The sequence below is a fragment of the Lactuca saligna genome, chromosome 1 (assembly GCF_052625555.1).
Source record: "Lactuca saligna cultivar CGN05327 chromosome 1, ASM5262555v1, whole genome shotgun sequence".
Classification (NCBI taxonomy): Eukaryota; Viridiplantae; Streptophyta; class Magnoliopsida; order Asterales; family Asteraceae; genus Lactuca; species Lactuca saligna.
In genome coordinates, this window is record NC_136417.1 from 13,406,933 (window position 1) to 13,479,021 (window position 72,089).

General features: G+C 36.2%; 1 protein-coding gene and 1 long non-coding RNA gene across 2 annotated transcripts; both read left to right on the forward strand.

The window, feature by feature from the left end:
• The first annotated feature begins 15,641 nt into the window (after positions 1 to 15,641).
• Positions 15,642 to 18,564, forward strand: LOC145002781 (uncharacterized). The gene is made up of 4 exons (XM_078961980.1): positions 15,642 to 15,654; positions 17,473 to 17,628; positions 17,974 to 17,989; positions 18,105 to 18,564. Exons 1-4 carry the CDS (start codon positions 15,642 to 15,644, stop codon positions 18,514 to 18,516), a joined length of 597 nt encoding a protein of 198 aa, XP_078818106.1. The 3' UTR covers positions 18,517 to 18,564.
• Positions 18,565 to 50,579: 32,015 nt separating this feature from the next.
• Positions 50,580 to 59,762, forward strand: LOC145011064 (uncharacterized). The gene is made up of 4 exons (XR_013664020.1): positions 50,580 to 51,759; positions 51,857 to 52,029; positions 52,175 to 52,219; positions 53,031 to 59,762. It is a non-coding gene; the product is annotated as an uncharacterized LOC145011064 (long non-coding RNA).
• Positions 59,763 to 72,089: the final 12,327 nt, after the last annotated feature.

Sequence of the window (72,089 nt, forward strand, 5' to 3'; positions counted from 1 at the left end):
CCATTCATCCGCAAACATTCATTTGAGTCCGGTGATTTCTTCATGGAGATGGACGTGCTTGCAGGTAGTGATGGCGAACAGTGTTGGGACTCGTTCATTTGTGTGTGTGTGTTTTTAAGAAGACGAAGTTAAAGAACCCAGATAAAGATTTAGTTAGAGAGAGAAATAGAGATATGTGTCTGTGTGTAAGAGAGAGTGAACAGGATGGGGGTGAGTTTTTTTTTTTTTTTTTTTTTTTTTTTTTTGAATAAAAATAGATAATAAAAAAATGGAAAAGCAAATTATAAGGGTATAATGGTCTTTTCAAGTAGATAGGGACCAAAAACAATAGAAATATCCAATTTTGGACCAGTGATGCATCAACATTTTGTTTTGGACTAAAACTACAAAATTTTGACAACCACGGGACCGTTTTTGCAATTTTGTATATATATATATATATATATATATATATATATATATATATATATATATATATATATATATATATATATATATATATATATATATTCTAAAAAAAAATTTAAAATGCAAAATAAATGGAAAAATCTAAAAATTCTTTTTTTAAATATTATTTTGGGAACTTGAATTAACTAAAAAAAATAAAAAAAATTCTATTTTTTTTTAAATACGTGAAATATTCTAAATAGAATATTACATTGTACATATTCTAAAAATAATTTTAAAATGCAAAATAAATGGAAAAATCAAAAAATTCTTTTTTTAAATATTATTTTCGGAACATGAATTAACTAAAAATAAATAAATAAATAAATAAATAAAAAAATACGTCTCACGGTCTCACAAAATATAGGTGGTCTCAAATGAACCTAACCCTTATATATATATATATATATATATATATATATATATATATATATATATATATATATATATATATATAGATAGATAGATATAGATATCGATATATATATATATATATATATATATATATATATATATATATATATATATATATATATATGTTCAGGTTCATCTGAGACCATTCTAATTTTGTGAGACCGTAAGATCAAATCTAAAAATAATTTTAAAATGCAAAATAAATGAAAAAATCCAAAAATCCTTTTTTAAATATTATTTTCGGAACTTGAATTAACTAAAAAAAATTAAAAATAAAAAAAATACAAAAACAATCCCGTTTTTTTTGAAAAATACATGAAATATTCTAAATAGAATATTACACTGAAATATTCTAAAAAATAATTTTAAAATGCAAAATAAATGGAAAAATCTAAAAATTCTTTTTTTTAATATTATTTTCGGAACTTAAATTAACTAAAAAAATAAAAAAAAATCCCTTTTTTTTTTGAAAAATACGTGAAATATTCTAAATAGAATATTACATTGTACATATTCTAAAAATAATTTTAAAATGCAAAATAAATGGATAAATCAAAAAATTCTTTTTTTAAATATTATTTTCGGAACTTGAATTAATTAAAAAAAAAATATAAAAAAATGCATGTCATGGTCTCACAAAATTAGTCCGTCTCACATTAACCTAACCATATATATATATATATATATATATATATATATATATATATATATATATATATATATATATATATATATATATATATATATATATATATATATTTGTTAATGAAAACTTTTAGGAGTCAACGAAAAGAAAGAGTTTTGAAATTGCTCTTAGTGAAAAAAATGTTTCAAAATACCTTTTTATAGTTTATGAACTTAATTGTTTCGCTGTATAACAAATATAGCATATGATTAAGTACTATATCATATTTATAGGTCAACATAAAAATAAAACATTTTAAAGACGAAGAGTTTTGAGACTATTTATCTATTGTTTTTGTAAAATAACAAAGGTTTTAAAAAGTTTGAGATGATTTGTATTACTTTCAAGCTTTAACAAAATGACGGAACTCATATATTTATATAAAAATAAATAATATTTTAATATATATATATATATATATATATATATATATATATATATATATATATATATATATATATATATATATATATATATATATATATATATATCATTTTAAGTCACGTCTTATAAATAATATAAAGTTTTGAAAACAAGAATGCAAAACAAATAACCAAAATAACTCTTTGATTAATTGAAAAATCACTCAAAACCAATGTTTTTACAATCTGTTCTCATAATCATAAACTCGATTATAGATAGGTATATATATAGCCTAACAAACCAACTTGTATTAGACTAGGAAACTTATGACCAACTTGCCATAAACTAAACTTTCCATAAATTAGATTGCTTGGTCTCCAAGTCCTCGTCGACTTAGGATTCCAACAATCACCCCCGAATCTCTAAGTCCTTCTAGAGAATTCTTCAACCCGATCTGTATTTAAAAAACGGATTCGTCACTGTCGTCACGTTCCGAAAAATCACCGTCTTTTAATTTTTGGAGTCGTTCCGGACATTCAGAAGCAAAGTGACCCGGTTTGTCACACCGAAAACAAATCACCTTAGATCGATCCTTTTCCCTATTTTTCCGATTCTTCCCACAACAACAATTACAATTTTTGCAATCAGAATTAGAATTGGACAGTTTATTGGGCCGACTGCTTTGAGAAACCCTATTATTCCCTTTAGGCCTGCCTGATCCGCCCGACCTGGATAACCCACTATATCCGGATCCACTTGACCCATTAGTCCCCTTAAACTCATTTGCTTTATTAGACCCAATCGATCCTTTCCAATTTCCCTTCGTTCCCGATGAGTTACCCCCACCAGTCGACGACCCACTTCCATCTCCGGTCGATTTTTCGGCAAATAGAACCCTCGATTGTCCTTCTCCAGCATCGACATCCCTTATTCTTTCTTCATATGCCTTCAATCGACCCACTACGTCTTCAAACCCTACCGATTTTAAATCTAGTACCTGTTCAAGAGATGCAATGATGTGAATGAAGTTTCTGGGTAATGATTTGAGGAATTTCTTCACTAATTTTGATTCCTCAATCGTTTCTCCTAATGCCGACGATGTAGACGCGATTCCGGACAGCTTTCCGACAAAGCTATCGATTGTTTCTGACTCGAGCATCTTCAGGCGATCGAATTCCGACATCAAGGTTTGTAATCTCGCTTCTTTGACTCTATCTGCGCCCACATTACGTGCTCTAATCGCATCCCACAATTTCTTGCCTGAATCCTGATCTCCAATCTGCATTATGAGGTTTTCTGGTAGGGCTTGATATAGCAAACCCATGGCAAGGCAGTCCTTTTCTTCATTGACATCGGTTCCTGGATCAATCACAGTCCAGGCTTTGTGGATGCGTAAGACAACCTTCATACGCATTGCCCACACGGTGTAGTTAGTGGATGTGAGCATCAGACACAAAACTGAGGTTGTCCCAACCTCCTTCACTCTCACCGGAGCTTCTCCTTCTCCCCCTGTATCTGTCATGTTGACCTGACTCGTCAACAGGTACAAATCGATCTCACAGCTTCTCAACCTAAGCTCTGATACCAATTAAAGTTTTGAAAACAAGAATGCAAAACAAATAACCAAAATAACTCTTTGATTAATTAGAAAATCACTCAAAACCAATGTTTTTACAATGTGTTCTCATAATCATAAACTCGATTATAGATAGGTATATATATAGCCTAACAAACCAACTTGTATTAGACTAGGAAACTTATGACCAACTTGCCATAAACTAAACTTTCCATAAATTAGATTGTTTGGTCTCCAAGTCCTCATCGACTTAGGATTCCAACATAATAGTTCCAAAAAATGTTTTTTAACATCTATACACTACTTTATTCAATTATATATCAAATTTACCATGTTTTGTAGTAATTTAATAATGATAATTTTCGAAACTAACAGAAATATAGTTTTGAAACCCTGTATAAAGTTACAGAAATGCATATACAAGATTAGATAAGAAAAATTACTTGTTTTGAATCAAGTTTGTGTGAAAATTCCAAACAGAGCTTGTATTCTCGTAATACGAATCATCTTTTTGTATTTCGAAACTTATAATGTATTTAAAACTCGCTAGTGATAAAATAGATTATGATTTTGATCGATTGGTTGGTTGAAAATACTCAAAACGTTAAGTCACATGTAGAAAAACGCTTTTTATTATAGTATACAAAATAACTTATGATTTATGATTTTATGAACTATACGAGTCAATAAATAGCATGTTAATAATAACAACAAAAGATTCAAAAGTAATATATAAAAAAAAAAAATAGTCAACCATGTGCTTTCTACACAGGGCTCAAGGCACTTCTTGATAAACCCCCAGATCCTTTCACCAAAATTCTTTCCTTCCAATTTCATTCAAAAGTAGCAATTTGATTTTACTTTCAACCTATCCGTTTCGTACTTATCATTCTTTCAGAAAATAAAAGAATATTAAATTACAATAGTTTTTACTTTTTAAACTTATTGTAATACATTCTCTTTAGAAATGATAATTACAATACAGCTTTCTTTCTTACAAAACTATTTTTAAATTATTTAACTTATAATGTCTACGTGAATATATAATCAAATAAAAAGTTTGAATATGTAAACATTAAATCGTAAACAAGCACACGTTTCCGTTTTGTGCTTAAGGCATGTGCTAACCTCTTCACCATGTTTGAGGGCAAACAATTATGGCCATATTCTCAACTTGGACTCGCATCATATATATATATATATATATATATATATATATATATATATATATATATATATATATATATATATATATATATATATATATATATATATATATATATATATATATATATATATATCAACAATAGTTTGATTTACTTTTACAGATTATGTGGAAGCTTAAAGGATATATGAGATGTTCAATGAAATACTTCAAAGAATGTAGTTTGATGGAACATCATGATTAACACCCTTGTTCAATTAAAGGAGTTTGATAATGCAATAACATGTTTCGAGAACATGCATGAAAGGAATCGAGTTGCATCACTATTGAGTAATGTTGTAAAATCGATAGATGATACCATAGGCTTGTAAATTTAGAATATTTAAATTTAGAATATTAAGTGCCCCCAATGGATAATTTTTCTTTTACACATACATACACATGTATATTCCAAAGTTTACTTGAAGTTCCTTTATGCTTTTTTGGAAAAAAAATCAATGGTTCCCCAACAAATGTATATATATATATATATATATATATATATATATATATATATATATATATATATATATATATATATATATATATATATATATATATATATATATATATATTGGAATTGCCACGGGACAATGCAAAGTCCATCGACTAGCGATTAGGAATTAGTCCGTGTGGTCGGGGATTAGTCGACAACTAGTTGAAGACCCTAAATTACATATTCGTTAAATTTTAAAAAATTAGACTAATACCATAACAATGTTTGTAAAAGTCACTAATATCATAACAAAATATGTTAATATTATTAATACAACTTTAATCATTTCTTAAATAGTTTATATTGAATTAACAGTAGCTACAGACAATGTCACCAAACATGAGAAATCATGCATGGAAAATCAACACGTGTTCATACTATTTGCATTTGATACGTTTGGTTTCCTTGCGCCAGATGCGGTAGAGCTTTTTAATAGAGTACAACGGATCATGTATAGTAATTTTATATCCATTAGATCTTCGGATGTAGTTTTTAAAAGAATTAGTTTTATCATACAAATAGGCTTAGTGGCGCAACTTGTTGTCCGTTTGTCATCTTACGATGATAATAAAATGAGCAAATGAATGAATGATTACCAAATGTTAAAAATTCATGGCTTCTATAGCTTCATTTATTATCTAAACTTACCAGGTGGCCGATGGTTTGTAGGGTAGTGGTAGATTAGGAATTTTCGACGAGAGAAGGGAAATTGAATGGCCTTTCAACCGTGAAATAGTGGCTCTTTGGGTTCGCTATTAGATAGAGCGAGAGAGATGAAAGATGAGAGAGAGGTTGAGCGGGGTATTTCCTTTTTAGGGAGAATTTCATATATACCCTTATTTAAGTTTGAAGTTTTATAAAATTATATTAGTCATTTCAAATATAGTTAAGGACACGTGGTGTAAGTTTTGAAAGATATAAAAACCATCCGTGGCACAAATTTCACACAAAAACTTGTAATTATATTTTTTACAATCACATGGACCTTTAATATAGATTTAATTAACTAATTTTAAAGTATTATTTTTTCTGTGATCAGGTGAAGAAGTTCGTGCATGCATGAGCGAAGGCCAAAAGTGAGTTGCGGTACGAGCGAGCGGCCTATATAAAATAAGATCCCCACGACTTTCCCTTGGGCCCTTAAAACTATTAATATATATACCTTTTAACTTATTTCATTTTTGGTGAATATATTTAATTCTACTATCAGAAAATACATTACTTAAAGCAAAAATAGTTTGCGACATATCCAGGATTACTAATTGTAACTCATAACCATTAAGATATACAAAGTAAGATTTGTTACATCTAAAAATGTTGCAACGTTTTAAATAACCCAAAATCAATTATCGTATATTTGTTAGTTTGTAAATAATCTTGCACTTGTTATAAACACTTGTAAAACGAATAGCTAACAAAGTTCTCGAAGTAGTTTTCAAAAAATTCAAATCTTAATTTAATTACTATAAAAATAATACATTTAACTTTTGATTTTTTATATGATCGTACAAATTTATATCAGTTGGAATCTGCTTAAAGTATATATTATAACCTCTTAAATTATTCTACTGAACAAAAGTAAAAATATAATTTTGAACGTAAGGGTTCTTGTAACATCCGGATTTTTACCAGGTATAATGAAAGTTTAATTATGTTATTTTGTAAGAGGGACTCGGCGAGTCGGGGCTCAGACTCGCCGAGTAGAGACGCGGGATTGAGCGAAGGTGCGCGCTTGGACTCGGCGAGTCCAAGGTATGGACTCGGCGAGTCTGCGCTGTGTAATGAAACCCTAAATCTCCGGGTTTGTGGCCTATTTAAAGGGCCTTATGGCCGTCATTTGCGCTCATCCAACCCCCAGAGTGTGTCCCTAGAGTTCTTGAGCGTTTGGTGAAGGATTGAGAGCAAATCTTGACCTTGTGAGTGTTGTTTAGCAAGAAGAAGGAGGCTCTAGGCAAGAGGAAGCAAAGGAGGTTGCTATTTCGTGGATTTGGAGCTTGGATCATCACTCTAGAGGTATTATTTTCGGACCATTTCCTGTTTGGTGAAACTTGATGCAAGTTAGGGCTTAATATGATCATTTATGGGGTGATTTGGTGCCCTTTTGTTCCCTCTTTGAGTTGAGACCATGGATCTGGATCCATAGAGGTCCAGAGGGCCTCACTCATCAAGCTTTATGGGTGAAAATGGAGTCCTTGGCCTTGTGTTGAAGTAATAGAGTCAAAATCATCATTTGTGATCATGTAGAGGTTATTTATGCATCAAGATTGTGACTTTACGTGCTAAATAAGCATGGAGGGACTGGATCTAGGGATTAGTGGACTGGATATGACCTTTAGAGCAAGATTGAGTCAGTGCATGGCACGGACTCGCCGAGTCCGAAGAACAGACTCGGCGAGTAGCATGAATGTTGCGCGACCACTCAGCGAGTGGCCTCCCCGAGTTGGGAAAGGTGAACTCAGTGGGTCAAGGGAGAGTCAGGATGGACAGGTGGACCGAGTCAAACTGGACTCGCCGAGTTGTTCTTGAGACTCGGCGAGTTGAGTCGTGGTGGCCCCACAACTCGTGCCAGGTGGAGCTCGTCGAGTTGGGGGAAATACTCGACGTGTCAAGGGAGGGTTCCAGGGAAATTGGTGCATGCGCACGGACTCGCCGAGTCGCCATAGTGCACTCGCCGAGTCCGGTCAGAGTTGACCGTTGACTGTTGACCAGCGTTGACCAAGAGTGATTTGTTATAGTGTGATCAACCCTAGTTGGGAGAGTGTTAATTAGAGATGTATTGTGCTATAGGGGGACTACAGCTCGGCGGATCGAGTGTTTAGTGATTTCAGGGTTACGAGTTACCGAGACACACGAGGTGAGTCTCCTCACTATACTTTACCTTGAGTAGGTAACCGGAGTTATGTGATAGAGTATTTGTATGCTATGTATGTTATGTGTTGTACTGCATGACTTATATGTGATTTATGTGGTGCATGTTTATCAGAGCTAGAACCTGAGGGTTCACAGAGTTTGGGTGCACGGACCCACAGAGTTATAGCCTCGAGTGGCTAATATGTGTTTTATGTGGTATTTTGGGGAACTCACTAAGCTTTGTGCTTACAGTGTTGATGTTATTTGTTTCAGGTGTTAGCAACGACCGCGGGAAGGCGCCGGCTTGATCCGTACACACACGTTTGGAGTTTTACATGTTGATCTTGGGATTTTGTACTGTTTGTTGAACAAGTAAAATGGGTGTTTTTATGAATATTAGTGGAATTATGTTTTATATAAAGATCGAAAATTTTGTTTGAAAAATCAGTGTTACAAATTGGTATCAGAGCCTTGGTTTGAGGGATTCGGGTACACCTTCGGGAGTATTTGAACTCAAACTGAGGAATTAAAAAGATATTTTCAAAAATAAAAACCAAAATTTTCTAAGAGTAAAGGGTTTTCCAGGAAGAAACGTGTGTACGATCAGTCAGCGCCCGAACGGTGAATTCCCAAAATATCTTTTGTTATGAAATAATTATTACTGTGATGTGTTTGCATGCTAGAGCAGGCTAGGTATTGCTGATAGGACTAGAGTGGCCTGTTTTGTGATGCCTTAGCTTAGGGAATGGTGAGCTGCTATGAGATGCTAAGAGTAATTAGGTAGCAGCTAGGGCTTTGTGTGAGATTTATTCCAGAGTGATTTGAGTATAATAGAGTACTTGGGGACTGGGATCCGAAGAGGACGATTTGGGGTGTGTACTGAGACGGTGTGGACAGTAGTATTGGGCCCGTACTACTCAAAGCACCGGTGCGGTACACAGTCCAAATAAGAATCTGGGGATGCCAAGAATCAAGGAGGGATGGATTGTTGAATGTAAGAGTGTTCGAGTGAATTCTAATTATCGCATGTTGTATTTCAGAGGTTGATCATGGTGAGGACACGACACATGCCGGAGGATGCCGGATCTAGTGATGAGGAGATTCGACAGATCATTCATGAGGAGGTGGCTGCGGTCATCAGAGCTGAGATACCAGAGATGTTCGGGTCTATCAAGACCACTTTGATTGAGACGTTTGACGAGCGCTATGCCGCTCTTTCTGAGGTTGCGGTTGCAGCGGCTACCGCAGTGATTGCTGCGACGAGACCCCAGGGAGGTGATGCGATGTTGTTTAGGGAGTTCAGCAACACCAAGCCACCAGAGTTTGATGGTACACAGGATCCGGTGGCGGCTATGAGGTGGATATCTGATATGGAGGGATGCTTCTTCACTTGCTCGTCCCCTGAGCATTTGAAGGTTCGGTTCGCGCTGAACCAGATTCGCTTGGGAGCGAAGGACTGGTGGAAGTTTGTGACTGCGCATTTCACACCGACCGAGCTTGCGGCAGTGACCTGGGAGAGGTTCACTTCCATGTTCCGAGATGAGTATGTTCCTCAGGTGGAGAGGGAACGTCTAGCACAGGAGTTTCTGACCCTCAAGCAGGGTACCGAGTCAGTTACAGCGATTATGAGGATGTTTCAGGAGAGGGCGATGTTTTGCCCTGAGCACGTATCCACCGAGCAGGCACGTATGAGCCGTTATCTGAGCATTTTGAGACGGGATATTCGGGAGTTCGCTGCGAACTCCTCGTACCGGACATTTGCCGAGCTTCAGGCAAATGCTCGGAAGAGGGAGATTGAGCTTGAGACTCAGGCCAGGGAGGAGGCGGAGTCTATGGGGAGGGATCGGCGGCCGGCACAGTCCCAGCCGGCAGCCAAGCGGGCCAAGCCCGCTGATCCCAGACCCGGGAGCCAGAAGGGCCGCACTTGTGGGAAGTGCGGCAAGGGTCACGATGGCGCCTGTCGGGCAGGGTCTTGCTACAAATGTGGCAAGGAGGGGCACATGGCTAAGGACTGCCCCAAGGGATTTGCAGTGTGCTTCCACTGCAACCAGACTGGACACCGGAAGGCGGAGTGTCCGCTGCTGCGCGGAGCATCTCAGGGGTCTGCTCCCGCCGCCATCAGAGCTACTGCTGCAGAGAGTCAGCCCGTGAAGGCCGAGGCACCGAGGGCTCGGGGGAGAGCCTTCCAGCTGACTGCGGAAGAGGTCCGCGCCGCGCCCGACGTTGTGGCTGGTATGTTTCCTTTTCATTATTGTTTATGGTGTTGAGATATTATGCTTATATCATGCTATGCTTAGGTACCTTCCTTGTGAATTCTGTACCTGCTTTAGTGTTATTTGACTCGGGTGCGAGTCGATCTTTTGTGTCTTTGGCATTTAGTCAGCGTATCAGTGTTAGTCGTGGAGTATTGAGTCAGCCCCTGCGGGTTTCCCTAGCCGCCGACAGAGTGATTTGTGCTACAAAGATCTTCCGGGGATGTGTATTGGAGATATTTGGGGTCGAGTTTCCGATCGACCTGATTCCGATTGCGATGGGTGATGTTTGTGTTATAGTGGGCATGGATTGGTTGAGCCGATTCGGTGCGGTTATCGATTGCGAGCGTCAGCTGGTGACTATACGAGATCCTAGTGGGGGAGTTCTTTCAGTATACGGCGAGGGTACACGTTCTGGATCAGCCTTTTGTTCGGCTGCTAGGGCGAGGCAGTGTTTACAGCAGGGCTGTAAAGGCTATGTAGCGTATGTGATGGATACGCGAGTGATTTCGGAGAGACCGAGCTCTGTGGATGAAGTTCCGGTGGTGCGGGAGTTTCCTGATGTATTTCCCGAAGAGCTACCAGGTGTGCCTCCCGTGAGGCAAGTGGAGTTTGGCATCGATTTGGTTCCTGGAGCCGCGCCTATTGCTAAGGTGCCGTATCGCCTTGCGCCTCCAGAGATGCAGGAGTTATCCTCGCAAATTCAGGAGTTGCTGGGGAAGGGGTTTATTCGGCCGAGTAGCTCGCCGTGGGGAGCACCCATCTTGTTTGTGAAGAAGAAGGATGGCTCGCATCGCATGTGTATTGATTACCGGGAATTGAATAAGCTGACGGTCAAGAACCGTTACCCGCTGCCGAGGATCGACGATTTATTTGATCAGCTACAGGGAGCATCTTGGTTCTCCAAGATTGATTTGAGGTCGGGCTATCATCAAGTGAGAGTGCGGGACGAGGACGTCCAGAAGACAGCATTCAGGACACGTTATGGGCATTATGAGTTTGTGGTGATGCCTTTCGGGCTCACTAATTCCCCGGCTGTGTTCATGGACCTCATGAACAGGGTATGTCGGCCGATGTTGGATCGGTCGGTGATTGTTTTCATTGATGATATTCTGGTATATTCGAGATCTAGTGAGCAGCACGAGGAGCATCTGAGGGAGGTGCTTGGGGTTTTGAGAGCGGAGAAGCTTTACGCAAAGTTCTCCAAGTGCGATTTCTGGTTACGGGAGGTCCAGTTTCTGGGACATCTCGTTAACCAGAAGGGGATATTGGTCGATCCAGCCAAGGTTGACGCAGTGATGAGGTGGGAGGTGCCGAGGTCACCTTCTGAGATACGGAGTTTTCTCGGGTTGGCAGGGTATTATCGGAGATTTATTAAGGATTTCTCCAAGATTGCGGTTCCACTCACCAGATTGACCCGGAAGGGTGTGGCATTTGCATGGGGTCCCGAGCAGCAGACCTCCTTTGAGACGCTTCGCCAAAGGTTGTGTGAAGCTCCAGTATTAGCCCTTCCGGAAGGTATGGAAGGTTTTGTGGTATTCTGTGATGCATCGATCCTAGGATTGGGAGCGGTATTGATGCAGAAGGGTCATGTGATAGCTTATGCATCGAGGCAGTTGAAGCCTCACGAGACGAGGTACCCCACACATGATTTGGAGTTGGGGGCAGTGGTGTTCGCCCTCAAGATTTGGCGGCACTACTTGTATGGGGTTCGTTGTACGATTTACACGGACCATAAGAGTTTGAAGTACTTGATGGATCAGCCTAACCTTAATATGCGGCAGAGGATATGGTTAGATGTGGTCAAGGACTATGATTGTGAGATCTTGTACCACCCGGGCAAGGCTAATGTGGTAGCCGACGCGTTGAGCCGCAGGGCGGAGAGTACTCCCCTGCGAGATGTATGTTTGAGATTGACCGTGATAACTCCAGTTCTGGACGCCATTCGTGGGGCTCAGGCCGAGGCCGTGCGTCCGGAGATGCAGAAGAGAGAGCGGGTTGTTGGGATGGTTTCTGAGTTTGTATCGGATAGTCGAGGCCTTATGACTTATCAGGGCAGGATCTGGGTACCGTTTGTGGGCGGTACCCGTGCTACATTGATGGAGGAGGCTCATAGATCGAAATTTTCGATCCACCCCGTGGCCACGAAGATGTATTTGGATCTAAGGAAGGAGTATTGGTGGCCCTGTATGAAGAGGGATGTAGCATGGTTTGTCGAGAGGTGTTTGACCTGTCGAAGGGTAAAGGCCGAACACCAGAGACCGCATGGCAAGTTGCAGCCATTGGAGGTTCCCGAGTGGAAGTGGGAACAGATCACTATGGACTTTATCACCAAATTGCCGAGGACTGCCAGAGGAGTTGATGCAATTTGGGTGATTGTGGATAGATTGACAAAGAGCGCTCACTTTCTTGCCGTCAGTGAGAGTTCTTCAGCAGAGAAGTTGGCGGAGGTTTACGTGAGGGAGGTTGTATCTCGGCATGGGGTGCCGATCTCGATTATTTCAGACCGCGATGTGCGTTTCACTTCCCGTTTTTGGAAGAAATTTCATGAGGAATTGGGTACTAAGTTGCATTTTAGTACCGCATACCACCCCCAGACCGACGGTCAGAGTGAGCGGACGATACAGTCACTCGAGGACATGCTTCGAGCTTGTGTATTGGATTTTGGGGGTAGTTGGGACTCGTATTTGCCTCTAGCGGAGTTTTCCTACAATAACAGCTATCATTCGAGCATTGGTATGCCGCCCTTTGAGCTGTTATATGGTAGGAGGAGTCGGACTCCCATATGTTGGGGAGAGGTTGGGCAAAGGGTAATGGGCAGTACAGAGATCGTGAATCAGACGACAGAGCAGATACAGCTGGTCAGGCAGAGGTTATTGACCGCTCAGAGCCGGCAGAAGAGTTACGCGGATAGGCGCCGGTCCGAGTTGGAATTTCAAGTCGGCGACTTTGTTCTCCTGAAGGTCTCTCCTTGGAAAGGAGTGATCCGGTTCAGGAAGAGGGGCAAATTGGGACCCCGGTTTATTGGCCCGTTTCGTGTGATCGCCAGGGTGGGCCGGGTAGCCTATCGGCTGGAGTTACCAGCAGAGTTGGGACAGATTCACAACACTTTTCATGTATCGCAGTTGAGGAAATGTATAGCCGATGAGTCGGCAGTGGTTCCACTTGAGGATATTCAGGTTGATGCAAGCCTGAACTATGCGGAGAGACCAGTGGCTATTAGGGATCGGAAGATCAAGGTTTTGAGGAACAAGGAGGTACCTCTGGTATTGGTTCAGTGGCAACATCGGAAGGGATCAGAGATGACCTGGGAGCCGGAGGGTATGATGCGGGAGCAGCATCCGGAGCTGTTTTAGAGCGGGACTTCGAGGGCGAAGTCCAGTTCTAGTGGGGGAGAGTTGTAACATCCGGATTTTTACCAGGTATAATGAAAGTTTAATTATGTTATTTTGTAAGAGGGACTCGGCGAGTCGGGGCTCAGACTCGCCGAGTAGAGACGCGGGATTGAGCGAAGGTGCGCGCTTGGACTCGGCGAGTCCAAGGTATGGACTCGGCGAGTCTGCGCTGTGTAATGAAACCCTAAATCTCCGGGTTTGTGGCATATTTAAAGGGCCTTATGGCCGTCATTTGCGCTCATCCAACCCCCAGAGTGTGTCCCTAGAGTTCTTGAGCGTTTGGTGAAGGATTGAGAGCAAATCTTGACCTTGTGAGTGTTGTTTAGCAAGAAGAAGGAGGCTCTAGGCAAGAGGAAGCAAAGGGGGTTGCTATTTCGTGGATTTGGAGCTTGGATCATCACTCTAGAGGTATTATTTTCGGACCATTTCCTGTTTGGTGAAACTTGATGCAAGTTAGGGCTTAATATGATCATTTATGGGGTGATTTGGTGCCCTTTTGTTCCCTCTTTGAGTTGAGACCATGGATCTGGATCCATAGAGGTCCAGAGGGCCTCACTCATCAAGCTTTATGGGTGAAAATGGAGTCCTTGGCCTTGTGTTGAAGTAATAGAGTCAAAATCATCATTTGTGATCATGTAGAGGTTATTTATGCATCAAGATTGTGACTTTACATGCTAAATAAGCATGGAGGGACTGGATCTAAGGATTAGTGAACTGGATCTGACCTTTAGAGCAAGATTGAGTCAGTGCATGGCACGGACTCGCCGAGTCCGAAGAACAGACTCGGCGAGTAGCATGAATGTTGCGCGACCACTTAGCGAGTGGCCTCACCGAGTTGGGAAAGGTGAACTCAGTGGGTCAAGGGAGAGTCAGGATGGACAGGTGGACCGAGTCAAACTGGACTCGCCGAGTTGTTCTTGAGACTCGGCGAGTTGAGTCGTGGTGGCCCCACAACTCGTGCCAGGTGGAGCTCGTCGAGTTGGGGGAAATACTCGACGTGTCAAGGGAGGGTTCCAGGGAAATTGGTGCATGCACACGGACTCGCCGAGTCGCCATAGTGCACTCGCCGAGTCCGGTCAGAGTTGACCGTTGACCGTTGACCAGCGTTGACCAAGAGTGATTTGTTATAGTGTGATCAACCCTAGTTGGGAGAGTGTTAATTAGAGATGTATTGTGCTATAGGGGGACTACAGCTCGGCGGATCGAGTGTTTAGTGATTTCAGGGTTACGAGTTACCGAGACACACGAGGTGAGTCTCCTCACTATACTTTACCTTGAGTAGGTAACCGGAGTTATGTGATAGAGTATTTGTATGCTATGTATGTTATGTGTTGTACTGCATGACTTATATGTGATTTATGTGGTGCATGTTTATCAGAGCTAGAACCTGAGGGTTCACAGAGTTTGGGTGCACGGACCCACAGAGTTATAGCCTCGAGTGGCTAATATGTGTTTTATGTGGTATTTTGGGAAACTCACTAAGCTTTGTGCTTACAGTGTTGATGTTATTTGTTTCAGGTGTTAGCGACGACCGCGGGAAGGCGCCGGCTTGATCCGTACACACACGTTTGGAGTTTTACATGTTGATCTTGGGATTTTGTACTGTTTGTTGAACAAGTAAAATGGGTGTTTTTATGAATATTAGTGGAATTATGTTTTATATAAAGATCGAAAATTTTGTTTGAAAAATCAGTGTTACAGTTCTACAATTATATATATATATATATATATATATATATATATATATATATATATATATATATATATATATATATATATACTAGCAGTGCACCCGCGCAAAGCGGCGGGGCGTGCAAATTCTTTTAGTGATATGTTTCCTCTACAAAAATGTTATGTTACAAAAGAAAGTACACGTCGAAGACAAAATAATCAAACTATGGTGTTATTTGGAAAATGAAGTCATTTTTTGTTCCTGGACGGTGGACTTTATAGTAGAGGATGGAGCAAAGAGGTATATGCGATTGGAGGGATATTTGAATCAACATGCTAAATTTAAGGATATCTAAAAGGGTTCAAAATTTGAATGAATCCGAGATTTGAGGAAATCATATCAAATTGTTGAGAAATATAAGGAGATTTGATGATAAATATTTGAATTCAAAATATGGTTAAAATTTAATATTATTTTATTAATGATTAGTTGTACTATCAGCTTCATCATTTGGACGTCTTAAAAAAATATTATTATTATAATCAATCTATTTTTAGAAATAGTTAGATTTCTTTTATAAGATAGTAAAGATATATATATATATATATATATATATATATATATATATATATATATATATATATATATATATTAGGTTTAGAAGAAAAAAATTGTTTGTGAGGGAACCTGGCCCAAAATAATCTGCGTATATACCGTATTAAAAATTACTCAAACGGTGAAACCTACCTTGATTTATACGCTAGCATTTGTTCATTGGGGTAATTATTAATCTAATCAAATTAAGAAAATGATTATCAATATTTAGCAAAAAATTAGTAAATGTCCATATATAACCCACGAAACTATAGGTTTCTACAATCGTCTACTGTTTCGTCATATCGTCTACTGTTTCGTGTTTTGTATATATATATATATATATATATATATATATATATATATATATATATATATATATATATATTTTTTTTTTTTTTTTTTTTTCATTTGTAAACTACAAAACTGTAGGTTTTGGGAAACCTAATGTTTTCTCTCGATTTAGCTATGGTATCCCAAATCGTAGCCTATGGTTTTGGAGGAAAAGTATGTTTTTTTTTTTTTTTTGTTTTTTTTTATATCTACTGTTTTTGGGGTTTTGTCTATTGTTTTGTGAAAAAGCCTACGGTTTTTTAATTAAACTTTTTTTATAAGATGTAGAATTTTAACAATTATTTTGTTAAAATTTTTTGAGAATTCAAAACATTAGACTTTAAAAAAATAAAAAATAATAAAAAATAAAAAATAATAAAATATAAAATATAAAATATAAAAAAACAGTAGCCTTTTTGTGATATAGAGTATTAAAAAGATTGTTTATAAGATGTGTATAATTATTTTAATAATTATATTGTTTATAAAATGTAGAGTTGTTTTTTGACAATTATTTTGTTTATAAGATGTGTATAATTATTTTAAGAATTATTTTTTTGTAAAATATAAAAACTAGTTTTGCTAAACTTGAGTACTTTTGGTTTTTGTAATACTCAAACCTAAAGCGTCAGTTATTGCTTTGGTTTTGGTTTTTCGGTTTCGATTATGGCGATTTTTTTCGGTTTTTTGGTTTTCGGATCGATTTTTGCTCATCCCAAAATAATAAAGGATAATTACTTAAAAAAACTAATAGACTTTTGATTTGTATTTGTCTTATGACGGTCATTTCAGAACAGTTTTAAAAAAATATTTAATACGGTAATATATTTTTTTTATTTTGTATCCATTTAATTATTAATATTTTTTTTCTGTACATTTAGTCCTTAATATATATAAGACAAAATTGCAAAAATGGTCCCTGTGGTATGCATTTTTTTGGGGTTTTAGTCCAAACAGTAACTTTTTTGGTTTCGTAGTCCTTTTGGACTACTTTCATTGTAGAATTGGTCCCTGATAATCTTGAAAAGACTATATTGCCCTTTTAATTTGTTTTTTCCATTTACATAAATACTTTTTTCTTTTATTTAATTATAAATGTTAAATAAAATCAAGAATGGGACATCTCTCTCTCTCTCTCTCTCTCTCTCTCTAGAAACTGATTTAATGGCGGATAAGAGCAAAGACCTACAGCGATCGTGGAATCATCATCAAAAACATTTCTCTACCCATTTCACGAAATCGCCATGACTCCAACCCACAAGCTTCTGTTAAAGCAATGGCTTAAAGAAGAACTGATCCTGAATCGAATCGCTCTCAAAGAATATTACTCCGATTCTTCCTCCAAGCGTAGGAAAAGCCTCGACAGGTCTAACTCCATACGGAAAATGGTCATGGCGCCTTAAAAAGATTTCCAAGCATCAGCAGTGAGTGAGAATTAGCAAGGGATTCATATTCAAATTCCTTAAGAGATGATTGCTCAGAGACATTTGAATTAGGGTTCAAAGACAATAGCGAGAAGAAAGAGGGGAAGAAACCAAGACGATGGAGATGGAAATTATGGGGTTCATCCACCGCTATGGAGGATCCAACAAAGACGACGACGACACTTTCAGCAGAGTAAATGGCGTCGAAAGATCATACTCAAAATCATGGCAAGATCGAACAAAATCAAAAGGGGGATTTAACAAAAAGGTATTACGAAGCAACAGTTGTGTAAGTTAGAGAAATTCTTCATTCAACACCACCAAGAAACCAAACTCTGAAACCAACGGGAAGAACAAGAGAGTTGGAGGAGATGAATTTGTTCTTGAGAGGAATCGAAGTGCAAGATATTCACCAAATCACACATATAGTGGACTCCTTCGTTTCTACTTGAGGGGGTCTACATCTGGATCATGCAACCGATCATGGATCCCATCTCTCTGTTCGCTCCTCTGTTCTCTGGGATTAATCTGGGTTGTTCGTTACAAGACAAACACAGAATCACATCTGGAGAAATTACTGGAGAGGGAGAAAGAAGATGGGAAGTTATTGGGGAAGTGTGTGGAGGAATTGAAGAAGAAAGGTTTGGAGTTTGATTTGTTGAAGGAAGTTGATGCACTTCGAAGGGCTAAAAGTTTGAGGGTTGAAGGTAAAGAAGTGAAGAAATGGTCAACGAGAGACTCTGTTACTCTGTTTTTCTTCACTGTTTCTTGTTTGGTTCTTGCTCTTACTAGGGTCATTCTCTGCAATTGATCCAAAATGGTGATATGGGTTTTAATTTTTTTGATTACTTAAGTGGGATTTGGGTTTCTGGTTCGACATTGCATAAGTATCTATGAGTGTGTTTTGGCAGAAGTGGGATTTCAGTTGCTGTTTGATTTTGTTGATTTTAGGATGAAGGTGTTTGGATGTTTGTTACTTTGTTTTTAAAGTGATTGATACGATTTTAGGAATCTTGTATAAATGATCACTTGGTTTGATTTTTGGATGAAGGTGTTTGGATGTTTTGATTTCGTGCCTCTTTTTCTTCCGATCAGCCATTGCCAAATCCCCAACTGAGAGAGAGAGAGGTCTTATTCTTGATTTGATTTAACATTTATAATTAAATAAAAGAAAAAAAAGTATTTATGTAAATGGAAAAAACAAATTAAAAGGGCAATATAGTCTTTTCAACATTATCAGGGACCAATTCTACAATGAAAGTAATCCAAAAGGACTACGAAACCAAAAAAGTTACTGTTTGGACTAAAACCCCAAAAAAATGCATACCGCAGGGACCATTTTTGCAGTTTTGTCTATATATATATATATATATATGTATATATATATATATATGTATATATATATATATATAGAGAGAGAGAGAAAGAGAGAAAGAGAGAGAGAGAGAGAGAGAGGTATTGTGTGCTAGAATACACCAATATGAATTTAGTATTAGTTATATGTATATTAAATGTTATCCATAGTTATAACTCATTTTTATGGAAACTAATTAAATTCGTCATTAATGTCAACAACAATATTCTTTCAAAAAAAATTCATATCTAGAAGAATGGGAGTGTATTGCAGCAGAATGTGAATGTATTCTAATAGAATACACTCTCATTCTTCATATTTCATACAACTTTATTGCATTTTAAGTGATTGAGTCTTGAAACAAAGTACGAACTCATATATAAAACCTAGATGTAAATTCATTCTGAAAGAATGTTATTGCTGGCATTAACGACAAATTTAATTAGTTTCCATAAAAAGAGAATTATAATTATGGAAATCATTTAATGTCTATCAGTATTTAATTAAATAATTATTTAATTTACTAAATTTCTATTGGTGCATTATAGCACACAATAAATGTAAAAAACAAAATAACCTAGCCCTATATATATATATATATATATATATATATATATATCAAAATAAGTCATTTTTGTTTTTCTACATACTTAGTACTTACTACCGATTTTTTTTTCTTACAACATCTTACATGGTACAATTATTAATAAGTTATTTAGAGATGATTATGTTTATGGTCACTGCGGCCTCGACTAATTTATTGCTTAGGTCTTGTGGTTTGACCTAAGTCTTGTATTCTGAACGTCGTAATTTCCTCATATGATCTCGGATTTTAACGATTTTTATATTAATGCGTTTTTATTTGAGTCTATTACAATTTTTCTTCATTACTCACATTATAAAGTATGATGTTTTACTTACGATTTAAAAAAAAAAAAGGTTCACACATACATAAATAAAGAACACATGGATATAAAGATCGAAAGTCAAAATATATATTACTTTTTAACGAGAGTAATCTAAACAAAAGTTGTAGTAGACTTAAATAAGAATACGCATTTAAAAAGATAGTTAAAATCCGAGATCGTATGAAGTAGTTACGATGTTTGGAACCCAAGACCAAAGCAACAAAGCTGCAGAGGCCATGGTGGCCCAAAGCATCAACATCTCCGAACTCGTTATTAATGATTGTGCCACATACAATGTCGTGAGAAAACCTAAATAAACAAGTCGTAAGTACCGAATGTGTATAAAAAACAACAAAGACTTATTTTGCAACAAAAAAATATTAATGACTAAATCTGCAAAAAAATATTAAGGACTAAATATATACAAAATGATAAATATATTACCATATTAAGTCATTTTTTCGGGTTACCTAGAGTAGTCGGTCTTAAGGACTGAATGTGTACGGTTAACAAGTTAAAAGGGTAAATATGGACAAAAAAACTCAGTGGCCAAATATAAATACAAATTAAAAAGTATATATTATCGTTTTAAATCATTATCACTGATAATAATATGAGCTAAAAATATTCAATTATGCAACACAAAATTCTAGATAATATCAATGTATTTATATTAGTTGGGGTAACTTTATGTTCGCGAACATAATTTCACATAAAAAAATAGATATTTTGGTAATTTGATCGTTTTGGAGGTGATTTTCCTGTTTAAAAAGTCAATAAATTCACGTAAAATACAATGAATGTGTAGCTTATCATACGGTCGCCCTCAAGAGAAGGTGGGGGTTTCGATCCCCCTATTTGAGGCGGTGTTACGCTTGCCAACATTCGATTTCTTCAACATGATCGTGGACCACTATGGTCTTTCCGTCGATGAGTTGACCCCGAGTGTTGTTGATAAAATCTTCGGTTTTGAACTGGTTTGCCAATCTTTGGGTTACGTACCAACTTTCTGGGCTTTCAGTTACTTCTTCCGTTCGACTACGAATTCCGGGGTCCGCACTTTAGCGAAGAGATGAGGAATTCGTCAGTTGATCTCTAAACAAGATGCCCCGAGGAAAAATTGGCAACGTCAGTGGCTTTGGGTTAACCAAAACCTTGTGGGGCATGGGTCTCGTAGAACCCCAAGACTTTTCTGATCGTCTCCCTAAGTTGTTTGCGAGCAATCTGACTCTCGGTAAGCATCTAGGAAACATCACTATCGCTGGGAGGAACTGGGAAGATTTCATTCTTGCAGCGGCCGATATGAGTGTTGCCTGGAGGGCTCGTGGGAAGATGGTGCAAATGTTTGTTGTGAGATGCGGTATTAACTTATCTCATTCTGCCCCACCCCCTTTACTTCGTTGAAAACAGAGTGAGGATAAGATATATTGTTGACCTGTGGGATCTTACTGTTGATGTTTTTTTCACATGTGTTAAGGCCGAGATTTCTTTGCAGATGGCCCTGTGTGTTCACTATCAGGGCAAGCTTTGCCATCGTGAGATCGATCTTATAGTGACTCTTCCTCCTCCATTATCTGAAAGACGCATGAGAGAACTTTTTGGACTGCTCTTGGTGGAAAGGGGAAATATTGGTTCTAGTGGGCCTGCGTCGCCTTCCCAGCCGACCGTTGCAGTTGTTTCCCCAGTTCGTTCGCCAATTTCCATTCCATCTGGTTTTCTTGCAGGATCAAAAATAGGAAGATATAGTACTCCTATTCAAAAGAGGTGTAGTTTGTGTCATCGGATGAGGATACTGAATCTGACGATGTGGGTCTTCGCCCTCGTAAAGCCCGTATGACTGTATCTATGGCCATGCTTCTTGGCGTTATCGGGGATATTCTTAGCCGTCAATTTTCTGTGCCTGAGTAGAAGGAGATAGTGGTGATGCCTAGCTATCCGGAGGCATCGCCTTAACCAATCGTTGGTTCTCCCTTGGTTAATCCTGGTTCTGGCTTTATGTCTGAGGGTGCGCCAGGTTCACTTGAAGATTCATGTCAATGCGGGAAGCCTTCTCTAATTGATGGAACAGGGACTTCATCTCACTCCCTATATTTTGAGTCCTACACTCTGGGCTGGGCGAATACCAGAGATTCATTGTTGTCGAAGGACACTACCGCCCAGGAGTGGAGTAGGTGCGCTCATCCTCTAGCCACAACGAGTTCACTTGCGGGCCAATAAAGTGATCGCATGACCGGTGACCTTTGTTACACCACGGCCCATATTTCTCATGGTTGCTACTTCTGACCGGGTTCGCCGTGCTGACGCGAATCATAGTCAGTTGAAAGTATTGTAGGGTACCTTGGCAGGAATGATGGAGGAAGCTCGTGACTCAGAGGTAGAGCGCCAAGTTCTTACTGAGAAGAATTTCATGGTGGCCTATGAGAAGGCCGCTTTAGAGGATCAAATGGCTACCTTAGGGACAGATCGGAGCGACTTGAGGACCAAGTGATTTCTCTTGTCCGGGAGAAAGATGTGTTGGTGAGTAAATTGACCAAGTGCCAATGTCAAATGACCCGTACATGTGTGGATGGAGCGGTCGCTCAATGTAATTTTCACTGTATGCTGGAGAAGGGGGTGGTTCGCATAATTGACAAGGTCGTCGAGATCACAGAATTTTCCAGCAGGATCCGGGGTGTTTGTGACACATGTGAAACCCTTGGGTTTCAATAGCGGAGATGACTGGGTGGTCACTTTGCAAGTGTCGGAGAACCTGAAGTCCTAGATCTTGTCCGTGTTACAAGAAGGGCTAAAAAGGTGGATGTCGCCCTATCATCCCTGGCTAAGACAGATTTTTGTGGGCCTCTTTCACTTGGGGGAGCTGGATTATGATGGCTTCTGCCAGTTTTGTGGAAGGTCAAATTCGGGAGGTTCTTCCTCAGATTTCGAGGGCTGATTTGTGTTTCGCCCTTTTGCCTGTTTTGTAGTTGCCTTTGAATGTATTATGTGTATAGTAAAGAATGTTAGCCACCATAAACTGTGTACTTTGTTTAGTACTTTATATAGAAGTGTTCTCTTCTGTTTTCTTTTTGTATGTACACATTATTGTGGCATGTTAACACATATATTAAGATTTGTTAGTGATGTCATTGAGGACAGGCTATTCTACCACACACTCCCTTGTTATAGGGTTTGTGTGTTTAGTTAGACTTAATGTGTTAAGCCGTGCAATGTAAGTCATTGTTGGGGATTGTATTGTATGGTCTAGCTGTCAATACATAGGTCAATATCGTCACCTCAAGACCTTTTATTGTTGTGATATCAAGGGAAAGGTTATGAATCTTTAAAAACCCCTTGTACTGTGCCATTAATTTTGATTTATACATTCTCAATTTTGAGATGTTATTGGCACGTTGTAGGTAAAGATTATGATTCTTTTAAGAGCTACGGTTGCATCCTTGCATGGATTTTGCTCAAGTGGCGTAGGTGATCAGTCGTTCTTGCTACTTGGAAAATATGCACAACCTCTATACTTTGTGTTTTTGCAATACAAAATTCTGGAAAGCTCTTTCAAAATGCAAATTATATTATTTGTTGAAAAAGAAAGAATGACATAAGGTAGTAGACCTTGAATGTCTAAGTGTCAGGGCGTATTCCCAGTTTTTGCTTTGGCGCCTGGAGTATGGTTATCCTATGCGGAGTTCGACCATACTCCTTTTGCCAAACCTCCATTTTTAGGTTGGATTGGGTTTTCTGCTATGGAGTATGGTTATCTTATGTGGAGTTCAACCATTCTCCTTTTGCCAGACCTCTGTTTTATTTTGGATTGAGTTTTCTGCCATGGAGTATGGTTATCTTGTGTGGAGTTCGACCATACTCCTTTTTCTTGGCCCCCGATTTATTTTGGAGTGAGTGCTCTGCAATGGCTACCCCACTTACGCTGTGTTTCAGTGCCCTGTCTACGACAAGTGCCTCCTGATGAGTTGGAATTTCTACCTGTCTTTGCCAGTGGTGCCCAGCGTGAGTGAGATGAACTTTGCTTGTTCATACTCTGGAGGTGTCTAGACTTTCCTTTCTTCTCGACAGAGTATGAGATGCAACCATGGGAGGTTCCTTCCTACTGCCTGGTGAGAGTGTCATTTGCATTATCTGGTGCGTCTATCAACTTTATTTCTCACGCCATTTCCTGGTGTGTCGTTTAGTGCGTTAGGGGTGTCTGGTAGTTTTCTCCCGTAGGAAAGTTTGTGTGGTAGGAGGAGTGGCACTCTGTCCCTGACTTCAGTACCAATCTACTTCATTCCACATGATTTTTGTTCATATTCTGCATTGGCGAAAATGCTCTTTGAGTTTCGGATCGCTCTCTGGTGGGGTACGGCTCGACCATCAGTTGTGGGCCAGGCTGGTGCCTTCACCCATGAGTAGGTGCTTTTTTTGCTTTGCTATCTTTGCTTCATACTTTGGTTGACGTATCGTTAGGTCAGTATATCCCTCCCCTTAGGGGAGAGACGTTGTGAGCCGGCTGAATACACCTCGTTGTCTTTTCCTAGACTCACGGGTCAGCGCTTGTGATGTTGCTACTTTTTGCTGTGGATCTTCCATTTGCTGGAAATCATAGCTCCGAGGTAATCGGGTTTCTCGTTTCATTCCTCGTTGAGTGTCACATCCATTATCCGTCTTGTCCTCCACTACCATTTCCGATCAGTCGCCTGTGTTGAACTTGAGAACACCGTGAAAAGTAGACAGGATTGCTTGTAACTGGAATAGTGCGAGCCGACCTAGTAGGATATTGTGATCAGTAGGGCAGTCAATAACCGAGAATTTGAGCACTCTTATTATTTGTTTGGTTCCATCATGACTGATCAATGTAAATGGGAGCGTGAATGTTCCTATTGACCAAATGCCATGACCGGTGAACCCAACTAATGGGCCCTGGCATGGCAACTGGATGTGTTATTTCCATTCAATTGGTAACCGTTGAAGGCAGTGCTCATAAATCATGTTGAACTTGCTTCCGGTATCTATGTATACTTGTTCAACACGGTTTTGGCTATTGAAACCGGTGATGTGCAAAGGGTCATTCGGATCCCAGTGCTTTGGTCGGGGATCGTGTGTTGAGAATGTTATATTGAGGATGTTTTGCTGGTGTACCTGTGCGCCTACATGTACATGCTGGCTTTGGCAGTTGCTACATCGGCGGGGCCCTATGATGGTGAGTATCTCAACCCTTTTGTCGTTATCCTTGCCCCATATTTCTAATTTTTGGGCTGATGCTTGTCCCCATCAAATCTCGCCCTGAGATCCTTTGCTATGGCGACTGTATTCCCCACTAGTTGCTTCTCATCAATCTCCCGCTTCAATACCGTACACTCGTTGGTGTCGTGCGTTTTGCTTTGATGGTACTCGTATAACTTGGTTTTTTTCTTTGTTCTCCTTGGCTGGAGTCTTATTGATTGCGTGGACGTCGTTGTGGCTACTTCTGCTATCATCCCTGTTGAATGCTCTATATTGTTGTGACATGTGCCTGGAATGGCGGTTGTGTCTCTGTTGGTTGCTGTCTTGCTTTTCTTGCTGAACCAGTCATTCCCGGGGCGCCATTTCCTCCTGTTTGAGATAAGTGTTAGCCACGGCTTTGATATTGACCTATTTTCTTTCTTCCCCCTAGATTTGACTTAGGTACTTTTCCACACGGAACTTGAGTTCGTCCTTGGATCGAGGGACTGTTCCTTGCATCTTTCTTGATAGGGGTCGAGGAAGTAGACCTTGGGAAAAGGCACCTATCACCAGGAACTCTTCATGTCCTAGGACATTCAAGGTAGCTAGCGTGAACCGGTCATAGTACTTACAGATCGATTCTCATTCTTTTTGTTTGCACGACATCACGGAGTTAGTGTCTCATTTTCCTTTTCTCAGTTGCATGAAGTTATTGAGGAAAAGGTATTTCAACTTCTCAAAGCTTGAGATACTGCCTGGCGTTAGAGACTTGAACCACTTGCCTGCGTTTCTTGTTAAGGTACAAGGGAAATACGTGCAGGTGAAGCGGCGATCCATCTTAAGATATGTCATCGTCCATTCATAGTTTTCGATTTGGTCATCTGGGTCTGTAGTGCTGTCATACTTTGGCATGTTTGGAATCATCATAGTGTGTAGGATCTCGTACTGCAGGAGTTCATGGATGAAGTTGGAACTTGCACTTCGCATGGGGTTGTCCATGTATGGGTATGGCATACCACCATAAGCCATGTGTTGATGCATCTGGTAAGGGCTCACATACATCTGGTTATGTATGGCCGCTTGCAAGATTTATGGTTGATACTGTAGTAGGTTTGGCTGTGATCCAAAGGTCTGGATTGCAAATTGCCTTTTCGGGGGAACCAGATACGAGCTTTCTCTTGTGTACTGTTGTGTATACGGGTTGAACGGTTGACCGACTGTCATGAAGGGGTTGAATTTAGATGCCACCGAGAGCTGGACCCCCGGATCCATATGGGTCAGGTCCCTAGCTGGACGAAGTTTGCACGCATGTTACTTGCGGCTGAGATAGTGCAGGGGTTGCACTTTGCGTCTGTTGTGTAAGCTAGTTGAAGATTGGCGGTTGTTGTGCAAATATCAGCACATGAGACAACCCTGTCATAGCGGCATGTGGATGGACAATCGAGGGATATTGTGGCTGCGGTTAGATGGTGTGAGGGATCCAGGTTCCGGTGCCAGAAACGTGCGGGAAGGATAGTGATTGTGATGCATGGATCACTGTTTGTTGCGTTGGAATGATTTGTGGAGTTATGGTTATGGTTGTTATTTGCGGGGTTGTGCTGGTTGTTGGGCACCATAGATTAGCTATGTAACTTGTCTCCGTTTCGGCCACCAAAATGGATAGTGTCTGTAAGGTCGGTATGTGGTTTGAAGCGTGCTCCTCTTAAACGAAAGTTTTCCCACCGTCAACTGACCGCATTGGGTGCATCAGGCTTTTCGCGGCTGCCCCTAATGTTACTGGGATATCGCATGCCATTGTTGCTTTCTGGGTTTGATTCGTGGATGTATCGTTCTAAAGATATGCCAGGATGGAGCTAAATGTTGTGATATGTCGGAGAGGATAGCGGTGGAACTGCAGGAAAGATCCTTGTGAATATCTTCTCCTGCTATCACAGTGCAAAAGAGAGAAATGACTGTTAGTCAACATCCTATAGGAGTTCCCAGGACGAAGCTCCGACGATCGAGTCAGTATGAGATATGAGAAAGATGGTAGAAAATTACAGGAAAGAGAGAATATTGTCCCCTTCCTAATGAGGAAGAAGGATCCTTTTATACCTTTTTTAGGGGCGTATCCTCAACCGATTCTATTGAAGATTCCTTCATGAGGTGCGCTGCGTCGGACCCATATTGGCGTGTCCGTCGTCACGTCTTTTACTGTAACGCCCGTGTTTCTGGGCTAAAAGCAGTAATAACGTTGTAATAGTCTAGTTCAACCTTTGTAACTCATTTTGAAGTAATAAAGAGGAATCATGTGAATTATATGCTTATTTGCTTAATTATTATGATTTAATTAATTAATAATGAAAATAAGCATTGAAAATAAATATTAGAAAAAGCCGATATCTTTTAAGAAAGTTGTAGTGGCCCAAACAAGGATTTCGGAGAAATAAAGAACGCCGAAATCCGAGTTATAACGAAGAAATTATGACCTGTCAAAGTTTCGCGATGGAACCGGCATGGCACCGGGAAGCGTAAAAAGTGAATTTATGACAAGTGCTTTTTAGCCTTAACAATCTAAACAAAAGTCATAGTATTCGTTAAGCCGAAAATTTTGATAAAAAGAACGTCCAAATCTGAACTCGTAGGAGGAAGTTATGATTTTTCTAAGTTTTAGTTTAGCAGTAGACAACTAAATACTCGAATTTAAGATCGAGCGATATTTAACCAACACAACCTAAACGAGAATCGAAGGTCTCATCAATAGTATTACAACGATAAAAAGACTGACGAAAACGAACGTCGGATGAAGAAGTTATGAATTTTTAACGGATTTTCCTGTCCCGATCTGTTAAAAATAATAATATTAAAATTAAATTCAAAATTAGCCGATGAAGTCTAAACGAAAGTTGTAGAATATATTCCCGCATACGCGTGCATATAAAGAACGTCAAAAACGGAGCTCGTATGCGAAAGTTATAAGTTTTAGAAGATTTGGGTGCAATTCTCGAAAAATTCGCATGAATAGGAGCCGGCCACGTCACCCTTCTGGCAAATCCGCCTCGTAGCCGAAGCTGCTGCGTCACCGAGTCATGGCCAATTCCGGAGTCGACGCGTGTTCACCACCTGTCTCGGTCTCGCATAGCTCGCCTCCGTGTCTCGCCCTCGCAGCGCCACCTGCCCTCGCTGCTGCCACGCGCTTCGCCCCCTCGCAGCCGCTACGTGGAGCCTCCTTAGCCACCAATCTTCGGTTTTGCACCCTATAAATAGGGGGGTTGCGAGATCTCCCGGGTACTTTTGGAAAATTGACATTTTTCACCCCTAAACTTATATTTTGACTATTTTGACTTTCCCCCGAAGCCCCGGTATCATTTTTAAAGCCCGGAATACGTCCCGAAGTGCCCAAAGACCCGGAAAATTTTATCTTTTCGGTTTTGAAGCTCCAACCCTCGCAAAGCCCGGTTTCTCAATAAAACTCCCGGTTTTATCAGAAACGATCATTTTTAGGAACGAATTGCTACCCGATTATCATCAAATCAAGTGAGTGTATAGTCGCTTTAATCTTACACATAGATATGAAGTATTTTCTATAAAATACGTGTTATGTGTAATTATATTGAATTTTTATTTGAGATGACTGTTGAATAAATGTTTTATACAGTTTATAAACTATATATGTATTTTTATCTACAAATATGTTGGGTAAAACATGAGTAGTTGAAATAGTTGATGTGTGTTAAAATGATGAGAGGTCTCGATGTTGTTGTTGTTCCAGTCATCTAGCGAAGTATAGATGATGTCACAACTAGAAATTTTGTGTCTTGTAATCACTATACTCAAGTAAATGTTGAATTCAAAAACTCAAGAGCATGTATGATGCTTACTCAATGGAAAACCAAACCCCAATTCACTACATCAAGCAATTGGAAACCCTAGAAGTTCTTGATTAGGTCCATTTTGGGACTAGGACTTCCTTATTGGACCTAAATGGACCAATAAGCTTCGAATTTGACTATCATGGGCTTAGAACCCTTAAATGGGCTCTAATTGGACCCACATTTATTTATTTCAATATTTTGGGCCATGTTGGGCCTAGAATGAAATGAATTAAAAGCTTTGATCTATGATTAACCTAAACTAGCTCAACAAAGTATAAAAATCATATTATATTTCCTTTTAGGTTAAAACTCATCCAACTTAACTCTAATAATGGGCTTAAGGGCATTAAAGCCCAAAACCCTTCTCTTTTTTTTATTTTCGGCCCAAAAGCCCATAACAAAGATGAAGAGTTGACTTCATCATGCCACATCAATAATACCTCATGGATATCCATGCATTACACTCCAAACCTCCATGCAATCCCATTTCTCCATGCATATGTCATCTCAAAGTCACTCTTCTTCTTCCTCCCTCTCACTCTCGGCCGAGGATACACACACACATCACAAAAATTCAATTCCAATCTCTCTAAGTCTTGAAGAGCATTCCTCCCTCCTCCTTCAAAATTTTCGTGAATCAAGAGCTTCACAAGGAGAATCCATCACCAAAATCATTATCTAGGTAAGTTAATGCTTGGATCCATGCTTTGGACTCTTTCTTGTCCTCAAAAATCTCCTCTTAACTCTCATGAAATCATAAACTTGTGTCTTAGAACTCCATAAACTCGAATTCATCATCAAAGGGTGCTAGAGTGAAACATCACTTCATTTCTTCCATTCTTTCTTCAAAAACCGAATCAACACCCAAGGTGAGCTTCATACCCCCTTATTTTCGGTTTTTATAAGTTTTTGTGGGGGAGAATACAAGCAAAGGTGTAGATCCATCATTATGTGTATGTTTTGGTTGATTTCTATGCTTATATGTATGTTTTGTATGATCTTGATGCTTAATCTAGTTATGAATTGCTAAAAACCGAGATATATCTTATACTAGCATAAAATATACTACTACATGCAAAGTATACCAAGAAAGATAGCCAAATGGCTTGACAACACTCATTTTGGGCTAAAAACTCATTTTTTTGACACAAAATGCTAAAAATACAAAGTTGAAGGGCCTAAAATGAAATATTACGAAATCTGATGGGTGAGATGAGTCAAAACAGTTTCCATAATGTATTTTCCAAAAATATACTATTTGGAAGGTTAAAAGCATAAATTTCAAGCTTAATGGGCTAAAAATGACAATTTCGGCCCAATAGAGCCCATTATGCGAAATTTTCTGTTTTGGAGGGCCAAAACTGTGTTTTTCTGTAAAACAATGGACCACTAGTGTCACAAGTACTTTTCAAAGGTTTAAAGTGCTTTTCAAATTTATAAAGGACCAAAGTTGCAAAAAATTTTCCAATTTGGGTCAAAAATGTAAAAATTGCGAAAAAGAGGGGTTACAACCGAGAAAACTGCAAATTCAGGGACTTAAACTGTTTTCAATGAAAAATATGCTGAAAAATGTTAATTTCAATAATTTTTGGTGTTAAAATGTCAAGAAAAATGGTTTAAGAACTAAACAGGAAATTATTTTACCTAAAGGGGTGAAAAAGTAAATTTACAAAATAAAGAGGGGTTGTAAAACAGAAAATTTTCAATGATAATTCAATACACTCGTTGTGAACAATGATTGACACTACGACTCTCGATGAATTACAATACACAATATCACCAACAATCGTTACCAAACGAATTGATTCGGTCTCGAATCAATAACAAATCCAAAACTACTAACACTACAACGCTCAATACACATATGGAACTCTCGGAACTCTTTACTCTCGTGGAACTTACTCAATACGTCGACGTACACTCCTTAGGCCCAAAAGTTGCAAATCATGCTTGTCGAGCCTAGCTAGCCCGATGACATGATCTTTAGGCCCAAAGGACACTTGCTTACATGTAGTTGGGTCTAATACGACTCGACCGCGTGTAAAAGGACTTTCAATGGCAAACATGCTGCTGGTCCCCAAGGGTCCTTCAGTGCTGCTAGTAAAGTCGGGAACTCACGATTGCGGGTTGGGCTTCGGGCCCTTCGCAATTGCAATGGTCTTGAACGACGCAGGGAAATACCGAGGGTTTCGCACCTTCTCTTTTTCCCTCCGGTCGTGGGACTACACAAGTCTGGGAGGATTGAGTTGTGTGAATAAGTGCAAGCGACGCCCAAGGGATCGCTGGTACGGTTGTCGACTGTACGTTTTCATTAACGGACGTTACAACAATTCACCACCCACTGTATACTCAATGCCTCCGAAGCTCAACGAATACCTCTAACGTAACGAAATAACAGTACACAAACTAAGTAAAGCAAAGTGATAGGAAAACGTCAGGTTTTCCTAGGGTTTTCAACAAGTACACTTATGAACTACATGTCGAATTTCACAACTCTTACGCTTACATCTATAGAATTCAAACAAGCATACTCACGGATCTTCACATATTTTTACGCTAATCTATTTTCAGAAAATATCGGATTTTCTGGTGGCTTTTTTTTTATAACATTACAAACATTGGATTTCAAACATTACTTATGAACTCACCAACATTTCACATGTTGACGTTTTTTCAAAATACTTGTATTCTCATGTAACAGATAAGTGAAGAAAGGACGGTATTCTATGAGTGTTTAGCGGTTGTTTAAGTAACAATGAACCATGTATTTTGGAATGTAATATTTTGAAATGATGTAATGGATGTGAACGCTACCAGTTGTATCATTCCAATGCTTGGTGATGTATAATGTTATGTTTCATGTATATTCATTGTGATGGTATTCGATTGAGTCACAACAGCCCCTGGACGTTTCCGCCGTCTGGTTCGGGGGGGTGACAGATGACGACCACGGACTCTTCTAGACAGTCTAGTGGAACGCTAGTAGGCTCGCAACCTGTAGGTGTTTGTGGGCATGATGTTCACCGGTGTACTCCATCCCCCTCATGGTTGCCTTACAGACATATATAGCTGAGGAATCCCCTTAGCAGTAAAGTCCATCCTGATGATAAAATACTTAGACTAGGTCCCTTGTATAGGTGTTTAGGGATGTAAAGTGAGGATAACGGGAATGGATAATCAGGGTTATTGTTGGTTTGAAAAAATTAATAAATATATTGTTGATCGATGAAATTAATAAATTTATTATCATTTGTGGGTTGAAAACCTTATATGCTCACCAGGATCCCAAGCCTGACCCACTCAGCTTTCTGTTTTACAGGTAGTGGACCCAAAGCATAATTTGTATGATGATGAGGAATTTTTGGATTATAGGTCAGTTGTTGTAAATAACTGTTGTAAGGCTTATAATGTACTGTTTATGCTTTTGATCTGTATCGAACATGACATCCCGAGTCTTTTTAATGAAATACATTTCTACGGAAATGATTTGATAAATCTTTAACATATTTTATTTTGGGAACAAATTTCGTAACACTTTTATGTAAAATATTACTCTGATTTGCAAACAAGCATAAACAAAATCGGTCTTTTCTGGCCGTGAAATTGGGGATGTCACATTTGCCTCATTCCCTTATTGGATGTGAGGGGATCTTATAAATGTTTACAAAGATCGTGGCTATCGTCTAATGGGAAAGTGGGACTCTCTGATTGGTCCAACGTTTGTCGGGGTGTAACTTCCTGGGGAAAGGTTCAAGGCGCGATTTTGCACCTTAACCGCCATATCAGCGCTCCTCGCATTGGCGAAGGCCTGGACTTGGATTTAGACTAGGTTCTGACCAGGAGAATCCCGATGTTAGTTTGACTTCTTTCTTGACATTCCCCTTAGGATACGTTAACACCAACCAATTTGATCAGCAAATATCTTTTACATTAGTCTCTGATAAGTAGAGCCCACGTTTTTTAGTCCAAACAACATTTTATGGAAGCAGAAAGTGCCCTTCTCGATGTGAAAACCCGTTTTCGCCTCGTCCTCTCGTTTTATATGTCCTTCATGATAACCTTTGTACGCGGAAAGTAAACATTTGAACTGAAATCTTTCGAGCAATTGAACTTTCTGATCTATCTCTGGAAGGGGGTAATAATCCTTTGGACAAGCGTTATTAAGGTCTGAGTAGTCAATACACATTCGCCATGACCCGTTGGCTTTCTTTACCATAACAAGATTTGCTATACTTGTCGGGAACATTGCTTCCCTAAGTGTGCCGACACTCACTAGGTCGGCTACTTCTACATTTATAGCCATGTTCCGGTCTTCCGCCTGCCCCTCTTCTTTGGTATGGCAGGGTTGCTTCCAGGCATGATGTTGAGACTATCCTCTATAACCTGTTGGTCTACGCCTGTCGTATAAGTTGGCTTCTATGCGAAAACAACGGAATATTGCTTTAGGATGGCTACTAGTCGTGCCTTGGTCTCACCTTATAGGTGAGCACCGATTAGTACAAGCTTCTCTGGGTATTTCTGCGTTTACATGGTGTTGTTTAGTGGAACAATCCTCCTTCGAATTTTTTGGAGCTTGCACCAACTCGGGAGCAGCTATGATCTGATGGCAGTGTTGCGCCCTGGTGTTTGTGGCAATAATTGTTGCTAATCCCTAGCGTGTGCCAAATTTAACTATGACATGTATCGTTGATGCCTCAAACTGTAGTAGGTAGATTGTTGACCGTTCGAGCAGAATATTGTGTTCTGCAGGAAACCGAATCACAGAAAATTTGATTGTTCTTCTGATTCTCTCCCTTTCGTCATGACTGAACAACAAAGGCATTTGGATAGTGCCCAATGGCCACAAGTTGTGACCGGTGAACCCTACCAATGGTCCTCCAGTTGGGGGCCTTAGCCCCTCCTTCCATGTCTCCGGAAGTTACCTGAAACAATGCTCGTAGAGTATATCGGAGCTATTACCATTATCGATGTATATCCAATGGATTTTCGTATGGCGAATGAATCCAGATATGAAGAAAAGATCTCATGGATCCCAGTTCGGCGACCTGTGATCGCTACTCGAAAAAGTAATATTTAGTAGATTTCTCGAGAGTACCTCTATCTTATCCTCCGTATGGTGAGTTGCGTTTATCTTAAATGATTTAGAGATTGTGAGTACCTCTTTGCCATCATACGGAGTTTCCTGCAGCAAATCAAGATGTGTTATCGCCATTTGAGGCAAAAAACCTTTTGATGATAGTTGTCGGAAACTACTCTTAAGTACTAGCTCTGCTATTTCTGTTGTAATTGGATGGACCCGCGCCATCAACACCAGGATTGGGGCATTTGTTCCACACTCGTAGTGATGTTCCTCGTTTACTATCACAGGTGTTCTGAACATATCTTCTTCTATTGTCCCGGTTGATGTTGGGTTTAGATCCCCCTTTTGCAGAGAACCAGCGTTGTCTATTGGCTGTATCACTCTGAGGATACGTCTGAATGGCGCCAAATGTTGTGACAAGCTCTTCAGGGAATTGGTCGTTTGTTGACGAGTTGGTCTTGGAGGTTTACCTGAGAACAAAACAAAAAAGAATCATTAAAGGATGACCAAGGGTTCCTTTTTCTTGGGAAGGAAGGGATCCTTTTGTATCTCTTGCTAACGGAATGGGATAAATCTCCCCATGTGGAAGTGAGATGTGTCACTTTCCTACTGGGAGAAGTACGCTCATACTGTCTAACAACCAGGTGACGTCAGTTTGTGGGTGTCATCAGGCTCTTTGTCATGGCCTAATTGGTCATGAGAGAATGAGAGGATCACGAGGAATATTTTTCCTCATGGGGGAAAGTGAGTTGTCATCCTGGAGCTGGCCTATCCGGACTAAGGCTGAGACTCGGCCAGGGCCTTGGCAAGATAACATCCTATTAGTGCTTTCCATTAGATTTAATGTGGTCACATACAATAACATTAACACGATTAAACTTTAAACTCTTCAAATCTTTATGGTATCATAGCAACTTTACAAGCTTGCAATGGTTGGGATCAAGAGATGATTTTTTATTTTCTTGCCAAGAATTATATTGGGTTCATAAACAGAATGATCAAGAAACCAAAAGAAGACTCAACCACCTACATGATGTGGATGCGTTTTGATGCAATGATTAAGATATCAGAACGAGTGTTAAGTACAAAGATACAACGAAAGAAATCTAGGATGATCTTGATGAAATATTCAGAAAAAGTGCTCTAAGAGAATATGAGCTCAAGTAATCGCTTACGATCATGCAACAAGACGAAAATTATGTTTCAGCATACTACACCAAGTTACGAGGACTGTGGCATGAGAAAAATACCATGTCTCCTGTCCCTCACTGCACATGCTTGGATTGTGTGCGTGAAAATTGCAAAAGACTTAAGGAATTCAAATAGAGGGAAAAGACTCTGCAAATTTCTCATGGGTCTTGAAAACTAATAGTCAACCATAAAAACACAAATTCTCTCCATGAAACCTACACCCATGTTGGGAATGGTGTACTATCTTGTGTTAGAAGATGAACAACAAAGGGCATTTTCGACATTAAAGAAGTCGACAACAACAGTAGCCGCCTTCCAAACTTATGCCCCCTGACGAAGGGAAGTCTCCACAGACTATAATCAACAAAAGAAAAAGTTTACACCAAAGGATTTAAAATGAGTGACATGGGAAGAAATAGAGCATTATAATAATTATGGCATGAATGGTCATAACATAGACACCCGTTTCAAAAGTATCGAGTATCCTAATTGGCGGCCAAGAAAAAAAATAAGAACAAAACAAAACGAATGCAACTTATGTGGATTCAGGACCAGTCCAATACCAGGGGAATCCATTGAACATTACAAAAAGATGATCAAACATTTTGCGAACTATGGATCCAACGACAACACCACCCCAATAGTAAACATGGTTGGTAAGGTCGAAATTGATGATGCATGGGTAGTTGACTTTTGTGTCACTAAGCACATTACATATACACATGAAATACTCGAAAATGGAATAAGTAACCCATTGGAACCACCTATGACAATACCCAATGGTGATATTGTTCATGCTGAAGTAAAAGGAAGTTGCACATTAAAAAACAAAGTGAAAATTAGAAGTGTCTTGCATATTCCTAAATTCAATTGCAATTTACTATTTCTCTATTAGTTAGTTGACTTACTAGAGATTTGCATTATGTTGTTTTCTTCCTGATATGTGTTACATGTAGGACTTACACTCGAGGAACTTGATTAGCGTGGGTGAATGAAAATGTATCCTCTATCGAACAGACTTGGTGGCAACGCAAGGGATAATGGTTGATGTTGGGCTATGGCATAAGAGGTTGGGTCATGCTTCAAAATCAAAGCTAAACCATGTCGATTTTTAGAGAATTTTCTAGAAAATTAAAAGACGTAGTCTTTTATTATTGTTTAAAGGCAAAGCATTTTTCGTCTTAGTTCAATAAAAAAAATAGTTGTTTTGATTTATTACATGTTGATGTTTGGGGCAAGTATCATACACGGTACACCTTCAATTTTTGGTCTTAGCTATTTCCTTACTATTGTGGACGATATTAGTTGGATTTATCTCCTCAAACACAAAAATGAAGCAAACAGTTATTTGGTTGATTTTCTCAATATAATGAAAACTCAATATGAAAAACAAATCAAAAGAATAAGAACAAACAATGGTGGGGAGTTCATATTAGGCTCCATGAAGGAGTTTTATGTAAAATAAGGAATCATATTAGAAACCAGTTGCTCCGACACCCCACAACAAAATGGGGTCATGGAGTGAAAACATACATATAATCGAGATTACAAGGGCATTAAAATTTAAAGCCAACCTACCGATCAAGTTCCGGGGAGAATGTGTTCTCACAAAAACTTTTATCATAAATAGATTGCCCTCAAAATTCGTTAAAGAAAAGACACCATAAGAAGTTCTTTTTGGGTAGAAACCTATTTATGACCATATTAAGGTATTTAGGTGCTTGGTTTACGCAAGAAATACAGAAACCAAAGGAGACAAGATCAAAATGAGGGTGAGACTAGGCGTATTCGTTTGATATCCATAAAAGTAAAAAAAGATATCAAATATTTGATTTAAGAGATAAGAAAATCATTGTTTAAAAGGACGTTAAATTTGAAGGAAATGCCTTACCTTTCTTCATTAACTTAGAAAACTATTAGCAATGAAACAAGACAAGAGGAGTTTTTTGATTGACCGATCCAAGAAAACGACGAGGAAACACAAGAAGAGGATAATCAAGAAATATGCAAGAATCGCATCAGGAAGAAAATATGGATCAACATACAACTAATGACCAAGACGAAGTCACCACCAATCCAAACGCAAGGATTCAGAGCACACCTCAATGTTTAATAGAAAATATTGTTGAAGACCTAACTGTTGAAACACAACGGACTAAAGGACAAAGAGAGAAATGGAACAGGTCAAGACCCAAACATTATGATGATTTCGTTGTAAAGTTGCCCCCTTTTGTAGACCATGCATCACTTACAACCAATCAACAATCTTCAACTATACATCCTCTTATTAATTTTATCTCTTACTAGTTGTGAGACCCATGTATTATGAGTTAATTTAAAAAAAAAAAAAAGTTAAATATAAATGTCAAAATATTTGAGAACTTTAAATTTATATGAAAATAAGAGAAATAATGAACTATTATAATGTAAATGTCATTTTATCTTTTAAATTTAAATAAATTATTTAAATAAATAAAAGAAATTAATAAGCTTTAGTTTTAGGAATTTTGAAATTAAAATGTAAGTTAATGAATGAAATTGATATCCATTTACTACTACGTTTATTACAATTATTACATTAAAATATCATGTGAAATTTAATAAAATAGAAATATTCATAAAATGACATGTAAAAAAACATTCAAAATAACTACAAAATGACATTTGAGAAATTTAATGAGAACGTGACAAGTGGAAAAAAAACATTCATTTATTACAGTGGATAAGCATTTTACAAATTCATACAAAAACTTTTTTGATAGCCATTAGTTCAAACTAGGGGTGGAATTGGTACGGTACTAATTCAGTTTTCTCTAAACCGTGCACTGTACAAACTATAATTGGTATAAAAAAATTGTTACCGGTACCGTACCAAGTATATTGGGTACCTATTTATTTGGCTACCAACAAGTTTGGTTGGTACAAATTGGTAATTGTATACACCAACTTCTTTTAATTTTCTATTGTAAGATTTAAAAATAAGCAACGACATCGGGATTTTGATGTGTAGTATATAAATTAGTTATGTAATTCTTTTAGTTTACAAAAGAATTCTACTGAAGTAACGCTAAAGTAACGATTTAATATTGTGTTTTAACGTGGTAATGACTATTGACTAATACAACCAAATGAATAATATAATATTATTAAAACTGTAAACACTAAATACAATTAACAGTTGAAATATATATATATATATATATATATATATATATATATATATATATATATATATATATCAAACGAATTGGTTGGTACGGTGTTACCATGGTATTCAAATTTTTGTACCATTACCGTACCAACATTGATCAATTGGTACCCTACTACCAACCAAACTTGCTGGCTACCAAATACATTGGCTACCAAGTTTCTTGGTTCGGTTGTTAACATGTTGGTTGGTTTTCCATGATACAATTTTGTCAGCCTTAGTTCAAACTAAGGAGTCGATATTCTGATAAGGATTCTTGAATATTCTTGAATTCCTTTAAATTTTACCAAACTACTTAGAATGACGAATCTAGAAATAAATTTTAATGAGTGCATGTTATATATAAAAATTCAACTGTCATCGAACAAAACCAAATTGTAATTCTATTGTTTAACATAGGATATCGATTAGATTTCAACTTTCAACACATCCTAACTAAGAGCTACTACCAACTAACAATCTATCATATCGATTTTGAATAAACCCTTGGCATATAAATAGACAACTTTGAACATTAAAAATATACAATAAACGGAATAATTTTTGATAAGTTAAAAGATAACAATTAATAATAGGCAAATCATTCAACAAATACTTCAGTTACCACGCCCCACTTAACATCATTAACTAAAATTTAATATTAGTATTAATAAATCTTAATAAAATTCAATATTTCAAAATCTAAATAGTTAATTATTATTAATGAAGTGAACTACCTTTTCTTTCTTGAGGACCTAGTGCAAGAAACTATAATTTCTATAACTATATATAGCTAACATTGTATGATACTATGATGTCTTCGATTTCGTTCATATGATGACATTGTACAATATCTAATATGGTGAAAAGCATTTATATAAATTCTAGCCAATTACACGTATAAGCAGGGCTATCAAAAACACTTGAACCCGATTAACCTGATCCGACCCGAACACGAATAAGGTAATTAGGGTCAGCTATAATAGGGTTAACCCGATTAACAGCCCTACGTATAAGGCAGTCATCTTATTAACGTCCTGTTCAGTATCCAATTAGTTCGATATGAAGCCCTCTATCATCAACTAAAAATAAAATAATTTTAATATTGACTGTCTGGATATAGCGATTTATCTTTTTCTTTACAATATCACATTGTCCAAATTGTTAGACCTTAAGGTTTTAGAAATAACAATAACTTGGATAATCTAATATTGGACCGTGTTTAGAAATCCTTTTCTGAAATTTGTAATTGGATCCTTATTCCCGGGTTTACATGAATGCAGACTTATGAGATAATCCAAGAGATCGAATCAGTTGCATGTTGGTGATATGTTTCACTAATGTCATTTAACTGTAATGGGATTACTTTGTTAACCAAAAATGATCTTGATAAACATTAAACAAGTAAGGAAGGTGTGGAGTGCACACTTGTTTAAGTTTATTCAAGATTAAAAGTAGACTATCATTTAGGGGGGAAGCCCCTGAACGAACGAGGATCCGAGGGCAGCGCCCCTGGGAACAGAGTCCAAGGGGCTGAGCCCCTGGTTAGGATCGAAATTTAGAATATTTGACCCGTTTTTTGGCTTGGTGTTAATCCTTATAGAAAACCCAGATTTATGACAGTTTTTTGACTGTTGCCAAACTGTTTTATGACAGTTTTGACAGTTTTCAGACAAAGGAGGTATTTAACCAATTTTGGTCAGTTTTTCTGGTACTTATGAAATTCATATATCTCATTCTTTGTTCTTTTCTCTTATGAGTCTTATACAATCAAAGATTAGGGAGTACCACCTAATACTTTGATTTGATAGTGAAATCACAATTCTCAGAATATCCAAATGTCTTTATCAGTGTTGCAAAAATTGGTCTAGGCGGCCGATTAATCGATGCCTAAACGCTTGGCGGTCTTCAACTGCCTACGAATAGGTATTAGAGGTTAGCTAATCGCTTTTGGTCAATATCGGTCAAAGCCAATCGTAATCCAACCAACGCGGACTATAAATCAGACCAAGTCGAATTGCCAAAATCTAAAAGGCCCACCAGCTCAAAGGAGCAGGCTAGCCCAAAGGTTAGCTGGGATTGATTCTGAAAGGAGCTAGTTACCCATTTTATAGAATAAGTTTTGCCTTCAGTAATTATCCCACCAACGATGTGGGATGAACTTTTATTTGCTTCATATATCTTCTTCGCATCTCTTTCTTCCCCACTTTGCATCTCGTTCTTCCCTACCTTTATCTCTTAATCGAACAACCCCTGCTAACTACTGAATATATATACAGGTACAACCCACTTTCAATTTTTTTTAGCACTTCACAGGGAATCACATTAACGGTTCAAGTCCGACAAGCTACAGTCTCACTTCAATGGTCTAAAAGCCTCCGATATCTCAAGTTGGGGTTTAATCAAATATCCGGTGTAACGCCCGTAGATCTAGGCTAGTCAATTTAGAGATAATAAGGGTCGAAAACAGCTTTTTGACAAAATATTATTTAGAATAAATAATCTTAACCAATCTTTATAATATGTCTCAAGGGTTCCGTACATATAAAGAACACCGAAATCCGAGTTATAACGAAGAAGTTATGGTCCGTCGAAGTTTTACGGCAAACCGGCACGGCACCAAGAGACGTAAATACTAATAGTGAATTTTTGATAAATGACTTTTTAGCCTTATCAATCCAAATAAAAGTTGTAGTATATGTTAAACCGAGAAAATACAAAAAATACAAAAAAAAAAAAAAAAAAAAAAAAAAGAACGCCCAAATCTGACTTCGTATGAGGAAGTTATGAATTTTATAAGATTTGGCATAGCAATGCACAACCCGAAACTTGAATTTTAGTTCGAGCGGTGTTTGGCCTACGCGACCTAAATGAGAATTAAATATCTCATTAATAGGAACTCAACGGTAAAAAGACAGACAAAAACAGAGTCCGTATGTAGAAGTTATGAATTTTACGCGGATATTTAACAGTATAATCACCTCGTACTGTTAAATTTAAGATCGGTCAAAAATTAGCCGATGGAGTCAAAATGAAAGTTGTAGATCTTGTTTTTACCTACGCGTGAATATAAAGAACATAAAAAACGGAGGTCGTATGTGAAAGTTACGGATTTTAGAAGTCAAAAGTGTGTTGTGCAAAAATGGGTGATGTGACACAATCTTGGTCATTGCTTTCTCCCCAAGTCTTTCCACTAGATGGTGACATGTGGCACCAAGTTCATCTATTTTCACCCTATAAATAAAACCTCTTTCACCCTCATTTTTTTCACACCTTTCTCATTCTTTCTTCTCTTTACTCTTTCTCTAAACCCTCTCTCTAGCCCCGAAACCCCCCGAAAAGCCTAGGGAACCTCCCTAGCACGAGGCGGAAGCCCCGGAGTGCTCGACGGCTCCAAGAAGAAGAGATTTTCAGCTCGGGAACGCTGCTCCAAGCAAAGCCCGGTTTTCTATAAAACTCGTTGTAAGTGAACTACGCCTACGCTATTTTTAATATATCGTTTATTTAATTATAATAACGTTATTATGAACTTATAATAAGTACTTGGGCTATTATTATGGGTTATATAAATATTGTTTAATTCTTATATAATAGTAATAATAGCTAGATTATTAATTAGTCTCGACAAATAATAGACTAAACTCTAGTGGTAATAATACTAGGTTTCGAAGAAGGAAATTATTTTTAAGAAGCGAAGCACTGTCTGAGTTCGGAATCACCACCTTTTCAAGTGAGTGCGTAGTCCCTTTCATGAACATGATTTTAATATAAGTATTGATTGAAGTATTAATTATATGTTTATGTGCGAGTTAATTGATGTTGCCGGAAATACGTGTTAAAGAACATACCCGATTATATTTGATAATTTAGGATAAAGAGTAGACCTAAATTAATTATGAGGAATATTGGGTAGTATTTTCTTACGAGTACAAGTGAGTTATACTTAGAGAATAGAACTTTAGTATATGTCATTTATCCGAGAGCATGGATTAGACACAATCATTGTCCCTAGTCCGAGAGTATGGATTGGACATAGTCAACTGTCATTAATTCGAGGGTATGGATTAAGACATAGTTAGTTGTCCTTAGTCTGGGAGTATGGATTAAGACATAGTCATCCGTCCTTAGTCTGGGAGTATGGATTAAGACATAGTCATTCGTCCCTAGTCCGAGAGTATGGATTAGTTATAATTCTTTGTCATTAATTCGAGAGTACGGATTAGACATTCATCCCTAGTCCGAGAGTATGGATTAGGTAAAGCTGTTCATTTCTAATCTGGGATTATGGATTAGGTAAAATGGTTAATCTTAGGTTTGAGAGTATGGATAGTCTCGTTGTGAGGATCGACGGGGTGGGATAAGAGTTGCTTACACATATATGGTGAAATTGTATGTTTTGTGAGTTCTAAATTATATATATGATATAACATTGTGGGATTGAAATCCCTATGTACTCACCAGGTTTCCCAACCTGACCCACTCAATTTATTTATATCACAGGTGTCGATATGAAGTGACATTACACTGAGAGATTAAGGAGATATAAATCACTAGTGTAAATGAATGTAAGTTCTGTTTATGCTTATGTTTTCGTATTGATAATGACATCCCAAACGTTTTAAAATGAATAAAATACGTTTCTTCGAAAATGTTTTGATAACGTATTTATCGTGTTTTCTGGGAACAAATTCCCCAACATTTTTATGAAAAGAAGTACTCTGATTTTTACAAAGCATAAACAAAAATCGGTCTTTTCTGGCCATGGAAATTGGGGATGTCACATTCGGTGAGATACCAAATTCAGTATCCCAATATTTCTTGACAAATTTAGGGTTTTAAGAAGATTATACCTCTCGTTTAACCAATTATCGGAGAACATTCCAACAGAAATCGGCTCTGATTCACCTTCAATTCAAACTCACTTGATTTGTGATTCTGTTTTCAGCGAGATCGAAGGCAGAAATTGGGATGTCTGAGGTGTAAATAGTTAGCCAACCTTGCATTATCCTCGAAATTTCATCATTGTCACTATCGTTGTTGCTGTTGCTGCTAGTCTTGCTAGATTGGATAGGTATGTGTCATGCCGGATTGGATAGGTCTGTGTCTCTTTTTAATTTGTTCATCTGCTTTCAGTAAGTTGAGTTATTTCTTGTTTGCTTTAATTTGGGAGTTTGATTTCTTTTTATTGTTTGTGATTACAATTGTGTTTGGGAAAAGTTTTTATCTACTTGTTTTATTCACTATTCATCTCCAACCAAACAACTTGCATCAAGAATCAAAAGGTCACGTTGACTGTTGTTTGTAGGCCATGTTCCACAATCTTGCTTCCTTTGTTTTCTAGATGTTTAGGTGTTTCATATGTTATTCTGTTTAAGTGTTTCATATAAACCCAAGAATGTACTTAGAAGATGTTGACATTTTGACTCCATTCTTTCAACTCCAACTTATAGTGAATAACAATGAACATATCTTGAATCAATTTCATCATATTATTGATGTTTCTGGACAAATTGCTATTGGAACATATGTTATTCATTGTATCATAAATCATGACATCCTTATTCACCATTATGCTTTATATACGATACAACCCTGTAAAACATCCATTTTAATGAATTGTTTCAGGAACGACCAATGCATTTGATGCTAAGTGCACAATCCCTTTGAGTTTGATGTGGGTATTTGATTGGAAAAAGACAAGACATTGGCTGTAAAGACAAAATCAAATCGTGTATACCATTCTCCACATCCTGAAGTTGGTTTGAAGATCAGTAAAGTTTTTAAGGAGACCAAGAAAGAAAGCTTATGAAACTGTTCATGTTCCCTCAACATTCATAATGCAATAGTTGGTTATTTAGGTATGATGTATTAAGGATCAAATGTGTTTTTTTTTGTAATCATAATTTCATGTTATAATGTTCTATTTACTAAATTTTTAATAATTTTTAATTGATATGGTTTATATTTATTCATGTTATATTTAATGTTATATTCTTAGGATTAATGATATATTTATTATTTTTTAATTATTTTTTTAATAATTAATGGTTCCCGATTAATCACCGCCTAGCCCATTAATCGTTTGACCTCAGTCCACCGCCGAGCCTACGCCGAGCGTTTTCTACAACCTCGGTCTTTATTACCCTGAAATTCTAACATTGCAGGATCCATCTAATTCACGGACACAAAATACATTTGATATGTTGTGTGTTCTTCGAGACAACATGCATGCAGAGAGAAGAATACGAAAATCAATTATTAAAATGGTAACTTTTGTATGTAACGACCATCTTCCATTTTATACTTGGAAGTTGACAGTTTCTAGAGATGATTATAGAACAGAACATCAATTAATATTATTTAATAAGTAATAACCGCAACCACATCACCACACGAGCAAGTACACCTAGAGCTTAGGCGGGTCACTTAACCTACCTAAGTTTTAATTTTTATAATAAAATATAAAAATAATTTTAGGACATATCTTATATATTTGAAGTAACCTATTTTATTTTATTTAGAAAAAAATTAAGATTTTCCACAATCTTATATGTTAGTAACCAAAATACTCTATTCAGTTATAATATTACCTATTACAAAATAACCTGATGCAATTTAAAATTAATTAAATAAAAAAGGAAAAGAACTAAAAAAACAATCACCCATAAGAATTAGGATATGCCTCTATAGTTTTGTTCATCCTCCACCATCACGCTTCACACCCGCATGTAAGGACAAAAGACACGTCGAGTGATCAATTGATGAGTTTGACAGTCACCATCACGCCGACCGCCACCTCTGACACCGTTGGCAGCCTTCGGGCTTTTTCGTCAGTCCGTCTCGCCCCTCAAAAACTAAGTACCATCTGATACAGTTGAGAGCGTATTCTAAGATATAAGACCTCGTAGGGTATAATATTAAGAATTATGGATCTTTATTTGCTTATGCAAAATTTTGACCACTACTAGGATTTTTTTTTTTGTATTCTTTCTAATTTGTATCGGTTTCATTTAAATTGTAAAAAACATTGATTTTTCTTCTAAACTCGTTACTACATTACCATAACATAACTCTCTCTTTTGGTTGAAAAGTATATATCTAATTCACGGCAGGGCTTTGCCCCTTAAACCCCATTAACAATAAAATCACAAATTCTTATAAGCGAATAAGATATTAAGATATATATTATTTTTCATAATATTTTTTGATGTATCTATTTTTTTTTTTTTTTTTCTTTTTTAATTTCTAGCTGACTTTAAAAAAAATCATTCAGATTGTCTTGGTTGACTTACTAATCCTCCTTTGGCTTTCAAGAGTAATTAAGTGTATATTTTTTAACTAGCTTCAGATGGTCTTTTTTTAATAAAACATTTGGTGCCGCGAATTTTTTTTTTTTTTTTTTAATTCTCTTTGTCCAAAAGGTTACCAGTATGGTCACTAGTTAGAGTTCTGTCATCAAAAAGATAAGTTACTTTTTAAATTTTTGTGTCCGACAAAATTGGTTATATACTTATATATATAATCAGTATGGTCACAAGACACAACCAATGAAATTTAGAAATATTTATAGTATAATAATAATAATAATAATAATAACTTTTTTGAACGACTTATAATAACACCAGGTTATTACCCATAGGAACCACTTGTAATCATTTTTAATTTTAAAGAAGATCACTTGCTGATTTATCATTGATTACATTGATTCAAAAAAAATCTCAAATAACTGTCAATTTAGGATATACAAATTTTCAGAAATAATTTTTGAACACAAGAGATTGCACTATTATTATGAAATTAAAATTAAATACATAATGTTGATTGTTTATTTTTAGGGATTTATTCAAACTTAACATATTTAAAGATTACAATTGTTGGAAATTAATATGTACACCGAATTTAAATGAAATGAGGGCAAAATAATCAATTAACTTTGTAGAAATATTAGAGTTGGAAGTGCAAGTGTCAAAGAGAATCTCTTTCATTAAGGAGTAGATAAGTAGTCATATTTTGAAAACTTATCATAATATTATAATACTAATTGAAAATCAATCATCTGTAAAATTGTTATTAGCTTCGATTAGTAACACTTTAAATAAAAGTGATTAGTAGAAATAGTTATAACTTATAAGTAGTAGTCGCTTTAAGAATGAGTTGCTCATAAAGTTCACATTTTCAATATGGAAAAAAATAGTGGATAAAGTAATCATTTAAATTTAAATAGAAAAAGAAACTTTTGAGACATATTCGTTGCAACAGTAAAATCAAAATAATTTTTTTACATCTAAAAAGATAGGGATTCTCTAGAAAAATCTTAAAATTTTAGTTTAATTTATGAAAAAGTTACAAACTAATTTTTGTTTACAGAAAAACACAGAATACGAACTAAAACTTCGAAAAACCCTTTTTGGCTGCTTTCGTAGATTTAGCCGGTATTATGTTCTTTTTCGATAGTTTGCTCAAAATATTAGAACTTTTTTGAAAATTACCCGATAACCAAAATATTGAGACTTTTTTGAAAATTACTATGGAATTAATAATATTATTATTAACAAATCATTTATAAACATAATTTTTTTTATTATAAACAAAGGAAATACATTTGTTGCTAGTTTCTAGGAATAAAATGGTCGACTATGTACTTCTCTATTGTTTGTTGACCACTTCAAAGTTTTTATGTTCTTCCTATGTATCGTTGTGGGTGTCATGGTGAGAAGTACCCTATTAGGCATGACCAATACAAGAGTTGATAATATTTATTAATATACAATCAATATGTGTCTACTTGCTATTAGGCATGTTATTATATGATCACGTGTTATTCGAAAATATCATTACACGAACATATAGATCTTTCATTATGTTCTTTAAACCTAACTATCACCTAACCTCCAAATATTACCCGGTAACAATCATAAAATTACACACATCTATTGAGAGTAAAAAGTAAACTTTGAATATCAATTTAAATAGATAATAACATTCACTTGTTTCCATATAAATTATCATTTATGGTTCACTTTTCACATTTTATAAATCTGAGTTATTTGATGGTTGTTAACATGTAAGGTATAAATGTTGGTTTGTAGTTAGGTTAAACAACATAAGAGAAACACCAACGTTAGATGAATGCTAACTAAGTTCATCTCATCATCATACCCACAACAATGCATATGAAGAACGTAGAGAGTTTGAGTGGTCAGGAAGCAATAGAGTACTTAGACCACCAATTTATTCCTAGAAATTAGTAACAACTGTATTTCATTTTTTATAATAAAAATATTTTTTTATGTTTATAAATGATTTGTTAATAATAATATCTATTAATTTCATGGTAATTTTAAAAAAAAATCTCAATATTTTGGTTATTATGTAATTTTTGGAAAAGTCCAAAAATTTTGAGCAAACTAATGAAAAAGGATAGAATACCGGTAAAATCTGGAAACCGGTCGAAAATGATTTTTTAGAAGTTTTAGCCAGTATTCTGTGTTTTTCTGTAAATAAAATTTAGTTTGTGATTTTTTTCATAAATTGTACTAAAATTTTAGAACTTTTCTAAAAATTTACCAAAAAATAAATATATACCCTCTAATTTATTCTTTGATAGTTAGTTATTAACATTTGAAACTATTATATACTCTCTAATTCAGTAAATAAATAAATAAATAACCCAAACTAGTCTAAATTAAAAAGAAAAGATAGATAACTTTTATAATATCTATATGTTGTAGCAAATGTCACGATTTTCAAAATTATAAATATGTTTAAGATTTTTAATATAATAGCAATTTTTTATAGCTTAAACAGACAACAAACAACATATTATCTTATTTGAATCGGTGTATATGCTATCATCACGATAGAAACATTTATGCAAAACAATTAGAACTTGATCATAGTAACAATTAAAAAAGACAAATAAATAAATAAAAAATACAAAATTCATTATATATATATATATATATATATATATATATATATATATATATATATATATATATATAAAGGTGATGCTAATAAAACACCGGGTTCAGCTATTTGGACCCTTTTTATTTTCTTAAAAGACCCCTTAATAATTACTTTAGTTTTTTTCTTAAAGGGTTCAACTATTTGGACCCTTTTTATTTTCTTAAAAGACCCCTTAATAATTACTTTAATAATTACTTTAGTTTTTTTCTTAAAATAAGGTAATCATTACCAAATAATTATCTTTTTATTAATTATTATTACATAATATTAGACCCTCATGACTATTTTATATTTTACTTTAAATAAAACTAATCATTACATAATAAAATGACTTAATATAAAGATTTGTTTATAGAAAAAGAATATTATTTTTATAAATAAGTATTAAAATAAAAGTGTTTATTTTTTTTTCAAATATACAAAATAAAATATTTTAAACAAAAAAATTTAATTTATTTTCGGTTTTTAGTGCAATTTATTAAAATCATTTTTATATGAAAGCATAATAATAAGTGACTTCAAATACGATATAATAATAATACTTAGTTTTCATTTAAATATTTAATATCATTTTATTTTTATTTTTTGGTTTATATAAATATTAAAATATAGAAAATATTAAAATATATAAAAAAACATTGACATGTTTGTATTATAATTTTATTATAAAAAAATAAAATATATAATAAATAAAAAGTTTATAGAATTAAATGATAAATACGAGTTTCAAAAAAAATTAAATTTTAATAATCATAAAAGCTATTAATATTATAAATGCACGAAAATTTATGCCTAAAAAGTCATTAATGAGGGGTTCTCTAAGAAAATATGAGGTCTAATTAGTAGGACCCTAAAACACCCTTTAGAAACCCTATAATCATTTTTATAAAAAGTCAACCTATAATCAATTTTTTGTAATCATTTTTTTCGGAAAACAATGCAATTTCAACCAATAAAAATATTTCAAACATTAATTAGGGTTTTGTCTAAATAGTAAAATAGGGTGTCCTAATAGCCAACCTCATATATATATATATATATATATGTGTGTGTGTGTGTGTCAGCATTCTAGTTTTTATGTAGACTCCACCTTGATAATGAACGTCGTGTTTTAGATAATGATTATCACGCGTTGGTCATCCGTTACTCACATTGAACTCTAACTACTTTTAGAAGTTACAATCATAAATTACTCTTAGAGAAAAATGTTTCAACCAAAGAAAAAAGAAAAAGTATAAAGTAAAACTGCATTAATACACAATAATTAAGCCTCTCTAGAGCTAATAAGTTAGGATGGTCCTTCCACTAAGTATTATTATGTAGTCTATATTCCAATTCTTTCCCTTTCACTCTTTTTGTTGTTTTTGGGATGTAAATAAAGTTCAACACCATCCAAAATTCCAAATGCATATTTTACCTCTTAAGAATTATAATTACTATACATTACATTAGTAAATATAGCATCAATAATGATTCTGTTAAATTTTTTGGAGAATTGAATGTCATTGTCTAGTATCTTCTATAGTTATTATTAAATGTTTGTAGCAATTGATATATAATTGCCCGATAGAAATATATCTCCACATGAACCTATATGGATGTTGCAATAACATATTTAGGAATTTTTGGATCTATATATTTCTTATTCAAACTCCCCAAAGAATCCAACAGATTAAACTGCTACACCTTCCTCGTCCATGGGTGCCTGTCTTTTATAAAAAAGAATGATAACGTGGAATAATCCTTATATTTATCTAACCTCATATACATAATGATCAAAGTCTCAAACCTAGAATTTCACGAAGAGCTTAAGTGACAACTTATAGTTGCTTTATAACTATTATATATATATATATATATATATATATATATATATATATATATATATATATATATATATATATTAAATTTGTTCACCAATATGAATGGTGAACTGGCCAAGTTTTTGGCAAAAATGGTCCCTGTTTCGATTTGGGGCATATTTTGACATTACGTGTATTATTTGTCTATACGTGTTAGCAATTTACCGCGTCTTTATCTTCCCCCACTGTGTTGCGTCTACACGTGTTGACGATCATGCATCAGATCGATATGTTTTGGATTCTTCTTATATTTCTGCTTCATACTTTTCTCGTCATCAACTACTCATGATCGAAACTCCACTAACCTTTGGTGGGATGAACCACATCCAACTTCTTGAGCATGTCGATGTTCCTGAAAAGCATCCCTCAGCGTCGCTACCACCATCTGTCGTTCTGAGGGTTTCTAAGAAGCGATTGAACACCGCCATTGCCACGTCTGCTTTAGTTCGTGTCAGATTAGGGCTCGATTCTGCCACCTCCAGCTTCTTCAGCATGTCGATGTTCCTGAAAAGCATCGATCGGCACCGCTACCACCATCTGTCATTCCAAGAGTTTGTAAGAAGCGATTGAGCACCACCATCGCTACGTCTGCTTCAGTTCATGTCAGATTAGGGCTCGATTTTGGTTTTACGAAACATCTCAGGTGACGCTACCCCCTTTTTCCTCTTTCAATCACTATTCATTTTTCGTTCTTCGTATACTTCTACCTTCTTGACCTCCTAATTAGTTGTTCACAGATTTCATTACACCCATCAAACCTCACCGTCGAAGCCCTCCAACTAACCTGCTCTGTCGGCTTCTTCTGTGACCCAGTTCGAAACAGAGTAGATATCGAAGATAGGTTCCAATCAACCGCCGACAACTGCTGTACTTCACCCGTATGTTCTTCTCGGAAAGCACAAATTCACCCGTGAACAGAAGGTAACACATACAGTTGAAATTATACAATGAAGTTATTAGATAACTCCAATTTCCTTGAAATTGGGGTTTAAATTGGACGAATTTGACCTCGTGTTCCCGTTATTTTTGTTGCATGTGGTGTTTTTTTTACAACCGTCAATACAGGTGGTGGCCAGTTGTGGAGTTGGGTGACATGAATGCATCATGACCAACTCCGACCTGTTCACTGAGTTCTCCACCATCTTCGTTGAAGTTCTGCTTTGTGATAAGTAATTTTGTGTTTTCTTTTGCCGGTTGATTGGCAACATATACGTTGTCAAGGGTAAAACTGGAAATTCATGGTAATTTTTTTGCCATAGGGACCTTTTTTAAATTGACTATCGAGTATTTCTGCACAGGACCCGTTTTTTAATCTTATTTAAACATTATTAAATTGATTTTTTTATACATATCTGATTGCACTTCAAGTACACTACATTTCAATCAAGAGAATCATTTTCCAATTATTGGCGGTGTTAGCAGCCAAGAGATGTTATTGCAATGTTGCAGCCCCAGAAACTGAGTAAGATTTTCAGCCAAAGATGTTATTTCTGAACAAAGTTAGCTCTCTGTTAAGTGTCTCAGCTTATTAATGATTAAACATTTATCCTACTATGCAGGTTTTGAAGTTTTTGATGGAAAAGATGATTCTTTGTGGCTTCCAACAAGTTACACATCCGTTATCGATCACACTCTTACCTTCTCTGTTCCAAGAGATTTGATTGTTTCAATATTCGTGTCTTGAGCTTAACTTAAAACAACGGACTGCAAGTCCATGAAATTCATTCGTCCGGTCAGTTCTGATTTTTAATAGATTTGCTTATTATTACATTTGAAGCAATTTATGTAAGATTTTGTTTTTGAAATGTTTTTCATTTATATTTTAACTTTTAAATAATTTTGATTAATTAAACTTATCATATGTGGTCGTGATGCAGGTTATATTTGAGACCTCGGAGCGACAAAAGAAATGGAACTCAATGGTGAGTTTTTTTATTTATTACATTAAAGAAAAGGTTTTATTGTTTATTATTTTAAAAAAGTTACAAATGAACATATTATAATAATTTAATTAAATTTTAGATCGAAGTAATATTATAATGGTAGTATCAATTTAAAAAAAAAAAAAATACAAATTTCGAAAAGTTTCCTATTACGTCTTTTATATGTTCTATTCTTTACATGGCTAGGAATGAAGACTTTATTCACATTGTCAAAATGGTTTGCTAAAGCCAAATAGATTCACAGTAAATTTAGCTTTATTTATTTTAATTAAATTAACATCCAACACTTTTGCATGTCTTAAAGATTGATGATAGAAATCTCAAATAGGAAGAAGTTGAAGTTAGGGGTTTAAATGTATGCTTTTGAAAACATATTACCTTCTATCTTCTAATTTATACTAATCAAAATAGAACTTCGATAGTAGTATTGTTACATTTTTGGGAAAATACAAAAAAAAAAAAAAAAAAAAAAAAAAAAAAAAAAGGTACTTTCGTTATCCTATCGATTTTGCCATTTACCTGTTTTATTTAGTTATCAAATCATTATAGTTTTTTTTACTATCTCAAAATTGGCTTAATTGGCCTATTTTGATGTTATAGAAATTACCAAAAAAAAAAAAAAAAAAAAAAAAAAAAAAACTAACTTATTTTTACCATTACACTTTTTTTTATTGTCTTAAAATTTTAGTTACTAATTAAGCCGCTACACTAATATTTTTTGATTCATTTAGTCATTAGACTATTAGTTTTTGACGATTTTGGAGTTGTTTAAACCGGTTACCTGAATCAGGTATCAGATCAATTGGGGCTTTCGAAGTAGGAGGGACAGCTCCAGCTTCATAAAGCTTAGAATCAAAAGTAGGGGCTCCTTATTGTGCATGTGTAGAACCGAGATGGATTTCCAAAATAACCCGTGGGTGTGTCCCATGGAACTTCAAGGGAATATGTTCAATACCAACACCATATTTTTAGGATGATGGGGGTACATTATGTCCTTACTCCCCGTGAGTATGTGCGTGTGATATTGAAACTACGAAGGGTACTTCAGAAGATTGGGCGGGAGGGGTAGACTGTGATCCAGATCTAGATCGAATGCCAACATGTGTTTCCTGTTGAGTGGGTCCACTGGTTTTTGTTCTCTTTTTGGTTATAGCTTTTGAGGTTGAAGCCTTTCGTTTGGCTATTTTCTTCTTTCAGCCGCCAATAGAAACCGGTTTGTTCACATCCAAATGATGCTAATCCGAGACTGGGGTATATTGTGTAGGGTCATACATAACTGAAGTCTCAAGATGGTGTTTGAGATAAATTGAGTCAGATAGAACTGCTGCCAACATATGTTGTGGCAAGCGACAAATAGGTTCGAAGGTAGATTGATTCGGTAATCTATAAGTTTTAATAGCCTTAAAAGAACAGTATACCTCTTTGAGATCGGAATTAAGAGGAGTGGCTTCTAATCTTTCATCATACAGCTGTTGAAGCATCAAAGCCCAGAATCTCAGACTCGAGATTTCGTTTGGCTTCCTTTTGATGGCAAACCTCCAAAATTCCTACCATAATACTTCGGTCAAATCATATGTGTTGCTTCTTCCAGAAAAGATGTTGTACACAATGTACAACCAGTCCTTGCTCTTGGTATTAGTACCACCATGCTTCTGGGAAAATCCCCGAAGGATTAGGTACATCACAATAGTACAAAGTGCAAGAATAACGGACTTCTTGAACTCTTTAGCCTTGAATTCACCATTGTACGCAATTTCATTGAGAAACTTCTGAAACTCTTCAAATATGGGTTCTTGAACATGAAAACACTTGGGGTTTTCTGGAATACTGATAGCTTTGAGAAAAGTGTTATTGTGGAGAGGAACAATCTTGTTGTCGGCAATCTTAAATTCACACACATCTTTCTTGATCTTGATTCTCTCAAAAGCTTAATGAAGAATGTGAAGAGGAAGTTTAGGGTTGGGGATTTAGGTGAGTGGAATTGCAATGGTATGATGAGAGATAAACTCGATCATGATGCAAATTAATTCATCATAATCCATGGGATCTAGTGAGACCAGTTGGTTTATTTCCCTAAGGATGGACTCAGTGGATGATGAAGATTTGGAACCCTTGGTAGATTTCTTATTGGTTGCAGTTTGGAAACTTCGGGAACAATTTTGGAGGACGCCATTGATGAACATATGGGAGCTTGAAGAACAAAGTACAGAGAAAGGCTCTAAGAAGATGATGGCTAAAGTGAAAAGTGGGAACAATTAGGATTCAAAATTCATTTATAGGTTGGATATTCCGAGTCGGGTAAAAAAAGAGCTATGATGACAACCGAACACGAAATGGGTTGTATTTAATGCATTGTCGAAAATGGAATCCATAACAACTGTTATACCCAAAAGATGAGACGTCCGTTTGTTTCAAAGGAGAAAATTGTTGTTTCAGTTCTGTCTTACATGCGCTTTATAGGAACGTGTGCCAAAGCACGTTTATTGAGAACTAAAGGATAATCATCAAGAAAAATTACCATTAATGTATAAATGAGAAAACATTTTGGAAAAAAAACTTTAATGAAAACCTTTGAAATCCTTTTACAGTTGAGGATCTCGGATCAATTTGATTTTGAAATTAGATGTCATAAGATCCTTCGGAAAGAATATGAGCACATCATTAGTACATAGTATAGAGTTCAAGATGGCACAATCTCAAACTGAATATCAAAGGTAAAAATGCATGAAGATCTTAGAGGACTAGTTTCAAAAGATTTATATTCCAAGAATAAAAGGATTAGAGCTCGGACTAAGATAATAGATGAACGCACGTTATCGTTTCAAATTTGAATTCTGAGATGAACTTCATAACACACTTGATTTTTAAATAAACTATGAGATGGGATGATTGCAAAAAAACCAACATATATTTTGTCTAGAAGCTTCAAGAGATAAGGAAAGTTGTACAACTTAAAAACTAGAAGAAGTGGTCAAACAAAAAGACACATATAATGATCATATGTTCTCCTAGAGGAAATGATTCCAAGGCGAAATGAATTTGACTTTGGAATTATTTCACTTTCTTATGTTTCCATCATAAGAGTACAAGCCTCTTGGAAGAATTATGGATCAGGCATCATCATTCCTATTTTGTTCAGAAACCCATTAAATTTGGTTTCGTTTAATGCCTTAGTAAAGACATCAGTAATTTCAGTGTCAGATGGAACAAAAATAAGTTCGATGTTTCCTTTTAAAACATGATATTTAATGAAATGGTAATGAATATCAATGTGCTTGGTCATGGAGTGCTAAATTGTATTGTGAGATGTCGAAATTGCACTTTGAAAGTCATGATAGATTGAAATTTATTGAAATCGATAACCATAGTCCAGAAGCAGAGTTTTCATCCAAAGAACTTGTGAAGGGCAGCTTGTAGCAACGATGTATTCTACTTCGACTGTTGAGAGAGCAATATAGTTGTGTTTCTTAGATGACCAGCTAACCAATCTTCCACCCAAAAATTAACAACCTCCTCAAGTACTTTTTTCTATCTACTTGAAGACCTCCATAGTTTGAGTTGGAGTATGCTTGAAGAAGGAAACTTTCATTTGTTGGATACCAAATTCCGAGCTTCTTTGTTCCTTTGAGATATCGGAAAAGTTGTTTGATAGCCAGAAGATGAGATAGCTTTGGATTGACCTAAAATCTTGCACACAAGCATGTAGAGAACATGATCCTAATGACTTGCAATAAAGTATAGTAGCGATCCATTCATTCCCATATAATTCTTTTGATCAATAGCAACACCAGATGGGTCCATGAAGATCTTGTATCCGAAACCCATTATAACCTTTGCAGAGGCACAAGTGTCCATTCAACACACTTTCAGAAGTTCAGAAATGCATTTCTCCTGGTGAATAAAGATTTCTCTGTTTGTTTTCTTGACTTGGAGTTTGCGGAAGAAACTTAATTCATGATTCATGCTCATTTGGAATCGACTAACCATTAACTTTGCGAAATCAACAACCATCATTGAATCTATGGATCCAAAGATGACATCATCAACATAAATTTGGACTAACATGAGATGATTTCCATCTAATCTTCAGAAAAGGGTAGGATCAAGAAATTCTCTTTGAAAATCGAAATACTTCAGAAAATCAGTGAGACTCTCGTACCAAGTGCGTGGAGCTTGCTTGAGTTCATAAACAACTTTTTGAAGTTTGTAACAAATAGTTTGGATATGAAGGATTTACAAAACTAGGGGGATGTTGAAGATACACTTCAGTATCCAGTTCAACGTTGACAAAAGGGACTTTTGACGTCCATTTGGTAAACTTTAAAGCCTTTGTAAGCTGTATAAGTGAGAAAGATTCGGATAGTCAAGACAAGCAACAGGAGTGAAAGTCTCGTCGTAACCGAGTCCTTCAATCTAAGTAAATCCTTTTGCCACCAATCTTGTTTTGTTTCTGATAATAACTCTGGCGCCATAGAGCTTCTTTCGAAAGACTCATCTTGTGATAACAATAGGGTGATTTTGAGGAGGAGGGACAAGAGTCCACACTTCATTTTTGTCAAATTCTGCTAAATCTTCTTTCATAGTTGTAATCCAGTCAACATGTTCTAAAGCTTCCTTGATGGATTTTGGTTCAACCATTAAAATGAATGTCGAGAAGTGACACTCATTTTGGATGTTCGTAGCAGAACGAATTTTAATACCAACATTTAGATTTCCAATGACTTGATCTGTAGGATGATCATTTGTCCAGATGTGTAATCTCGAAAGTTCTTGTGAAGCGGATGATCCGATATCAACAATGGGGTTATGATAGAAAGAGAGATGTATGAAGATTTTATGTGTGGTCTTTTTGCACAACAATAAATTTAAAGAGTCAAATGTCTTTTTAAAATCGACCTTAAAAACATGGCTTTGTGGTTTACCTTTTGGTCCCAACTGTAAATTTCATTGACCAAAAAATGGGTTGTCAACCATGTGTTGACGTGATATAAAGATTGTTGTAACATCACTTACAAGAGAAACGATCATCCTTCTACGCCGATTTGAAAGGCATTTGTCGATGATTTTGTAAAAGCATACAATAAGGCTTATTGTGCGTAAGTTTTTCAAGGAAATAAATGGTCTTGTGATTCAAACTATTTAAAAATGCCCATAAAGTCATCTTGGAGTATATCTAGAGATTATCCGTTGATTTTGAAGGTCATTTGTGAATAATAAAAATGGGCTCATACACACACACCAAATTCATTAATACTATGATAAAATTCAACACGTATCAAACTGTCGCTAATTGTATTTGTAAGTGGGATTAAAAACAGAAAAGTATTATTCATTTACAAATAATCCACAAGGATAATTAACAACGAAACCTTGATATAATTCTACGGATTCCAACATATTAGTGATAGTTTGGCAACGAGTTAGAAATGGATTATCAAGGGATTGGTGACACGTTATAGTGACAGATTTGCAACGGATTCACAACGTACCCTTTAATGATATGTAACCTATGCGATCACACACCTTAGACCTCCTAAGGGCCGGCTATGAGTCTATTAAGACTAGAGGGAGTACTATCACACTTGCTATAATTCACGTATGCATCACATAGGATTTGGCATGTTGCTACAAAAAGTTTACCATTTGCAGGGCATCGGTTGGCTTGCTTGCCATACTATTTATTTTTTCTAAAACCAATTTATTAATAATAATCAATTTAAACAAATTATTTTAAAATTAAAATTTCATTAAACTTGAAAGGAAATTACAACAAAACTATAAAAACAACATAAAATTTAAAAATATATAACATGGAAATTAAAATTATGAAACATAGATAGATAAAGGACATTTTCATCGGAAATTTGGTCGTCTAAATTATCGAACGGTTTTATGTTAAGATTGATGCATTCAACGATCCAAATATATTTCGTCAAGTCTCTACGAAGAACATGATGGGTCTAAACATCATGAATTATTGCTCTCATCGTCAAGTACTTATCGTTTCCAACCTCAAAAGCTTCTATCGGTGGAACGATCTCATTTTCATTATATTCATATATTGCATTTTCTTCGTCTTCGAGAAACATATTATGCAATATGATACAAGTATACATCACATCACTCATTTTCTTCTCATCAACAAAAAGTGCATGGTATTTAAGTATATGCTAACGTTTTTTAAAAGCGTTAAACGCTCGTTCAACATCCTTCCTCACATTCTCTTCAGCCCTCTTAAACTTCAACCTTTTTTTGATCATTAGGACAAGACAATGATTTCACAAAACAAGAATGCTCCGGATGTATCCTATTCCCAAGATATTACATGTATCTATATGACGTTCCACGCGCATCAAATGAAGAATCTGGTGCAGTCTCGTTATACACGTCGTCGAATAACGGAGACATGTTAAGAACTTTTATGTCATTGAGGGAACTAACAGAACCAAAGAATATATGTCCTATCCACAAATCATGTGAGGCCACCACTTCAAGTATGATAGTTGGATAATCATGACCACCTCAGGTGTAAAGGACTTGATGTGCATTCGGGTAATTACATCATTACTAGTGGAGACGATCTAGGCTTCCTAACATTCCAAGGAAGTCGTGCACATTCGAATGATGATCATATAATTTTTGGATATCATTACAAGTAGCTTTACGCAAATATCATGGATCATACAGTCTCATGAAATACTTACAAAATTTGTGAAGGCTTTGTCGTGCAATATGTCCGAGCATCATAAGATTCTCATCTAGTGCATCGGCCGGGGGAAGTGATGTATACTATTTGACAAAGTGCGACAATGCATTTTTGTAAGGGAATAAAATCAATTGTATCTCTAGCATCTGCATGGTTTTAAAAATATGGACACATTGTCGTGATGCCGTTGACTATAGGCTGAAACATATATTTGTGCATACGAAACCGACAACAAAAATAATATCCTTGAAAAGTTGTGTGTTCTTTAAATAATCTTCCATGAGGTTTTGGTGAGCAACTTCATGATTTATTTATATAAACCTTCTTTTTTCTCCGACAATCATTTTTGACATTTGTTGACATGGTTCTATCTTTTGTTCAACCTCTTGAATGACCTCAATGGTCGATTCGAGTAACACATCAAAAAAAACCGCAACAATGAAAAAGATGAAGACGACACTTTTAGAGAAAGTGGAGACCGAAGAATAAGGTTTTAATGTACTATGTGAATGGATGTAAGCATGTATTTATAGTTATTTTAAAAAATAAATCAATAAAGAGTCATTGCTCATTGGTTGAAGTGTGGTTGCCAAAACTCGGTAGTAACTCACCAAGTACCGTCGCCGAGTAGAGGTTACCAAAGTGGAGACGTGGTGTTTGCCGGGTCCCCTAGGATTTGCGGAGCCATCGCCGAACACCATTCCGTGAAGTTTAACGCTAGTGGTACAAATTTTGTATAGATAAAACAAATTAATAAAATAACCTAAATAATTATGAGAAAATTGAATAAAAACTTGAATATGATTTTGTTGCTTATAGAGGTAAACTGGAATATGTGTTTTCATCGTAGACACTAAAAATATCTATACTTTAAAATGCAATATTTACATATCATTAAAAAGTAATCAAATCGTCATAAACTTTTTTAAAATTGCAGGTTTTATTTACTTAATAAACTATACATAAAAATACAAAATTTTCGTTGTGAACCACTATTACCTTCAAAAATATGTTGGAAAGTAGTGTGTTTTAAAAACGTCAAATAAGTAAAAGGGAAACATGCACATTAACTGTGGGTTTTAAGAACTTATTACGTCAGTTTTCTTGTTATTACAAGGATGTTGACTTAAAAACAGTACCTCGTTCATGTGGGCATTATTTCTTTTCTTTTAGTTTTTCTTTTATTATTATATGTACATTGGAGTTATCTAAAATGGGAAAAATAAACAAAAATTCTAATTTCCATTTGAAAAAAGATAAAAGGTCAATCATAAAAATGATTACACCAAGAATTAAGAATGGAATACGAGGCGTTCTCTTTTTCCCCAGAAACCTTTATATATTAATTAACTAAAACCAAATACGATATATATATATATATATATATATATATATATATATATATATATATATATATATATATATATATATATATATATATATATGAAAGAAAAAAAAAAGTAGAGCTATAATATACGTTTAGGGTCTGCTAAATTTACAGCCCGTTGAGGGAGTGACGGTGAAAAGCAGAGCAGGACCGTCTGGTTGAATCAGATAGTGATTGATTGGACGGTGATTAGGTATAGTTTTGAGACAGGCCTCACTGTGTAAAATGTGTTTCCACTTTTAGTAGATAGATTTGCTTGCATGGGGTCTGACGGACGAATTACTTGATGTGATTACATATTCTCTAACAAAAAAAAAAAAAAACAAAAATCTAGAGAAATGATTTGTTTATATTTTGAAACAAATATAACCATTTAAATATAAATTGTTGTGTTAGCAATTTGTGTTTACATGTCATTTATATAGGTCACATATGAATTCATATAATTATATGATAAAAAAAATTAAAACACCGAAACGACACGATTTAACGATCTATAAAACATGTATTATGTATAAACATAAGCACGCTACATAATTGAAGTTTATCTTTCCATCCCTCAAATAAAAATTCAATACATATCGATTGAAGGCAAACGGGCAACAAGCTGCACCGCTAGTTTTTTCTGGATGACAAAATCAATTCTTTTGAAAACAACATTTGTAGATCTAGAAGATATGACATTAGAATGCATAACCCGTTGAACTCTATTAAGGAGCTCCACCGCCTCTCGTGCAAGAAAACCAAATGTATCGAATGCAAAAGGAACAAACACATGTTGATTTTCTTTACATCATTCTCGTGCTTTACCACTTTGCGCAGCGGCTTTCAAAGCGGCATGCCCAGCTGTGAAACCCCCGCTCCATAAACCAACGAGAAGAGAAACCCCAGTAAGATTCACGCGTGCTTTACATAATTAATCTGTTTGACACATAATGCGATACGAACATAATGTTTTTAAGGCCGAACGGCATATAGCAGGAAAACAAAGAAAGAAAGGGAACTACACCCTGCTACAGTACACCCTCGGTGCTTGGTAGGTGAAAGGTAGGATTGATGCTGTGTGTGTGTGTGTATATATATATATATATGTATATATATATGTACGTGTGTGTGTGTATATATATATATATATATATATATATATATATATATATGTACGTGTGTGTGTGTATGTGTTTTAAATACTTTGGTATCGGGGTACATAATTGTGAGATTGATAGGGTTGCATCTATTTTACATTATGAGCCCACAAAGTTCTCATTCATTCAATTAGGTTTTCGTATTGAAGCCAATACGAAGTTTACTAGAAATAGGAAATTTAAATCTAAGTTATGCTTATGGAAAGCAAAAAAACTCTCATTTGGTGGTAGACTCACTCTTGTTAAATCTATGTTGGGTAGTGTTCCTCTCTTCTATTTATCGATATTCAAAGCTCCCAAGAAGATTATTGATTTGCTAGAAAGCATTAAAAGAAAGTTTCTTTAGGGAGGCTTTAAGAATAAAAATAAAATTTATTGGATGGATTGGGATAAGGTTACTAAAGGTGAGCTTGGGGTTGGGTGTCTTAGATCTTTAAATATTGCGCTTCTTGCTAGGTGGTGGTGGAGCCTTAAAGTTGAAAACGGTGATCTTTTGTAATATTCCAAACCAGGTATTACCTTTGAAGACCTTGAAATTTTTAAATATTGCAAAATAAGTCCCTTAAGTACGTTGGGCGGACTTCATGAGTACGCTTAGCGTACCATGCATGGATGATCGCGGAGGGCCAACACGTATGATGGGCGTACCAAAGAGTACATAGGGCGTACGTGACGGATGTACAAACCCTAATTTCCGGACTTAAGACATATATAAGCATCCTTATCTCATTTGAGCCTCACCCTAGCCAACCTCCTTCATATTCAAACGTCCCTGAAAACCCTAAAATCATTAGAAAGTGTGTTCTTGAGCTTTTAAGTGGTTAAACATCATCCTTATTGTGTGTTAGCTACAAAGAAGAAGATGAAACATGCTTAAACGAGGAAAAGCTTCTGGATCTTGCATTTTGAGCAGCCTAGGAATCTTAAGGACGTAAAAAGCTTTCACCTTGGTTGTCATTTCCATTTCTAGAGCTAGGGTTTTCCCTTTAGTCCCTTTTTGAGCTCTTGAACCACCTCTTGAGAGTTTGAGCAACTCTAGAGCTTAGGGAGGATAGATCTGAAATCCTTTAGTCCATTTATAGCATTAAAATGGAGTCTTGATGGGTGTTTTTGTTGGATTAATGTCTAAGTCCATAACTATAATTGGTAAGATTTGACCCGACCCGGCATGGTCCATTTGGGTTGCATACCATCATGCACTTGGATAGACTAAATGAGAGAAATAAGACACTTATGGTTATTAATATATTATAAGTTCTAGTATATTAATAATAAGAATAATGAGATTATTTAATTAGTATTGATCAAGAATTAATCTAGCATTAATTGAGTGATCAAAAGAAGACTAATTAAATATATGGGTTGATTGTGTAAATCATCCATACTTGTATAGTGGGCTAATGCTCCATGGATTATATAGTTGGGCCAAAACCCATATGATGCTCCATGGATGCTCCATGGTGTATTTGAACCCATGGATCCAAGGAAATGGAAAGTCATGACAATTAGGGTTTACCCTAATTGTATAACTATATAAGCATCTTATTCTTGAGGAAAATCGGCCACTAGTGAGAGTAAGAAAGGGCTAGCCGATTTTCATGAAGTGTAGAATTCTCTCTAAGTTATTCTAAGTGTTTTGATGATTGTGAACCATTTGAGGTGTCACACTTGGGGCACTAGGCACTCAAGCTTCATGAAGACATTCTACATCAAAGAGGTATGTATTCTATCTTGTTATATTGATAGTTTTGTATGCTAGATTAGGATAATACCTTGGATGTTCGTATTTGCATGTATAATAGAGAAAACATAGATCCAAGGTATTTAGGGTTGCATGTACACTTAGGAGTGTTAGAATGCTCATAACCCAACAGTGGTATCAGAGCCTAGGCTTGTTTTCTTGTTATACCTGCAATAGAAGCTGAAAAATCGAAATTGGTGCTGTCAGCCCAGCAGACTCGCCGAGTCCATGAAGGGACTCGACGAGTCCAAGGCAAAATGCATCCAACTCGCCGAGTTGTGTTCATGCACTCGACGAGTTGGACCCCAGACAACATATTTTCGAGTTTTTTTGGCTAGAAATGAACTAGGAACATTACCCTAAGTTGTTTTTGAACTTATAAACTTGTTTTTGTTGTGGTAATGTTCATGCTAATCCAATTTCAAATATACTTGTCAATAGATTCATGTTTTGTATTAGTTTAAAGGTTAGACTAATTACATGAAAAAGTTTGATTTGAATTATCTTGTTCTTATGAGTTTCTTAGATTAATAGAAAAGTTGAATGAAATAGTTGTTTTCAATCCATTTTAATCTAAGAGTTGAGTATAAAATGTGTTTGTGTAACTTGTCCTCAAGTTACATGAAGAGTCACATTAAAGACTCATAAAACTCATAAAATTGGCAAAGGTTACAAAAAAAATGAAGAGTCTAGTTCTAATTAATTGGAGTTATGACTCCATAATTCGTCCTCAAGTTATGGAGGACCAAGAGTCTCTTCATTAAATAAATAAATAAAAAATAAAAAAAATGTAACCTTAATTAATTCCATAAGTTATAAAAATAAAGAAAAGTTAATTCTTTATTAGTTTAAAGTCTTCCATAATTTGTCCTCAAGTTATGGAACTTGAAGAGTTTTTGGATTAAAACTACTTTAAATACATAAGTTATGGAATTAATTAGTTTTGAATAGTTTCAAAACTTGCCCTCAAGTTTTGGAAATTGTAAAGTTTTCTCTTATGAATACTTTAATTCCAAGTTAGCCCTTAGAATTTTAAAAGTTAAAATTCAACCCTTATACTTTATAATATTATAAGTTAATAATATATACATGTATAAGAGTAAAGTCGGTCTTACCGCTAGTACGCCTCATTCACGAAGCCGGTCTATAAGGTGGGTATAAGGTTGTTGCCTATAAAATGGCAACTTAATGGGTGTCCACTCTCACCCACCGCTTGCTTGACTGGTGGAGGGTCGTTAGCCGAACGGGTTTGACAGGACTATAATTCTCCCTTCATTAAAAGTATTAATGATAAATACTAAGTAACTAAACTCTTAATAATTCCCAATCTTAGTTACTTAGGAAAATGTGAAGAAGGTGCTAATCCATGAAATTACACTTTGCACTTTGTTTAAGTCGGTTAGTGGAGCGTGTGTGGTTAACCGGCACACTAACTCGTATTTAACAAGGTAGGCAAAGGGTAACTTAATGTTTATCATAGTATCGATGGAGCGTGTAACCAGCACATCGATTGAGGGGTAATTTATTAAGGGTACCAAGTAATTTGCATGGTTACTTCACACCTTGTTTTGTGATCCTCGGCATCCCAGTCACAAAACCTGAAGGGCACACTCGAGATTGAAACATGCCATTGAACAGTTCAATGAATCTCAAAAGATCTAGGAGTTTCAAAACCAATTAAAACCTAATAATACATTTCGTTTATCTTGGTGGAAATTGGTGAATCGTCATTCACCTACCTTCAAATTGTTTTATAGCTTGGATTACGGCATACCTCTTCTAAGTTATAAAATAGTCTGTTGGGTCCTAGCCTTAATATTTCATATTGGGTGTCATATTAAGGACTTTAAAATCAACTATCTTGAATATCTCCCAAAAAGATGTCTGGTTTAGACATTTATGATCTTCCCAAATCTCTTGAAACAAGCTTTCCTAAATGAAGATGATGTCCCATGGAAATCATACTTCTGTCACCTCCTCCAAATTATTCTCCCTACCCCACAAGTTCTTTAAAAGTTTAAAGTCACTCGAGCCCTATTGGCAAGTAAAGGTCTTGGTGTGGTCACATCTTGGAGATGTAGTCACATATTGACAAGCCGGGAGAGTTGGGTGTCAAAGTCTTGAGAAAGTTGGTGGTTCAATCACTTTCTAAGTCACATAGTGAGTTCCTTTGGGACACCTATGAAATAGACTATGACAAGACCCTTAATGATCTTATCTATTGTTAAGATCAACTTCCTGAAACTTTATGGACATTGACAATGGTGACACTGGAAATACAGAAAAAGCATTCTCTTCCCAATGGAAAGGGATCGGCCATAGTCAACTCGGTTGAACAAATGGTAAAGAGAAAAGCTAAGTCTGTGATAGTCCCGTGTACCATTATCAAAGGGTCCATATGTTTATATTGCCAAAGAAAGGGTCATTATTTGCGAAATTGCCAAATTTACCTAAGGATGTTAAAGTCAATAAGGTTGACTCTACTTCACGTAAAGTCCACTACTCTAATTCTGTTAAGTTTCTATTCTGAGATTCCTGATACATGATGTGACTGGGTCACATGGTGATATTTTAAGAATCAAAGAAAAGTGAAGAAACTTAAAGAAAGAATATGTTGAATCAGATCGCGTAGATGGATTTCTATCGCATAGTTTGAAGATTTGATTCTTGAGCTACTTCTTAGGAGTTATGAGATCTTGCTTAGGAATAGATAACAACAAGTTTTCATATGGATTGTAAGGATAAGTTTTTCCGCATAGTTTTAAAATAAAAGAAAAATTTTGGTTTTATTTATTTTAAAATATCCTTACAATGGCATTTGAGGAAAAATTGTTGCTTATATGATTCCATTAATAGCAAGAGTGGAAGTATGAAATTGATTCTTTCATTTGTGGTAATGTCTAAATTTATCAAATAAAGGAAAGATTCTCATCACCAAGTCTCAAATGGACCGAAACTTGGAATCATGCAAGTTGTATTGCATGATGAATGAGAACTTTCAAGTATTGGAAAAATTAAGACTAATTACTTGTTCACATGGATGTGTGAGTCAAGTAATGGACTAAGGGATCGAGTACATAGTCATGTGCACTGATTAAGTCCACCACAAAAGATGTAAGGCTATTCGTCATAGTTTACCAAAGCTCAGTAAATATGATTATACTTACAAGCTTAAGTGTAACTCTGAGACATTGGAAAAGGTTTCAATGCATAGCAGAGCGGTTAAGAAGAATCAAATTAGGCAGAAGGATAAAAGTTTCTCAAATCTGAAAAGATGGGAGAGTACTTTAGTATCAGCTTTGTGATCATCTTAATGATTAAGAAACCATATCAAAATTTGTTCTCTAAGGAAGTCTTAGTGCATTCTTATGACTAAGAAGAAGGGATCTTGAATTGTTGAAATGGTTAAATCAAGAAGATGAGTCATACTTCGTTCCAATACAAGTCTTAGAGTCATACTCCAAAATTATAATTTGAGTGACATGTCTTTAAGAAGGTTTAAAAACACTTATCAAATGTAAGAGTAAAATTTTTCTACTCTTGTACATTTGAAATTGGTAAGTTGTGATGTTTTGGATAAAACAAAGACCAACTAAGGCCAATTGTGTGAAGTGTTTGTCTTGATTAGAATCCGCACTATCTCTTGGATGTTTGACGAGGTAGTCTTATAGGTCAAGAGTACAGTGGGAGTCTTAAAGGTCTTGAAAGTCTCAAGAACTAATCAAGAATGAAACCTGAAGTTCCTCACTAGCACACAACTTGAGGTTTATAACCTATCGTGTTGACATATTCTGTGTCCATTCCAGTTAAAGTTGGCTTTGCATATGAGTTCTTAGAGTTCTCAATGTGTTGCACAACAACTTGGAAGCAATGGCAGGCCCTTGAGCTGCCAGGTGGCAAGAAGTTAAGATTGAGTTCAGTCCATATGAGTTCGGATTTGTCATTATCCTTCTCTTGTGACTATGGTTTTGACAATTCACATGGATAAGAACCCATACACCATTAAATCTAAGTGTCATAAGGTTTCTCTCCGATTCATGAAAATGATGGTGAGGAAACACTTCCACTAAGTAGATTTTAGCTAGATAGCAATTGTGATATTTGCATTCTCAAAGTCATTAGTGGAGCGTGTGTGGATTACCGACACACTAACTTGGACTTGTGAGAAGTGGCAAAAAGGTCTAACCATTATGATTACGGCATCCCTCTTCATAATTGTTTAGACACACAAGTGTGCTATCTAAGGGAAGGTGTATGTTTTTTGATAAAGTTCTATCAAAACAATCCAGTATCAGAAATCTGAACTTTGGTAAGAAAGTCAATAAAGTATTGATTTCTAGAAGTCGAGCTTTCTGAGTACATGTCAAAGCTAGTGGGAGCATAAGTGTTATGCTAATAATCATCATGTTAGTGGGAGCATGATAATTATGATAAATATTGCAAGTTAGCAATGTTAATTATAGAAAACAAAAGGTTTCAATTGGAAAAAGTTGTTTTGCTATAATTAAGGGAGAGGAAATTATACTTCATCTCAAATCTATAAGCTTAGATCGTGAGGTTTTAATCATTTAGTCAAGGATATATATGAATTTCATGTTAGAATGGCTCAACATAAGGAAATTTTGTATATGGTTCCATTATTTGCGTTCTAAAATTTGATTATGATTACGGCATGCCTTTTCATAATATGAATTATGAGAACTTGGCAAATAGAAATGGAAATGTTATAGCAAAAGACTGGTTTAGTCTTTATGTGAGACATCATGAATCGGGTCTCATATGCTTCGGATATAGGATCGATTACATGTGCTATAGTTCTCCTTTCTAAAAAATTTCCAAATGCCTAGGGCATTAAGAAGGGAAAAGGTTTAGAACTGGATATGACTAAAAGGATTAAACAATTGTCGAGGAAAATCTAAGGTTTACCAAAGATTGGTTGCTCAAGGACAGTTGGAAGTGTAGTGATAATTCTGGAAGGACCATATTGACATAATCTGTAAGGAGGCAACTCTTTTTCAGAAGTGATAGTCAAAATGGAATCTGGAAATGTTTCAAAGTCAGAGATTTCAATCTGTGTAAGATTATGGAAACTTAATGCAAGAAGGATGTTTCCAAGGAGTTGATCTCCTTTGGAATACTCTGTAATGATTTTTGCCAAGTCTTTCTGACTTTGTGCATAATCATTACAAGAGGATCAATGCATATAAGTTTAGAATCTAACAGATTTCAGTAAATGACATGAATTTGGAATTCTTGCATTTGCAGTAAGGATTTGGGAGTGTGAAAAGAGAATCATTGAAGTTATGTTCAATTGATCTAGTTCACAAAGTAAAGATCATAGACAAACATAGTATGCATACTTGGTGTATGGCATGACTAGTGTTTAGAAAACATAGTGTGCATGCTTGGAGCATGGGAAAACTATTGTTTTAAATTCAAGAATAATGTTGATAGCTGAAACAGTATACAATGAATAATGTGTAATCATATGGTGATAAATAAAAGGTGTTTTATTTATATTCATAAGTTCTGAGACCATATTGGATTCAATTATTATTGTGTTTCACTTTGCATGTTTTGACTTCCCGAATAAACTAGGTTATTCTTTCGGAATGACTACGTTATTCAAACCATCCACAGTCGGTCATATGTTGGAAGTAGATATGAATTAAGACTGTCATGGGTTGGCTTGTAGAGGTCTAAGTTGTTGGACAAAGGGCTACAACACTCATGAGTGCTCATAAGTTCTGAGTATTGGATTCAAACCGCGCTCATTGGAATCACTTCATGGATTTTACCACAAGTGATCATGAGACGATAATATCTTATATTCTTCAAACCTAGAGATATGAGTTGTTACTATGAGTTGGTTGTACATTGATTGCACGAAACTGCATTTGGTAACTCGATGCTATAAAACGTGTCTTTGTGTATGATTCAACAAGTAGTAGAACAAGCCATATGAGTCGAAGTTTATCCATTCCTTTTACCTTCGGGATAAAAGCGATATCTGTGGGCCCCTCGATGATTTGATGATGACAAATGGAAGTGCTCGGCCGGGCCAGGACTGATTTGATTTGTTCAATTAGTCAGTCGTCATAAATCGGAAATCGGGAAACAACAAATGGACAGAGAGAATGATTATAATCCATGTCTCAGTCCATATGATATCTAGAATGGAGGAATATATGATCCCTTATCTAATGGACAAGTCATTGACAAAGATCAGAGTTCATCTACAAGGTCAGAGTTCGACAGAAGCTTTTGAGAGCTACGATTGCCAGTTGGTTCCTGAAGTCATACGCAATAATAGTTTTAGACTTATCCAAGTGGGAGACTGTTGGATTAATGTCTAAGTCCATAACTATAATTGGTAAGATTTGATCCGATCCGGCATGGTCCATTTGGGTTGCATACCATCATGCACTTGGATAGACTAAATGAGAGAAATAAGACACTTATGGTTATTAATATATTATAAGTTCTAGTATATTAATAATAAGAATAATGAGATTATTTAATTAGTATTGATCAAGAATTAATCTAGCATTAATTGAGTGATCAAAAGAAGACTAATTAAATATATGGGTTGATTGTGTAAATCATCCATACTTGTATAGTGGGCTAATGCTCTATGGATTATCTAGTTGGGCCAAAACCCATATGATGCTCCATGGTGTATTTGACCTCGGGGGGTTCCCAAGGCATTGGGCTAAAACCATGTGGGGGTTCCCATGGCACCCGGAGTAAGACCCTGGAGGGTTTCCGGGGCTTCCCTATATGTTTGTATGCATGGCTTATGTGGTATATGTAGCTTCTATAGCTGATATGACATGTGTTTATATGGAATGTATGTATGGTATGCTCTGGGGAACTCACTAAGCATTAGCTTATAGTTTATTGATTTGTTTCAGGTATATCTGAGCCTAATGGTGTACACCCTCTGACATTTGTTTTGATGGGACACTCTGATGTTTTGAATAAAATGTTAATGTTATGAATTTTGAAAACAATGGTTAATGTTACTCCACATTTTATGGAAATGTTTGGTTAATTAAAAATGAAAATTATATTTTGAAAAATTGGGTTGTTACATCTTTGGTCCTCTTGCATTAAACCGATATATAACACGAGCTGCATTGATGACTAACCTTTCGCTAGATGTGGTATTTCGAGTATGTGGCTTTCCATTTACCAAATAAAATGGGACCTTGAAGAACGAGGTATATCTCTTGTTGATCGTTTTTATAGGAAATTAGGAGATGGTAAGAACACGTATTTCTAGAAAGACAAGTGGTGTGGTGACATGAATCTCAAAAAATCTTATCAGGAGCTTTTTAAGACTAAGTCCTCCAAAACCTGCATGGTTGCAGATCGGATGGAAAGAAACAATTTTGGAGACTTTAATTGGTTACGGAAGACACAACCTAGAAGTAGAAAGGAGAGTGAGGAGTTGGTCAACATCAGTGTTGCTGTTGCAAAAGTTTCGTCGAACTCTTCCATTGATTCTTGGCGTTGGATGGAGAACTCCTCGATGTATTTTACTACTAATTCATTGAGGAGAATGATGGTTGGAAATCTAGAGGTTGACAACAATAATAAGAACTTTAGATGGGTTATTTGGGTGCCCATTAAAATTAACTGTTTGGTTTGGAGGATTTTATGCAATAGAATTCTTGTGACTGCCAATCATGTGGCTAGGGGCATTGTTGTTTCTACCACTTTTTGTCTTTTTTGTAATAGTGAGGAGGACGTCGTAGATCATGTTTTTTTCTTAGATGCCCTTTTACCTATCAAATTTGGTCATGGTTTGTCTACTAGTGTGGTATCAATGTTGATGTGTTAGTCCTTAGGATGGAGCTGCTCAAAATTTTGGAAGTCTCGACTCATGGAAGGAATATGAACAAACTCATACTTCCTCCACCACCTCCATTGATTCTCCCTGACCCACCTTTTCATCGACTTGAAATGTTCAAGGTCACTCAAGCCCTATTGGCATGCAAGAATCAAGATGGAAGTCCCGTGTGTGCACACGTTCTGAATATGAAGCTGCACATTGATAGACTGGGAATGTTGGGTGTCGTTTTCCCAAGGAAGCTGGTTGTTGACTTGATTCTTCAATCACTTGCTGAGTCGTATAGTCAGTTCACAAAGGACTACCATATGACAGACCACAACATGACCCTTATTGAATTGACATATTTGCTAATTGTTGCTGAATCAACAATGATTTGGCGCACTGGTAAAGCAAAATTGATTGGAAGATCTACTTCCCAAATTTTCATGGACATAGGTAATAAAAAAGTTGATAGTGTAACATCCCCCTCTGGCACGTATCACAATATTGTCCGCTTTGGGCCACTCGGCACGAGGACTTCCCAGGGGGTCACCCATCCTGGTACTACTCCCGCCCGAGCACGCTTAACTGCAAAGTTCTTATGGGATCTGCTGCCCTCACGGCTTTAAAATGCGTTGTGATAGCGAAGGTATCCACACCCCTTATAAGGAATGCTTAGTTCTCCTTCCCAGCCGATGTGGGATCAGATCTAACCCACTTTCACCCCCCATTATAGGGTTCGACGTCCCCGTCGAACACATCGACCCGTGCCCTAGCTCTGATACCATTTGTAACATCCCCCTCTGGCACGTATCACAATATTGTCCGCTTTGGGCCACTCGGCACGAGGACTTCCCAGGGGGTCACCCATCCTGGTACTACTCCCACCCGAGCACGCTTAACTGCAGAGTTCTTATGGGATCTGCTGTCCTCACGGCTTTAACACGCGTTGTGATAGCGAAGGTATCCACACCCCTTATAAGGAATGCTTAGTTCTCCTTCCCAGCCGATGTGGGATCAGATCTAACCCACTTTA